The 72,089-nt window shown below is 41.0% G+C and overlaps 1 protein-coding gene across 1 annotated transcript; it reads left to right on the forward strand.

The window, feature by feature from the left end:
- The first annotated feature begins 15,632 nt into the window (after window positions 1-15,632).
- Window positions 15,633-58,748, forward strand: LOC106586053 (SLAIN motif-containing protein 1). Its single transcript, XM_014172872.3, has 9 exons — window positions 15,633-16,406; window positions 31,181-31,317; window positions 43,618-43,758; window positions 48,188-48,274; window positions 48,737-48,886; window positions 53,293-53,640; window positions 53,951-54,133; window positions 54,449-54,764; window positions 55,239-58,748. Exons 1-9 carry the CDS (start codon window positions 15,952-15,954, stop codon window positions 55,312-55,314), a joined length of 1,893 nt encoding a protein of 630 aa, XP_014028347.2. The 5' UTR covers window positions 15,633-15,951; the 3' UTR covers window positions 55,315-58,748.
- The last annotated feature ends 13,341 nt before the right edge of the window (window positions 58,749-72,089 follow it).

Below are 72,089 nucleotides of genomic sequence, written 5' to 3' on the forward strand. Positions count from 1 at the left end.
GTTGTAAAGCCTTTTTTGAAATCGGACAGTGTGGTTAGATTAACCTGTTATGGCTAGGGGGCAGTATTTTCACGGACGGATAAAAAACGTACCCGATTTAATCTGATTAGTACTCCTGCCCAGAAACTAGAATATGCATATAATTATTAGCTTTGGATAGAAAACACTCCAAAGTTTCTAAAACTGTTTGAATGGTGTCTGTGAGTATAACAGAACTCATTTGGCAGGCCAAAACCTGAGAAGATTCTGTACAGGAAGTACCCTGTCTGACCATTTCTTGGCCTTGTTGATTATCTCTATCTATTACAGGGGATCTCTGCTCTTACGTGACACTTTCTACGGCTCACATGGACTCTCAGAAGGCGGCAAAATGCTTATTCGTGGCTTTGCAGGCTCTGGCTGAAACAAAGTACCGCGTTTGGATAGTGGCTGGTTACAGTACTGTGAGACTCAGGCTCGTGCCCGCGTCGACCGAAAGCTTTGTTTTCTTTCCTCTGTTTAGCTAAACGGAGATTCCCGGTCGGAATATTATCGCTTTTTTACAAGAAAAATGGCATAAAAATTGATTTTAAACAGCGGTTGACATGCTTCGAAGTACGGTAATGGAATATTTAGAAATCTTTTGTCACGAATTGCGCCATGCTCGCGACCCTGATTTACCATTTCGGATAGTGTCTTGGAACGCACGAACAAAACGCCGCAATTTGGATATAACGATGGATTATTTTGGACCAAACCAACATTTGTTATTGAAGTAGCAGTCCTGGGAGTGCATTCTGACGAAGACAACAAAGGTAATGAAACTTTTGTAATAGTAAATCGGAGTTTGATCAGGGCTAAACTTGGTCGGTGTCTAAATGGCTAGCCGTGATGGCTGGGCTATCTACTGAGAATATTGCAAAATGTGCTTTCACCGAAAAGCAATTTTTAAAATCAGACATATCGAGTGCATAGAGGAGTTCTGTATCTATAATTCTTAAAATAATTGTTATGTTTTTTGTGAACGTTTATCGTGAGTAATTTAGTAAATTCAACGGATGTTTGCGGGGGGTATGCTAGTTCTGAACGTCACATGCTAATGTAAAAAAGCTGGTTTTTGATATAAATATGAACTTGATTGAACAAAACATGCATGCATTGTATAACATAATGTCCTAGGGTTGTCATCTGATGAAGATCATCAAAGGTTAGTGCTTGAATTAGCTGTAGCTCCTTTTCGGCAAACAGAGGAAAAAATCACAAAGGCGGGGGCGGTCAGGTCACGCGCCTAAGCCCAGAGTCCCTTGATCGGCCACTTGAGAAAGGCGATAATGTGTTTCAGCCTGGGGCTGGGATGACGACATTCAGGTTTTTCCCGGGCTATGAGCGCCTATGGACGACGTAGGAAGTGTCACGTTAGAGCAGAGATCCTTAGTAAAAGATAGAGATGGAAAAGAAGTTCAAGAAATGGTCAGACAGGCCACTTCCTGTAAAGGAATCTCTCAGGTTTTGACCTGCCATTTGAGTTCTGTTATACTCACAGACACCATTCAAACAGTTTTAGAAACTTTAGGGTGTTTTCTATCCATATGTAATAAGTATATGCATATTCTAGTTACTGGGTAGGAGTGGTAACCAGATTAAATCGGGTATGTTTTTTATCCAGCCGTGTCAATACTGCCCCCTAGCCCTAACAGGTTAACCTCTCTGGGCTAGGTGGGACGCTTGCGTCCCACCTACTCAACAGCCAGTGGAATCCCGTGGCGCGATATTGAAATACCTTAGAAATGCTATTACTTCAATTTCTCAAACATATGACTATTTTACACCATTTTAAAGACAAGACTCTCGTTAATCTAACCACACTGTCCGATTTCAAAAAGGCTTTACAACGAAAACAAAACATTAGATTATGTCAGCAGAGTACCCAGCCAGAAATAATCAGACACCCATTTTTCAAGCTAGCATATAATGTCACAAAAACCAAAACCACAGCTAAATGCAGCACTAACCTTTGATGATCTTCATCAGATGACACTCCTAGGACATTATGTTATACAATACATGCATGTTTTGTTCAATCAAGTTCATATTTATATCAAAAACCAGCTTTTTACATTAGCATGTGACTAGCATGTGACTAGCATTCCCACGGAACACTTCCAGGGAATTTACTAAATTACTCACGATAAACGTTCACAAAAAAACGTAACAATTATTTTAAGAATTATAGATACAGAACTCCTTTATGCAATCGCTCTGTCCGATTTTAAAATAGCTTTTCGGTGAAAGCACATTTTACAATATTCTGAGTAGATAGCCCGGCCATCACAGGCTAGCTATTTTAACACCCACCAAGTTTGGTACTCACCAATCTCAGATTTACTATAAGAAAAATTGGATTACCTTTGCTGTTCTTCGTCAGAATGCACTCCCAGGACTTCTACTTCAATATCAAATGTTGGTTTGGTTCCAAATAATCCATAGTTATATCCAAATAGCGGCGTTTTGTTCGTGCGTTCAAGACACTATCCGAAGGGTAAAGAAGGGTGACGCGCCCGGCGCGTTTCGTGACAAAAAATGTCAAAATATTCCATTACCGTACTTCGAAGCATGTCAAACGCTGTTTAAAATCAATGTTTATGCGATTTTTCTCGTAAAAAAGCAATAATATTCCGACCGGGAGTCGTTGTTTTCGTTCAAAGACTGAAAATGTAAACATGGAGTCGTCTCGTGCATGCGCGCCACAGTCTCATTGTTCTCAGATCGACCACTTACCAAATGTGCTACTGTTTTTCAGCCAGAGACAGCAAAGTCATCATTCAACGTTCTGGCGCCTTCTGAGAGCCTATGGGAGCGTTAGAAAATGTCACGTTACAGCAGAGATCCTCAGTTTTGGATAGAGATGGCAAAGAAGGCCAAGAAATGGTCAGACAGGGTACTTCCTGTACAGAATCTTCTTAGGTTTTGGCCTGCCATTTGAGTTCTGTTATACTCACAGACACCATTCAAACAGTTTTAGAAACTTTGGAGTGTTTCCTATCCAAAGCTAATAATTATATGCATATTCTAGTTTCCGGGGAGGAGTAATAACCAGATTAAATCGGGTACGTTTTTTATCCGGCTTTGCAAATACTGCCCCCTATCCATAACAAGTTAATGGTAGGTTTATTTGAACAGTGAGAGACAGAATAACAACAAAACAATCCAGAAAAATGCATGTCAAAAATGTTATATATTTATTTGCATCTTAATGAGAGAATTAAGTATTTGACCCCTCTGCAAAACATGACTTAGTACTTGGTGGCAAAACCCTTGTTGGCAATCACAGAGGTCAAACGTTTCTTGTAGTTGGCCTCCAGGTTTGCACACATCTCAGGAGGGATTTTGTCCCACTCCTCTTTGCAGATCTTCTCCAATTCATTAAGGTTTCAAGGCTGATGTTTGGCAACTCGAACACTCAGCTCCCTCCACAGATTTTCTATGGGATTAAGGTCTGGAGACTGGCTAGGCCACTCCAGGACCTTAATGTGCTTCTTCTTGAGCCACTCCTTTGTTGCCTTGGCCGTGTGTTTTGGGTCATTGTCATCCTGGAATACCCATCCATGACCCATTTTCAATGCCCTGGCTGAGGGAAGGAGGTTCTCACCCAAGATTTGACGGTACTTGGTCCCGTCCATCGTCCCTTTGATGCGGTGAAGTTGTCCTGTCCCCTTAGCAGAAAAACAACCCCAAAGCATAATGTTTCCACCTCCATGTTTGACGGTGGGGATGGTGTTCTTGGGGTCATAGGCAGCATTCCTCCTCCTCCAAACATGGCGAGTTGAGTTGATGCCAAAGAGCTCCATTTTGGTCTCATCTGACCACAGCACTTTCACCCAGTTGTCCTCTGAATCATTCAGATGTTCATTGGCAAACTTCAGACGGGCATGTATATGTGCTTTCTTGAGCAGGGGGACCTTGCGGGCACTGCAGGATTTCAGTCCTTCATGGCATAGTGTGTTACCAATTGTTTTCTTGGTGACTATGGTCCCAGCTGCCTTGAGATCATTGACAAGATCCTCCCGTGTAGTTCTGGGCTGATTCCTCACCGTTCTCATGATCATTGCAACTCCACTAGGTGAGATCTGGCATAGAGCGCCAGGCCAAGGGAGATTGACAGTTCTTTTGTGTTTCTTCCATTTGCGAATAATCGCACCAACTGTTGTCACCTTCTCACCAAGCTGCTTGACGATGGTCTTGTAGCCCATTCCAGCCTTGTGTAGGTCTACAATCTTGTCCCTGACATCCTTGGAGAGCTCTTTGGTCTTGGCCATGGTGGAGAGTTTGGAATCTGATTGATTGATTGCTTCTGTGGACATGTGACTTTTATACAGGTAACAAGCTGAGATTAGGAGCGTTCCCTTTAAGAGTGTGCTCCTAATCTCAGTTCGTTACCTGTGTAAAAGACACCTGGGAGCCAGAAATCTTTCTGATTGAGAGGGGGTCAAATACTTATTTCCCTCATTAAAATGCAAATCAATTTACAACATTTTTGACATGCGTTTTTCTGGATTTTTTTGTTGTTATTCTCTCTCACTGTTCAGATAAACCTACCATTAAAATTATAGACTGATCATTTCTTTGTCAGTGGGCAAACGTACAAAATCAGCAGGGGATCAAATACTTTTTTCCCTCACTGTACAGTAACAATGTAACAGTAATGTACGATCTTTTTACATAGGACGCCGTCTTCAATGCCAAAAGTGAGCGAGACAACAGAAGTCAAAGTGACCAGCCCCAAAGCGTAAGATCAGGCTTGACAAGGCTCATACTGACATAATAACATTGTCACGTCCTGACCATAGATAGATGCTATTTTCTATGGTAGAGTAGGTCAGGGCGTGACAGGTTTTTTTCCTATGTTTTCTATTTCTATGTTGTCAGGTTCTAGTTTTGTATTTCTATGTTGGGGTTTTGTTTGGGATGATCTCCAATTAGAGGCAGATGGTCCTCGTTGTCTCTAATTGGAGATCATACTTCAGTAGGGGTTTTTTCCACCTGGGTTTGTGGGAGATTGTTTTTGAGTAGTGTATGTTTCACCTCTGTCTCACGGTTTGTTGTTTTGTGCTTTAGTTTATGTTTATGTATTGCAGAGTTTCACAATGTAAATAAAATGTGGAACGACACACACGCTGCACTTTGGTCCGCTTCTCTTTACAACAACCGTGACAAACACAAGATGTGAAAAATACTGTAACATACAGTCAGGTCCATGATCATTGGCACCCTTGATAAAGAGTAAGCAAAAAAGACTGTATAAAATAAATCATAAATAATTACTGAGTTATATTGCATGCAAAAATGTTTTTTGAAATTATATTTTATACTAATCCAATTGCTCAGAGAAATATATTTGGTTCAACAAGTAATACAAATAAAATGGCATCACTGTTTTCAATACTCTAGCCTAGTTAAATAAATGTCAAATAAAAATAAATAAATATGCTTCTGTTTTTCAACACGATTGGAGAACACCTTAGGACGGATCTTAGACCATTCCTCACCGTTGCCTAAGAGCTGTATTGCGTTGCCAAAGAGCTCTATTTTCATGGCATTTGAACATAGTTCTGGTTCCAATCCAAGTGCCAATGCCGTTTATCAAACTCCAGGCGGTGCTATGGTCAGATGACATGAAAATAGAGCTCTTTGGCCACGCAATAGAAGCATATTTATTTATTTTAATTTAACCTTTATTTAACTAGGTAAGTCAGTTAAGAACAAACTCTTATTACAATGATGGCCTACCCTGGCCAAGCCCTAACCGGGACGACTTTGGGCCAATTGTGCGCCGCCGTATGGGACTCTCAATCACAGCCGGTTGTGATACAGCCTGGAATCGAACCACGGTCTGTAGTGACTTCTCTAGCACTGAGTGTCTTAGACTGCTGCCCCACTCGGGAGCCCAAAGTACCTAAAAGTACAGAAAAGTACCTAAAACCTACAGTAAAATATTGTGGGGGATCTTTGATGTTATGGGGCTATTTTCAGAGGTTGCACCAGAGGTTCAAAAGTGGTGTGGCAAGATGTGTACGTGTCCTTTCTGTGGCCTGGAGTTTTTCCTGATCTTATGACCTGGTCAAGTAAAACTCTGGGTCCTATTTGTAGACTATGATAATATATTATTATAATTTCCCTTTTCATCTGTGCTATGACTTTAGGGCTGTTTTTTTTTCTTGTCCGGTCATTTGAATTGGAAACCCTCCTGGTCTAAGCTGGATCAAATCCTTGTTATTACTAACAAACTTTGTTATTACTCATTCTGAATCTGATATCCAAAGAGGCAGAGACAACTTCAATGGACAACATACTCTGCAGTTTAGTGAACTACTATAGAAGGGCTGAGTGTTATGCAAAGAACGGTTACAATGTCTTTTAAATATGAATTTCGCTCTATGCACACACAGCAGTGGACTTTGAAAACTGTACGAGACAGTTTTCAATGTAGAAAATGATTTACATTTTACTTCATAAAACCTATTATTTGTTCATCTGATTACAGTGCTCTTCTGCAATTATTCATTCTATAAGCTTTACGTAATGCAGGGTTACATTTCACACTATACACACTAGACTTTGTAACAACATTTTTATGTGTCATAAAACCTATTATTTCATCATCTGATTAGTTCTTCTGTAATAATACATTATTTTAAGTCCTACTCCAGTTTCCCTTTCTCCTCATTTTACTTTAAAAATTCACATCTCCAGGGCTCCAAATTGAAACATTTGACCCACCATCTCTTTTCGGTCAGATGTTACAAAATTTGAAATTGTGTTTTTTACATTGGATAAAAGTGCAGACTCAGACCTTCAAAGTGGCATATTATACACTGTAGTTGGAAGAAACATGGGAAAGTAATGCTATTTTAAAAGTTGATACATTTATAATCCCATTTAGGAGAAAAAGGCATTCAAACATTTTGATGTGATTTTAACACTTGCTCTACGTTAATACTTTGGAAACATATTTATAAAAGGACTACTTTCACCAAATTGCCAAAATGGATTGTCTGAACATTATATCACCAAGTTACCCCATTACGTAAACCATTTACAGTATTAAATTGCCTATTGTTGTATAATAAAGATTGAACAGCTACAGTGCTGCTCTTTGTTTACGCCCATTTAGCATCGTTCACATCCTCTAAAGCTTTAGACACACCCATCTCTTAAAGAATTAACTTTGGAACACATGTGCCTGTGGCCATGTGCTAAAGCAGGGAGGTAGTGCTTAAAAAACAAAGAAAAGATTTTGAGAATAAAATACTTTATTTACTTCAAGTGCTAAAGGTTGTAGCCTAAAATTAGGAAAAAGTTAAAACACACAAACATATAAAGGCTTAGGTAAAAACAGCATCTAGACTTAGGCCTATAGATCATTTGAGTAACTTTGGTTCAGGTCATGCTATGATATGAACAAAGGAATCTAGCCTGAGAGCATATTTCTGTCCTGCCCTTTGGAGCAGGACATGTAATGTCCATGGCCTTTTTATTGCAGAAGTCCTGATTTTCTCAAAAATAAAGTACGAATCAATTGTTTGGACACACCTACTCATTCCAGGGTTTTTCTTTATTTTTACCAATTTCTACATTGGTGATTATGTACTGGAAATCAGTAAGTCTGCTTTCGCAGACTGCAATGCAATCGTCTCAAACATGACCTAAGTTTTTTTCTCAATAGAGAGAGAACCTTTCAGAGACGGGTTACACAGTACATAAATCCTCACATGACTTTGAAAATAACCTATCATCCCATCCTGTTTCCACACACAGTGAGGAGTACACCTCAATCAACACCCGTAGAAGCTACTCCAGCAAGCCAGACAACAGGTATGGCCACACTTTAACAGCAATGCCCTTTGAATTCATCTGATGAAATGTATATATTGGTGGGGAAATTATTAACGACATCATGCCTGGGTTTTTATCTATCTGTAGTATCACTAAACATTCACTGAGTAAAATATAAACGCAACATGCAACAATTTCAATGATTTTAATGAGTTACAGATCATATAAGTAAATCAGTCAATGTAAATAAATTCATTCGGTCCTAATCTATGTATTTAACATGACTGGGAATACAGATATGCATCTGTTGGTCACAGATGCGTTAAAATAAAGGTAGGGGTGTGGATAAGAAAACAAGTCAGTATCTGGTGTGACAATCATTTGCCTCATGCAGTGTGACACATCTTCTTTGCTGATCAGGCTGTTGATTGTGGCCTGTGGAATGTTGTCCCACTCCTCTTCAATGGCTGTGCGAAGTTGTTGGATATTGGTGGGAACTGGAACACACTGTCGTATATGTTGATCCAGAGCATCCCAAACATGCTCAATGGGTGACATTTGTTGTGAGTATGCAGGCCATGAAATAACTGGGATGTTTTCAGCTTACAGGAATTTTGTACAGATCCTTGCGATAAGGGGCCGTGCATAATCATGCTGAAACATGAGGTGATGGCGGCAGATGAAAGGCACGACAATCGGCCTCAGGATCTCGTCAGGTATCTCAGTGCGTTCAAACTGCCATCGATAAAATGCAATTGTGTTCGTTGTCCGTAGCTTATGCCTGCCAATAACATAACCTCACCACCACCATGGGGCACTGTGTTCACAGCATTGACATCAGCAAAGCGCTCGCCAACACGACACCATGCACACTGTCTGTCATCTGCCCGGTACAGTTGAAACCGGGATCCATCTGTGAACAGCACACTTCTCTAGCGTGCCAGTGGCCATCGAAGGTGAGCATTTGCCCACTGAAGTCGGTCACGATGCCGAACTGCAGTCAGGTCAAGACCCTGGTGAGGACTACGAGCACGCAGATGAGTTTCCCTGAGACTGTTTCTGATAGCTTGTGCAGAAATTCTAGCTTGTGCAGAAAACTCAGTTTCACAAGCTCTCCGGGTGGCTGGTCTCAGACAATCCCGCAGGTGAAGAAGCCGGATGTTAAGGTCATGGGCTGGCGTGGTTACACGTGGTCTGAGGTTGTGATGCCGGTTGGACGTACTGCCAAATTAACTAAAACAAAGTTGAGGACGGCTTATGGTAGAGAAAAACATGGTTTTATTCTCTGGCAACAGCTCTACTGGACATTCCTGCAGTCAGCATGCCAATTGTGCACTCCCTCAAAACTTGAGACATCTGTGGCTTTGTGTTGTGTCACAAAACTGCATATTTTAGGATGGCCTTTTTTTGTCCCCAGCACAAGGTGCACCTGTGTAATGATCATGCTGTTTAATCAGCTTCTTGATATGCCACACCTGTCAGGTGGATGGATTATCTTGGCAAAGGAGAAATGCTCACTAACAGGGATGTAATAAATACAAATTTGCACATGGAACATTTCCAATGTCTTTTATTTCAGCTCATGAAACATGGGACCAACACTTTACATGTTGCGTTTATCATTTTTGTTCAGTATATTTTTGAGGCCAAAGCCAGATGGTTGTGATTTTTCTTATGTCCACTTATGACATTATATATTCTGTGATTTTGTGCAGCTATGAGTAGACCAGTGTCACCAGTCCCACTGTCTACTCCACGTCTACTACCTACAAGGACAGCAGGAACAGTAGTATTAATCGTCTCCTACCCGGCAGTAAATTAACTAGACCATCTCTAGGCCACCATCAATATCCATTTTGAAGTATACATGTAACAAACTGTACTTCAATCAATCAATCAAATGTATTTATGAAACCCTTCTTACATCAGCTGATGATACAAAGTGCTGTACAGAAACCCAGCCAAAAACCCCAAACAGCAAGCAATGCAGGTGTAGAAGCACGGTGACTAGGAAAAACTCCCTTGAAAGGCCTGAACCTCGGAAGAAACCTAGAGAGGAACCAGGCTATGAGGGGTGGCCAGTCCTCTTTTGGCTGTGCCGGGTGGAGATTATAACAGAACATGGCCAAGATGTTCAAATGTTCATAGATGACCAGCAGGATCAAATAATAATAATCACAGTGGTTGTCGAGGGTGCTACAGGTCAGCACCTCGGGAGTAAATGGCAGTTGGCTTTTCATAGCCGACCATTCAGAGTATCTCTACCGCTCTTGCTGTCTCTTGAGAGTTGAAAACAGCAGGTCTGGGACAAGTAGCACGTCCGGTGAACAGGTCAGGGTTCCATAGCCGCAGGCAGAACAGTTGAAACTGGAGCAGCAGCACGACCAGGTGGACTGGGGACAGCAAGGAGTCATCAGGCCAGCTAGTCCTGAGGCATGGTCCTAGGGCATGGTCCTTGAACAATTTTATTCTCATCTTTAGCCAGGCTGAGGATGATCTGTTTGATTCTCTCGTGTCAAAACCCACCAAGACTGTGTATTCTACTCCTGAAAGGTGAGATTGCAGGAACGCATACAAGAAAAATTAAAAAGGGTTCCAAAAATGTTCATTGGCTGTCCCCATATGATAACCCTATCTGGTTCCAAGTAGGACCCTTTCGGGTTCCAGGTAGATTCCTTTTTTGTTCCAGGTAGAACCCTCTGTGGAAAGGGTTCTACATGGCACCCAAAAAGGTACTACCTGGAACCAAAAGTGTTCTACCTGGACCCAAAAAGGGTTCTTCAAAGGGTTCCTTTATTGGGACAGCCAAATAACCATTTTAGGTTCTAGATAGACCCTTAGTAAAAAATGGGATTCTTGAAAGACGGGACAAGCTCTTCTTTATTTCACAAATATTTTTCTTAATATTAACAACATTTGAAATATATATTTTGATAGACCAAAGTATCAGCTGTCACACCATGGAAAGGAACAGCCTATTAATTCTTTTAAAAAAAATCATAAAATGCAACTAATTGGATTGATGATAACTCCGTCAGACACCATAAAAGGCATAATTTTTATATTTATTGTCCAACAAATGTTTAAAGACCTTGATTGCTTAATTCTAACATTAGATTTTTCAAATAGTTAATTCAATCTACGAACATCTTTTTTTATAGGGCTAAATAATGCTCCAGTGCTGATTTCGTTTCAGAACATAAAACATTTATAAAGCAAACATTATCGCTTAGTTCTAGCACAGCAAATACTTTAAGCAAAAACAGTGATTAAAATACTTTTTCAGAATATTGACAAAAACATTTCTCTTAAGGGGCGGAGTTGACAAGCCACTGAAAACAGACATATTTTTTATTTAAAAAATGTACATTCATTTGTAAAATATAGAAAATGATTTGAAAATCCCCAGTAAATGATTATTCAGCTCTTTCAGCACTCTGACGGAGTAGATTTTTTAAATGTTCTTCTTCATTCAAGTGGTAATAGCCATTTTAGTTTTTCCTCAGTTGCTTTCACAAATCCCGTCATCATCATTATGCTCTCAAACTGTGCTATTTATATCTATGTTTTCATCTAAGACTGTGCACATGATTAAGATATCACATGTACAAACAAATATATTTATTTGAATGTTATTATTTTTAAATAACATAATTGTAAAAGTCCTATAATGTAGTTAGAACATATAACATAGTTATTTAGCCACAAATAACAAGGCCTCTAATGGTTTTGATAAAATATCTCCCCTAGCAGATTCTGTCTGGCCCTACATGAGGTCCATGCATGCTTTCTCACACAGCCATGTGATGATGATAAGTCCCTCTCAGTCCCTGTTGGATTGTGTTGGAGAGAGACTTGTGCTCCTACTGCTGTAAGCCCATGAGCTACGACCAAAGATGGTGCTGGAGGATATGAAGATCAACTGCCACACTATCTGCTTCAAGGTAAACACTATTTCAATATTGAAATATTAACACCATATGCTAATATTTGAATGTCTGTGTCTGAGTGTGCGTACAGAGGCTTCTTTCTTCTTATCAGATCTACAATATTGTGACATAAATAGGTTACATTTGCACTACTATATACAATAATTGATTGATTGGATTACATCCAACCATCTCCTCATTAAGATTACCAGACTCTGTGTCTGCCTTGAGATGTAACAATCAATACACATGCATCATGATCTTCTTCTTCGCCTAATGAGAGTATCTGACATTGTGTGTCTCTGCGTCCTCAGTGTGAAGTGTGTAGCAGTCCCCTGGGCCATCTCAAGGCAGGGGACAGTATGTGGGTCTACAGACGCACCGTCCACTGTGAGCGCTGCTTCGAAGTCACCAGAGGTAAACACATTTAGAAACACACTCAGAACTAGATCTCATACTAATGTTTTACGGTACACTGTATCAATGTTTTAAAAATGGTGGGTCTGGATTTACTGGGTTTCAATTGGCTTCTTTAAATATGGAGACATAAAAATCTCCAAACCTAATTTGGGTCACTGTGAGGTAACAAATATTCTTCATTTTTTTACAGAAAAATGACATCCAATGTTCCTGCGGATGAAGATGGCGTCTTTATTATGTAGCTGTTTATCAGATTGACAATTATGAATTACGTTTTGGTGACATGGATCCTCCTTATATAGATACGGAAATGTACTGAGGTTGAAAAAGAGTATGTTTCAGAGTTCATACCTTTCTTGTGTTTATTAAATGGGAGTGGATGTTAATCTTCTACATAAAAACTACACTGACAATTCATGTTTTCACACACGAATATACTATATGGGATATGTGAACATTTGTAAGCACTTAAACAGAAAAAACAAATTTGCATTGTTGTTATTTTTTCTGTTATTTTTAATTGAGTAGTCTATAGTACATTGACTCTGAATCACGATATCTCAAACATCCACAGTAAAATGCATATTGGCCAACAAATATTTTTCTAACATGTCTCAGCCAGCAATTTTTTTACATAATTAACATATTTCTCACAGGCATTCAGGCTACCAAAGTAGACCTACTGTAAGATACCCATACGGTGTAAGAATTAGGGCCGGGGGGCTGGTTGTGTGTGCAATACAAAAATATAAATCATTCTTTATTAAAATTTGGACAGAAGTTACACAAAACAGTTTGGTGTTTTCTTTCAAGTATTTGTAGGCTATGCATTGTGTGTGTGACAAATCATTTAAATGTGAATAAAAAGTATTGATATCAAGCACATGGAAACAATGCGTTTGATACCGTTCCATTTATTCCATTCCAGCCATTACTTTGAGCCCGTCCTCCCAAATTAAGATGCCACCAGCCGCCTGTGTCACACACCCATATTGATCAGACCATACCTCGCCACACCCACAAAACGAGATAAAACGTACCTCAAAGCCTGTTGAAGAATGGTGTGCACCGTTTTAGGGAAACTGTAATTCAGTACAAAGTGACACGTAACGTAATTAACTTTGAAGCAAACTAAACGCAGGCCAAAGCATAGGCCAGATACCCCCCCCTTCCGAAAAAATTAGAACACCTGCAAAATCGTGATTCGTCCAAATGATCAGTGCCAAAAACAATCTGCCCACCAGTGTTATGATATGGATGATTTGTCACCACAGATGGTTTGTTTATGTTTCTCCTGTTGTTGTTTACGTTTCTCCTGAAGATGGAGTAGGCCTACAGCTCCATCTAGTGGTCGCGTCGGGGACAAAGTTGTTTGACAACTGTAGCATTGTAGCTAAGCCTAACTCTTTTCCTAACCTTAACCTCATTCTCCCAACCTGATACGTTAATTCACCTAACCTGCTGCGTTAGTTTTCCTAACTTGCCACGTTAATTAATCTAAAATGTGGCAGGTTAATTATCCTAACCTTCCAAGTGAATTATCCTAACCTGCTATGTAAACAAACCATCTGTGCCGACAAATCATCAGTATCACCACACTGGGACAAAATGCCTCATTAGTCGTCGTATCCCATGTCACATTTTTTTTACAATATAAAACCTACACATACAAATGACAACTTCACCCCTGCCCAGACCCACCTGCTCATACCCCCATTTCCAGCGCCCGCCTCACTCTCCGCCAAATGGCCTCAAACGGCACCATTTTGTTTCCATTGTGTTAACGATAGAGGATTGGTTGATTTTAAGCATATGTTTTTTAAAGATGATTGACGAGAAAAGTATCATCCAACCCATTGGGTATCTCACTCCACTCTCATATGCCCTGTCTTGAAATATGAAGACAAATGGATTAAAAGTACATTCACATTGTAATTCTTCTGACAGTCAACTCTGCCCATCACTTTTGGACTTCATAGCATTCCCAGAAGGCATGGATTATTGAGTCATTGTTAATTTAACACTTAAGACATGACTGTCATTGTGCTATACATTTTGTGAATTTTGTCTCTTGTGTAATAAATTGCACACATTCGTTTATATTGGATTAAGAGTACATTTTAATTAACTGTAATTTTGTTAGTTATGTTCCAAAATTCCATCCTTGTGACATTATCAGTTTTTTTAATCTTGCTTCCAATAGTTTATATTTTTTTCTAAGAGATTGTCAATTGGATAGGCTCTCTGCAAGGTTTTGCATATCTTACCCATCCTTTACTGACTCAAATAGGATTCCCTTAAAATTGCTCTGATGTCCAAAATATTTAAAATCAACATTTCTTGATATTAAACTTTTGAGTTGCATGTATTTGAAAATATCTACATTAGTCAGTCCAAAATTGCTTTTGAATTCTGTCATGGAAATAAATGTATTTCCTATTACCAAGTCATTTACGGTTACCATGCCTTTAGTTTTCTGTGTGGACCAATTTACCTTTGAATTCTGAAAAGCTATCCAAGGATTGTTCCATAGGGTTGTCCATAGGGTTGTGTTTTAGGGAGTGATAATGGTTCTGTAGAATATGTTTATTAAAAATTATCCCATATTGTTATAGAGTTCTTAACTATTAAGTTGTTAATGTTCTTAGCTTGACTCTTTTGAAAATAGACAAAGATTCTGGGGATGAGCATGTACATCTTCAGTATGTACCCATTGTTCCTCTATATCAAATCAAAAATCGAATCAAATTTTATTGGTCGCATACACATTTAGCAGATGTTATTGCAGGTGTAACGAAATGCTTTCGTGCATTTAAATAACTATATGTCGCTAGTAAAAGCCCTGGGTGGCGAGTTGATACAATTCCAAGTCTGGAAGATTAGAATCACCCTCAGATTTAGGAAGATATAGAACCTTCCCTTTTATTCTATGAGTTTTATTTGCCCATATAAAGTCTGAGCAAGTATACTTTTTTCAAGAATGTTTTTGGTGGGGTAATTGTTCTAGCGCACGTGCAATGATGTGCAATGATTTCAGAGGGGAAAAAACATTACCATTGTTAGAATTAATTCATTTGATGTTGTAATATCACAAACCTATGTGGCAGTTTCACCATTACTGGTTCCAGCTTTTAAAGTATATATTTTTGAGAGTACTAATGTTACTGTCTGCACTACAACAAAGAAATAGTTAAATAAATTAAATTTTGTCCTTGAAAAATAGTATTAAAATACTATAGAATTACGTTCATTCCTATGGAGAACTGCTTCGTCTGAGGAGTACCAATATGGCGGCCGGTGCTTTCAAATACTCTTATTGTCCCTTTGAAATCAACAATCCAGTGATTCTTGGTGCTTTCAAGACAACTGGGAACTCTGAAAAAACGAGGTCAAATCGTGACGTCAGTGATCTTCAGTTCGGAAAGCTGTGTAGTGCCCTAGCACAGCTGATTCAAATAATGAAAGCTTGATGATGAGTTGGTTATTTGAATCGGCGGAGGGGGGTGATATTGCCCAAGTTCGGATGACCATTCAAAACGATTTTTCCCAATCAGGGCTCGTGTTTTTCCCGAGTTCCTAGTTATATTGAACACACTGAAGTCGGAGGTCAGCGATTTCTGAGTTCCCAGTCATCTTGAACGCGGCATAAATACATCATTGGTCTGGATCTGCACACAGCATCACTACGAGGCACGTCTCAATTGTCTACTACAAAGAACGACTCGACCGATCATTACGGTTACCCACCGTAGTGTGTTTTTTTTGTCTTTCTAAATGCGTATTTTAACCAATGGAAGCGGAAGTGTTGAACCCCCAAATGATGGCGGACGTTAATGGAAACAATTCATTTCAAAACGCGGAGCTCGAAGTGATCAAGCTTCAGGAGCTGGTCCGAAAATTGGAGAAACAAAACGAACAGCTCAGGACAAGAGCTAATTCAGTAAACAATTGCAACAATGGCCCACATATATTTCCAACCTCATCGGCCTGTCTGCACGGGAGTACAGCGAAGTGTTCTGCTTCTAGTCTGATTTTCTCTGAGAATTATTCAAATCCAGCACTATCGCATCCTTGTGCTCTTGGACCATACACTTCGTCCAAGGAACCATTCTCCAATTTTCAACAAAACTCGGTATTTGATGCTGATGTGGAGGATGTCGGTAACGGACCTGCCACTGTTCTGGACGAGGTCGATATTCTAGACCTGGATACCGTACTCCCGGTTGGAGAGTCTGATCATAGCTGGTATTGATGCTGTTCTATTTTATTGACCCGTTCCTACCATGACTGTGCCATTTATATGCTTATTTGATATTTAATTCTGCCCGCAGCACAAATTATGACGTCACATTAGTATGGTAATGAGGAAACCGTTTAAATAAAAGCCTGCATTTCAAAACATTGCAATGTGGATAACTCATTCAGAAGATATATATTTTTAATCAGTGGCCAATTGTATTGTGCCAACAAGTAAAGGCAATCAGTAAATATTGTAGAATATGTATATATTTTTTAAGACCAATAATAATTAACAATACTATGGTAACACTGGTATGTTGAGAATATTGGGCTGTAGAGAGAACTTTTGTACCTGTCTCAGCAAAAGTGGGGTGGAAAATACTCAGTAGGGTCTCTAATAACAAAATATGTGTGTAGTTTTGGAGGGGTACTGTGTCATACATATCCAGCAGCACCCCGTTCTCCACCCCATCCATAGCCCTCAATAAAATACATTGCAATAGAGACAGTACTTGGGATATATATTGGCTTGTAGAGAGAACTTTTCAATCTGTCTCAGCTAAAGTGTGATGTGAAGTACTCAGTAGGGTCTCTACTAACCAAACATGGTTCATTTTTGAGGGGGACTTTGTCACACAGACTGCTGCTGGCTTTTCACTCTGCCCCCTCCATAGCCCCCAATGCAATATACTGTAGTAGATTGTACATGGGATACAAGCATTTCGCTACACCTGCAATAACATCTGCTAAATATGTGCATGTGTCCAATAAGATTTGATTTTGGCTTGTAGAGAACGTTTTGTACCTGTCTTAGCTAAAGTGGGGTGGAAAAAACTCAGTCTATACAAACCAAATAAACTCAGCAAAAAAAGAAACGTCCTCTCATTGTCAACTGCGTTTATTTTCAGCAAACTTAACATGTGTAAATATTTGTATGAACATAACAAGACTCAACAACTGAGACATATACTGAACAAGTTCCACAGACATGTGACTAACAGAAATTGAATAATGTGTCCCTGAACAAAGGGGGGGTCAAAATCAAAAGTAACAGTCAGTATCTGGTGTGGCCACCAGCTGCATTAATTACTGCAGTGCAGCTCCTCCTCATGGACTGCACCAGATTTGCCAGTTCTTGCTGTGAGATGTTACCTCACTCTTCCACCATGGCACCTGTAAGTTCCTGGACATTTCTGGGGGGAATGGCCCTAGCCCTCACCCTCCGATCAAACAGGTCCCAGACGTGCTCAATGGAATTGAGATCCGGGCTCTTCGCTGGCCATGGGCAGAACACTGACATTCCTGTCTTGCAGCAAATCATGCACAGAACGAGCAGTATGGCTGGTGGTATTGTCATGCTGGAGGGTCATGTCAGGATGAGCCTGCAGGAAGGGTACCACATGAGGGAGGAGGATGTCTTTCAAATCAAATCAAAATGTATTGGTCACATACACATGGCAAGCGTCCCACCCTAGTCAACAGCCAGTGGAATCGCGTGTCGCGAAATACAAATACCTCAAAAATGCTATAATTTCAATTTCTCAAACATATGACTATTTTACACCATTTTAAAGACAAGACTCTCGTTAATCTAACCACATTGTCCGATTTCAAAAAGGCTTTACAACGAAAGCAAAACACTAGATTATGTCAGGAGAGTACCCTGCCAAAAATAATCACACAGCCATTTTCAAAGCAAGCATATATGTCACAAAAACCAAAACCACAGCTAAATGCAGCACTAACCTTTGATGATCTTCATCAGATGACACTTCGAGGACATCATGTTATACAATACATGCATGTTTTGTTCAATCAAGTTCATATTTATATCAAAAACCAGCTTTTTACATTAGCATGTGATGTTCAGAACTAGCATACCCACCACAAACTTCCGGTGAATTTACTCACGATAAGCGTTTACAAAATACAGAACAATTATTTTAAGAATTATAGATACAGAACTCCTTTATGCAATCGCGGTGTCAGATTTTAAAATAGCTTTTCGGCGAAAGCACATTTTGCAATATTCTGAGTAGATAGCTCGGCCATCACAGGCTAGCTAATTTGACACCCACCAAGTTTGGTGCTCACTAAACTCAGAATTACTATTAGAAAAATTGGATTACCTTTGCTGTTCTTCGTCAGAATGCACCCGCAGGACTTCTACTTCAACAACAAATGTTGTTTAGGTTCCAAATAATTCATAGTTATATTAAAATAGCTCCGTTTTGTTTGTGCGTTCAGGTCACTATCCGAAGGGTGACGCGCGAGTGCATTTCGTGACAAAAAAATGCAAAATATTCCATTACCGTACTTCGAAGCATGTCAAACGCTGTTTAAAATCAATTTCTATGCTATTTTTCTCGTAAAATAGCGATAATATTCCAACCGGGCAACGTTGTATTCATTCAAAGGCTGAAAGAAAAAAATGGAGAATTCTCATGAACGCGCATCTCCAGTGTCACTGTCCCCAGGCTGACCACTCACAAATTCTCCTGCTGTTCTTCGCCCAGAGACAGCAGACACCCCATTACACTTTCTGGCGCCTTCTGAGAGCCAATGGAAGCCTTAGAAAATGTCACGTTACAGCAGAGATGCTGTATTTTCGATAGAGATGCAACAGAAGGACAAGAAATTGTCAGACAGGGCACTTCCTGTATGGAATCTTCTCAGGTTTTGGCCTGCCATATGAGTTCTGTTATACTCACAGACACCATTCAAACTGTTTTAGAAGCTTTAGAGTGTTTTCTATCCAAATCTACAAATTGTATGCATATTCTCATTTCTGGGCAAGAGTAGTAACCAATTTAAATCGGGTACATTTTTTATCCGGCCGTGCAAATACTGCCCCCTAGCCCCAACAGGTTTTAACAGATGTTAATGCGAGTGTAGCGAAATGCTTGTTCTTCTATTTCCGACCATGCAGTAATATCTAACAAGTAATCTAACAATTTCACAACAACTACCTTCTACACACAAGTGTAAAGGAATGAATGACTATGTATATATAAATATATGGATGAGCGATTGCCGAACGGCATAGGCAAGATGCAGTAGATGGTATAGAGTACAGTATATACATATGAGATGGGTATGTAAGCATTATATAAAGTGGCATTGTTTAAAGTGACTAGCGATACATTTATTACATCCCATTTTTAATTATTAAAGTGGCTAGAGATTTGAGTCAGTATGTTGGCAGCAGCCACTCAATGTTAGTGATGGCTGTTTAACAGTCTGATGGCCTTGAGATAGAAGCTGTTTTTCAGTCTCTCGGTCCCAGCTTTGATGCACCTGTACTGACCTCGCCTTCTGGATGATAGCGGGGTGAACAGGCAGTGGCTCGGGTGGTTGTTGTCCTTGATTATGTTTTTGGCCTTCCTGTGACATCGGGTGGTGTAGGTGTCCTGGAGGGCAGGTAGTTTGCCGTCAGTGATGCGTTGTGCAGACCTCACTACCCTCTGGAGAGCCTTGTGGTTGTGGGCGGAGCAGTTGCCGTACTAGGCGGTGAAAGTTTGTGAATGTTTTTGGTGACAAGCCAAATTTCTTCAGCCTCCTGAGGTTGAAGAGGCGCTGTTGCACCTTCTTCACCATGCTGTCTGTATGGGTGGACCATTTCAGTTTGTCCGTGATGTGTACGCCGAGGAACTTAAAACTTTCCAACTTCCCCACTACTGTCTCGTCGATGTGGATAGGGGGGTGCTCCCTCTGCTGTTTCCTGAAGTCCTTTGTTTTGTTGACGTTGAGTGTGAGGTTATTTTCCTGACACCACACTCCGAGGGCCCTCGCCTCCTCCCTGTAGGCCGTCTCATCGTTGTTGGTAATCAAACCTACCACTGTAGTGTTGTCTGCAAACTGTAACGCAGTTACTGTAACGCACAGCGTTGAGATTGCCTGCAATGACAGCAAGCTCAGTCCGATGTGACACATCGCCCCAGACCATGACGGACCCTCCACCTCCAAATCGTTCCCGCTCCAGAGTACTGGCCTCGGTGAGGCCCCGGTGAGACAAAACCGCGACTCGTCAGTGAAGAGCACTTTTCCCCAGTCCTGTCTGGTCCAGCGACGGTGGGTTTGTGCCCATATGCGACGTTGTTGCCTGTGATGTCTGGTGAGGACCTGCCTTACAATAGGCCAACAAGCCCTCAGTCCAGCCTCTCTCAGCCTATTGTGGACAGTCTGAGCACTGATGGAGGGATTGTGCGTTCCTGGTGTAACTCGTGCAGTTGTTGTTGCCATCCTGTACCTGTCCCGCAGGTGTGATGTTCGGATGTACCGATCCTGTGCAGGTGTTGTTACACATGGTCTGCCACTGCGAGGACGATCAGCTGTCCGTCCTGTCTCCCTGTAGCACTGTCTTAAGTGTCTCACAGTACGGACATTGCAATTTATTGCCCTGGCCACATCTGCAGTCCTCATGCCTCCTTGCAGCATGCCTAAGGTACGTTCACGCAGATGAGCAGGGACACTGGGAATCTTTCTTTTGGTGTTTTTCAGAGTCAGTAGAAAGGCCTCTTTAGTGTCCTAAGTTTTCATAAATGTGACCTTAATTGCCTACCGTCTGTAAGCTGTTAGTGTCTTAACGACCATTCCACAGGCGCATGTTCATTTATTGTTTATGGTTCATTGAACAAGCATGGGAAACAGTGTTTAAACCCTTTACAATGAAGATCTGTGAAGTTATTTGGATTTTTATGAATTATCTTTGAAAGACAGGGTCCTGAAAAAAACATGTTTCTTTTTTTGCTGAGTTTATGTGTAGTTTTGGAGGGGGACTGTGTCCTACATATCCAGCAAGACTTCGTTCACCCCTCCATAACTGAGACCGGTAGAAAACTTTTCTCTCTATGGGCCAATATGTATCCCATGTTAAGTATATTACAGTGTATTACATTGGTGGCTATGGAAGGGGTGGAGAACAAAGTGCTGCTGGATATGTACTGCTGGATACGTGACCAATATACTTTGATTTGATTTGTGTAAACTTTCAAAAGTAATGACGGTATGAATAATACAATATTTAAAATAAAATACGTCAAATTACCCATTTATTTTTTCAAAGGTGGTAGCAATGCTGTGAAAAACAGTTGTACTGCACTAGAGTGCTAAATATTTGATATTCCCATGTCTTTTTTTGGGGGGACTCTTATTTTGAAAAGACAAATCCGCAATCGTGCTGCCAGCATAATCACTTTCTGCTAGGAAAACGATCATTTATATTTATATTCGAATAAAGTGATGCCAATGTCAACACTGTAAATAAGGCAGGCCTATTTACCTCCTAAAGTTGGAAAAGTTGCCATTTTCAAACAATGTTGCAAATTGCCAGCTGACCTCCAATGAAATATTTTTATCCAATTTAAATACATCATTAATTTTCCTTCACTGGCTACAAGTAGGGCTCACCTGTGAAATAGACCATGGTGTCAGCATGATTCCCTGCTAAAATAAAGTTTAAGTAAAGATGTCATGCTACAGATGTAGGATCTTAATTTGAGTGAGTTTGCTACAGCAGCAGGACGTGAATTATTATGTTGATTATAATAAATTGACATTTTTGTATGTGTTGATACATTTTTCATTCAAATTGATAGCTATTTTAAACTCAAATACACTACAAGTTTGCATTTCCTGCCGCGCAGGAAAATCCTCAGCAATTTAGGAGTGATCAAATCAGGGCTCCTGAGTGGCGCAGCGGTCTAAGGCACTGCATCTCAGTGCTAGAGGCATCACTACAGACCCTGGTTTGATTCAAGGATGTATCACAACTGGCCGGGATTGGGAGTCCCATAGGGCGGCTTAGGGTTTGTATTATTTGATTTACACAACATGCCTACCTCTTTGAAGATGCAAAATATGTTTTATTGTGAAACAAACAAGAAATAAGACAAAAAAACAGAAAACTTGATCGTGCATAACTATTCACCCCCTCAAAGTCAATACTTTGTAGAACCACCTTTCTCAGCAATTACAGCTGCAAGTCTCTTGGGGGATGTCTCTATAAACTTGGCACATCTAGCCACTGGGATTTTTGACCATTCTTCAAGGCAAAACTGCTCCAGCTCTTTCAAGTTGGATGGGTTCCGCTGGTGTACAGCAATCTTTAAGTCATATCACAGATTCTCAATTCGATTGAGCTCTGAGCTTTGACTTGGCCATTCCAAGACATTTAAATGTTTCCCCTTAAACCACTCGAGTGTTGCTTTAGTAGTATGCTTAGGGTAATTTTCCTGCTGGAAGGTGAACCTCCATCCCAGTCTCAAATCTCTGGAAGACTGAAGCAGGTTTCCCTCAAGAATTTCCCTGTATTTAGCGCCATCCATCATTCCTTCAATTCGGACCAGTTTCCCAGTCCCTGCCAATGAAAATCATCCCCACAGCATGATGCTGCCACCACCATGCTTCACTGTGGGGATGAGGTTCTCGGGGTGATGAGAGATGTTGGGTTTGCGCCAGACATAGTGTTTTCCTTGATGTCCAAAAAGCTCAATTTTAGTCTCATCTGACCAGAGTACCTCCTTCCATATGTTTGGGGAGTCTCCCACATGCCTTTTGGCCAACACCAAATGTGTTTGATTATTTTTTTCTTTAAGCAATGGCTTTTTTTCTGGCCACTCTTCCGTAAAGCCCAGCTCTGTGGAGTGTACGGCTTAGAGTGGTCCTATGGACAGATACTCCAATCTCCGCTGTGGAGCTTTGCAGCTCCTTCAGGGTTATCTTTGGTCTCTTTGTTGCCTCTCTGATTAATGCCCTCCTTGCCTGGTCTATGAGTTTTGGTGGGCGGCCCTCTCTTGGCAGGTTTGTTGTGTCATATTCTTTCCATTTTTTAATAATGGATTTAGTGGTGCTCTTTGGGATGTTCAAAGTTTCGGATATTTTTTTATAACTCAACCCTGATCTGTACTTCTGCACAACTTTATCCCTGACCTGTTTGGAGAGCTCCTTGGTCTTCATGGTGCCGCGTGCTTGGTGATGCCCCTTGCTTAGTGGTGTTGCGGAATATGGGGCCTTTCAGAACAGGTGTATATATACTGAGATCATGTGACACTTAGATTGCACACAGGTGGCCTTTAACTAATTATGTGATTTCTTAAGGTAATTGGTTGCACCAGATCTTATTTAGTGGCTTCATAGCAAATGGGGTGAATACATATGCACGGACCACTTTTCAGTTTTTAATTTTTCCGAATTGTTTTAAACAAGTCATTTTTTAAATTTCACTTCACCAATTTGGAATATTTTGTGTATGTCCATTTACATGAAATCCAAATAAAAATCAATTTAAATTACAGGTTGTAATGCAAAACATTTGGAAAAACACCAAAGGGGATGAATACTTTTGCAAGGCACTGTAATTATGTGCCACGTGCGTATTTCTTTATGTCTGATTTCGGGATCCCAAATTAAATGTTTAACTGTTACTGAGTTTTATATTTTGTAAAACGACAGTGGGGATTTGTTCATTTTAATTTCATTTTATTATTTAAAAGTAGAACATGAATTGCATCATTCAAGTCACAAGTGTGTCCCGAAGTTGATGGGTTTATGGAACCCCCCCCCCGCCACTGTCTGGAAGTCACCCCCGGAGTTTCGTCAGCAACATGTGACAACGGAGGGGCCTCTGAGCGAGTTGGTAGGGACGAGGGGGTGGTTTGTGATTCACTGCCTGTCTCTGGTTACTCTTAGTGGAGTTAAAAGTACTCCGTTCCAATGAACTCCAGTTATCAACACTAACTCCAGGGAGCATAGCACTCTTTTGAGGGTTAAGATAACTTCTTACATCTAGGTGTTCCGCTAGCGGAACCCCGTTCCGCCAGCGGAACCCCTAGCCAACAGCCAATGGGAACGCATGGCGCAAAATACAAAAAACAACTAAAATACCACAATTCAATTTTCTCAAACATACGACTATTTTACACCATTTGAAAGATAAACCTCTCCTGAATCCAACCACGTTGTCCGATTTCAAAAAGGCTTTACAGCGAAAGCAAAACATTAGATTATGTTAGGATACCACCACAGCAAAAAAACAACAACACAACCATTTTCCTAGCAAGGACAGTCATTTTCCAAGCAAAGGTAGCTGTCCAAAAGCACAAAACCAGTTAAAATTATGCACTAACCTTTGACGATCTTCATCAGATGACACTCCTAGGACATTATGTTAGACAATACATGCATTTTTTGTTCCGTCAAGTTCATATTTATATCCAAAAAACCCATTTTGGATATAAATATGACGCGTGACGTTCAGAAAATATATTCACCCCAAAATTTCCGGTGAATGGGCACCATAATTTACAGAAATACTCATCATAAATGTTGACAAAATATATAACAATTCATTAAAGAAGTATAGATGAACTATTCCTTTATGCAACCGCTTTGTCAGATTTCAAAATAACTTTACGGAGAAAGCACATTGTTCAATATTCTGAGTACTGAGCCCCAAGCTATTCAGCCACGGCATCCACAAAACGCTGAAATATGTTAAAAATATTATCTTACCTTTGCTGATCTCCGGCTGAATGCATTCGGAAGGTCTCCCACTTCCACAAGAAATGTTCATTTGTTCAATAAAGTCGATAATTTATTTCGAAATAAATCCGTTTTGATAGCGCGTCCAGATCACCATTCCAAAATGCATCTATCCACCGTCGACGAAAAGTTAGAAAGTTCACTCAGCGTTTGTAGAAACATGTCAAACCATGTTCACAATCAATCTTTAGGGTGTTTTTAACGTAGAATTTCGATAATATTCCAACCGGACAATAGCAGATTCATTACAGAAGAAAAATAAAAATGGCTAGCCCTACGTGAGTACGCACGAGGTAAGTCAATGACACCAGGTCGACCACTTACTGTTCCAGGTATTATTCAGTCAAATTGCATTGTAGAAGCCTCAAACAAGGTTCTAATGACTGTTGACAAGCCTTAGGAAGTGCAATATGACATCACAGACACTGTAGTTTACATAGAACATCATTTGAAATGACTACAACCATGTGAGGTCAAACTTCCAGGTTGGATTTTTCTCAGGTTTTTGCCTGCCATATGAGTTCTGTTATACTCACAGACATCATTCAAACAGTTTTAGAAACTTCAGAGTGTTTTCTATCCAAATCTACTATTAATATGCATATCCTACCTTCTGAGTCTGAGTAGGAGGCAGTTTAATTTGGGTACGTTTTTCATCCGGCCGTGAAAATACTGCCCCCTATAGTGAAGAGGATAACTCCCATATATTTAATAAACAATAATACATTTTATCAAAAATGTAACACTGTGATTTCAACTATCCTTGATTTACTGTGTAGTTGGCTACCCTGGCTTTGTGTATCCTTTTAGCCTCCCTCGCTATAGTTCAGCGCGGAGCTATCTGCTGACTGAAGCTGCTCATATACGCTGATACACATATACACACATGCTGTGTGCGGTGTCTCTCAAATGGCACCCTATTCCCATTGTATAGAGTGCCATTTGGGACACAGACACTGACATGCTGACTGGTTAACCCATTTCCATCTTCTGAGGTGTAAAATGTAGCACACTTTCACGCAGCTCAATGCAGCGTTTATCGTATCCCACACTCGCATCGGCTGTATTGATATTCTTCAGTCCATTGAACAGATCCCACCAGTTTGAGTCTTTTATAATCATGACCCAGTTCTGTCTAGTTATGTCTAAGAACTTGCAATAACTGTATTTTTCTTCTCTCCCACTCTGCCCTACATTGGAAAAACCAAGATGTATGGTCTTTTACAGAAAGTGTACCACTCATTTTACTTCCTGTGCCAGATTAATGCTGTAGGGCCAACATGAACCATACTGTGCTGTCTTGGATATTTTGATTCTACATTGTCCAATGGTTCCAGCAACTATGGTTCATAACCAGGCCAGCACAGTATAGCTTGGCTCGGCAGTGTGAAATGTGTATGAGTGTGCCACAGTAGCTTATTACACTCTTCGCAGAGTTGGTAGAAAGCGGATGTTTCTGGTTTTCTGGGATACAGTATTGCCCTGAAATGTTTTCCATGAAAAACTTTAGGTTAGCTTACTAAAATAAGCTAAGATGTACTTTATTGTCCATTAACTTACAGAGAATGGAAGAGCTGCTGATCCTTCTTTTCCACTTGGGTGGGAAAAAGAGCATGAGGAAGGGGAGGTTAGATTGAAATACTGACAAATAAGCACACACACACCAGGGTCAGTGCCGTTTCTTAGCAGAAGCAACATATGGGGCCACTAGGGAAGAATTGCAGGAAATTAGCTTTAAAATGGAAACATTTTCTCTTCGTCCCATTGCAAAATGTGTATAAATGCAAGAAATTAGCTTTAAAGCTGCAAATGTTTGTCTTCGCAGTCAAGAGGGGTGCCACTAAAATGTTTTGCTTGCTTGCAACCAAATCTCACTTAGGGTCAGGCACAGCACCCCTGGAGCAGTTGTAGAGGGTTAAGTGCATTGCTCAAAGGCACAACGGCATCTAGTATGATGCCAGCAAACCTCTGTTGCCAGCTCACTACACCAGATTTTCCCATACGAATTAGGATTCAAACTGACATTCCTCTAGTTGCTGGCCCGCCTCTCTAACAGCTAGGCTACCTGCCACCCTCTACTAACCGACTACTACAATTACTTACCATCCCAGTACTTATTTCGTAGCATCCTATAGTAAAGTATGTGTCATCAGCAGAGCTTTTCAGCAATCCAATGATTAGCCTATAAGTTTCACTCAATGGCTACTTCGTGGAGCTGACCGACTGTTGCAGTAACATGCTCGTTCATCTTTCCAGTAGTTTGTGTCTGGCTGCCCAAAGTCAATAAAATATTAGAATATACTACACAGCTCAATATATGATTCACAACTCAAAGTGTAGGTTTTAGTATTGAGGAGCTATTAAGAGCATTTGTATCACACAAATGCCAGGACAAATATATTACTGCATTAAATTGGAAAATGTCCTCTCTCGTTTAACTAAGGTCGTGAGGCATGTAAAAGTGATATTCAATAGCCTATATCAAAGAAACTCAAAAGGGGAGATGATATTAATTAACAATAATTTTGATCCGAATGTTCAAATTGTCCAAACAGGGAGATGGATTATTTTAAATATGTTAATGGACAATAAACAGATTTGGCACATTAATCTATACGGTCCAAATAATGATGATCCATGCTTCTTTCAAAATATATATAATAATTTATCAAACCTACAAGCAATACAAGACTCTATTGTTATGGTGGGAGATTATAATGCGGTTTTAAATACCTCAATGGACTGTAAAGGAAATAGCACTAAAAGCTATAACCCTTATGGAAATCACAAATATCATGGATATATTGGAACTAGTGGATATATGAAGGTTTAAATCAAAGCTTATTGGATGATAACTTGTTTTTAACTAGGACTAAATAATTTATAACATACTTTTTCCGACATAACATAGGTACTGCAGATCCCCTTATTTTTATTTAACCTTTATTTAAATTGGCAAGTCAATTAAGAACAAATTCTTATTTACAATGACGGCCTACCCAGGCCAAACCCTAACCTGGACGACGCTGGGCCAATTGTGTGCCGCCCTATGGGACTCCCAATCACGGCCGGTTGTGATACAGCCTGGAATCGAACCAGGGTCTGTAGTGACACCTCTAGCACTGAATTGCAGTGGCTTAGACTGCTGCACAACTGGGGGACACTTTTAAATGTGCCTTTAGAAGCCATGCAATTCAATACTTATCTCTAAAACAGAAGCAATTTAGGTCAAAAGAGTCCATATTAACAAAGGAAATAGAAGGACTAACAGTACAGATAGATAGTAAAAAAAACAGTACCATAGAGGCACAGAATAAGTTAGAGGAAAAACAAAAAGGAATATCCCATTTGACCTGTTTGCTTATGGCCTTGCCTACACCTAGCGACCTGTTTTTTATTTTATCAGCAAAAAATATGATATTTTATTTGTAACGGCAAGCCAGACAACATTAAACCCTGCCTATTTATATAATGAATATGAATTTGGAGGGCAGAAATGATTAAATATTAAAGCATTAGACTTCAGTCATACAAAAGTTATACTTAAATCCGAACTGGTTCTCAAGTAGATTAGTAAGAATGTCTCACCCCATGTTCAATAATGACCTTTTCCCCTTTATTCAGATTACAGCCTCTCACAGCCTTCGGTTATTTGAAAATGAAGTAATCTCCAAAATATCACTAATTGTAAAACAAGCCATAGCAAGTTGGTTGTAATTTCAGTTTAATCCACCAGAAAATAAATAATACGACAAATATTAAGGTAAACTCATGATATCATATAAAGGACTGGTAGAGTTATGTCACACATGTAGCTAATAAAAATATAGGGAAATGTCTGCTCTACCCAAAATTACAACCAACTAATTGCAGCATTATCGCAAAAATGGAAGAGGCAAGTGGAAGGACGAAAAAGTAAGGAATTATATGGGGGATACAACCATCCCAACTCAAATTTTGCTGCAAAGAGAAAGAATCACTAGATAATTTGTTTTGGTACTGTCCATATGTAGCTTGTTTTTGGTCACAGGTCACTATGAGAATAGAAAGTTTTAGAACTTTTGTGAAACTTCACAGCACAGTTGAAAAATATATGGCAAATAGAAATCAAAACTGGATGGTGTTCAGCGATAGATGGGAAGAGTTGAGTGAAGCTGAAGGGTGGGACTAAAAAAAACAATAATGTAAAATATACTTTGTCCGTAAAATGTATAAAGGTTCCGAACTTTTGTGAAACAGCACAGTTAAAAATAAATGTGTGGAATTTCTTTCTTTCTTAATGCGTTTGAGCCGATCAGTTGTGTTGTGACAAGGTAGGGGTGGTATACAGAAGATAGCCCTATTTGGTAAAAGACCAAGTCCATATTATGGCAAGAACAGCTCAAATAAGCAAAGAGAAACGACAGTCCATCCTTATTTAAAGACACGAAGGTCAGACAATCTGGAAAATTTCAAGAACTTTGAAAGTTTCTTCAAGTGCAGTCGCAAAAACCATCAAGCGCTTTGATGAAACTGTCTCTCATGAGGACCGCCACAGGAAAAGAAGACTCAGAGTTACCTCTCCCGCGAGGATAAGTTCATTAGTGTTACCAGCCTCCAAAATTGCAGACCAGATAAATGCATCACAGAGTTCAAGTAACAGACTCATCTCAACATCAACTGTTCAGAGGAGACTGCGTGAATCAGGCCTTCGTGGTCAAATTGCTGCAAAGAAACCACTACTAAAGGGCACCAATAAGAAGTACACACTTTCTTGGGCCAAGAAACACGAGCAATGGACATTAGACCGGTGGAAATCTGTCCTTTAGTCTGATGAGTCCAAATTTGAGATTTTTGGTTCCAACCGCCGTGTCTTTGTGAGACGCTGTGTAGGTGAACAGATGATCTCCGCATGTGTGGTTCCCACCATAAAGCATGGTGGAGGAGGTGTGGGGGTGCTTTGCTGGTGACACTGTCAGTGATTTATTTAGAATTCAAGGCACACTTAACCAGCATGGCTACCACAGCATTCTGCAGCAATACGCCAAACCATCTGGTTTACGCTTAGTGGGACTATCATTTGTTTTTCAACAGGACAATGACCCAATACACCTCCAGGCTGTGTAAGGGTTTTTTTACTAAGAAGGAGAGTGATGGAGTGCTGCATCAGATGACCTGGCCTCCACAATCACCTGATTTCAACCCAATTTAGATGGTTTGGGTTGGACCGCTGTGTGAAGGAAAAGCAGCCAACAAGTGCTCAGCATATGTGGGAACTCCTTCAAGACTGTTGGAAAAGCATTCCAGGTGAAGCTGGTTGAGAGAATGCCAAGAGTGTGCAAAGCTGTCATCAAGGCAAAGGGTGGACACTTTGAAGAATCTCAAATATAAAATATATTTGATATGTTTAACACTTTTGGTTAGTACATGATTTCTCATGTGTTATTTCATAGTTTTGATGTCTATTCTATCATTCTACAATGTAGAAAATAGTAAAAATAAAGAAAACCCTTGAATGAGTAGGTTTGTCAACTTTTGACTGGTACTGTGTATATATATATATTTACAATATATATATATATATATATATTTACAACATAAACAAAACATCTTTATATATATATTTATTTACAAAAAAAGATATGGGTGATTGGAAATGATGCAGACAATTACATTGATGGATTCCACAATTTATCTGCTATATTAAAGCTGATCTACCCCCCCCCCCCCTCAAGAAATATATCATTAATATCAGTAGTCTGAATTATCAATAAAGGCTGTAAGTATCACAGATTGGACCTTTAATACTTTTAGGTGTGCTCTTTATCCCACTGGTTTTATCGACAACCACAACCTTTTAAGATATTAAAATGCCTATACTTCTATGCAGAAAAGACATCAGAAAATCTCTCTTACCAGGTCGAAGTGGATATGAATACACAAACACTTCCTGCATTGAACGCATTCCCAGTTACAGAACAGTGTTGTGGTTGTTGTATTAATAGCATCGTGCTTTGAGTTGAGTTCTTATGAACAACACATGTCATGCTTTTCCCAATTTCCCTGTCAGCAATGTTTACTGTGATGTAGGCCTATGGCTCAAGCTTGGAGAGAATTAGGACAACACTTATTTACTTCGGCACATCGCTCCTCATGGAGAATAGGCCATCGACATCTCCTCTCACATTATGCCCTGGGCTGTCTTCTCTATTTTGTTCCATTTTGACATCACATGATTCATTCATCGTCCTCTGTTCCAGGCTGTATGTGTGTCCTAAGGCCAGGCTACGGGGCGAGTGTTTCCTTAGTCCCCTCCAGTGGAGCAGGCAGGTGCTGGACCACCCAGGCCCTGAAGTGGAGGTGGCCAAGAGGTCCCTGTGCCACAGACTGGAGCAAGGTAGCATACCTGAGACTGCCTTTTATCTGTCTGACTGCACAATACACTTGTCTCACTCCTCTTTACCTGTCTGCACACATGTACATCTGTCTCACTCATCTTCATGTGCCACATGGCTGTTTGATCTGTGATTACTTCAAGAAAGAGAGGATAGATAGATTTTATTTCCCAGTTATTAAAACACATGTACTTACAGTAGCTACATACATATAAAAAAAATATGACAGGGATATAACAAAAAGTCAGACTTACAGGAAATAATGAATACCCCTTGATTTATTCCACATTTTGTTGTGTTACAGCCTGAATTCAAAATAGATTAAATATATATATTTCTCACCCATCTACACACAATTCCCCATAATGACAATGTGAAAACATGTTTTTAGACATTTCTGCTAATTTATTGAAAATGAAATACCGAAATATCTGATTTAAATATGTTTTTACACCCCTGAGTCAATACTTTGTAGAAGCACCTTTGGCAGCGATTACGGCTGTGAGTCTTTCTGGGTGGGTCTCTAAGAGCTTTCCACATCTGGATTGTGCAACATTTGCCAATAAAACGTTTAAAAATTATTCAAGCTCTGACAAGTTGGTTGTTGATCATTGCTCGACAACCATTTTCAGGACTTGTCATAGATTGTCAAGTAGATTTAAGTCAAAACTGTAACTCGGCAACTCAGGAACATTCACTATCTTCTAGGTTAGCAACTCCAGTGTAGATTTGGCTTTTTAGGTTATTGTCCTGCTGAAAGGTGAATTCATCTTTCAGTGTCCGGTAGAAAGCAGACTGAAGCACGTTTTCCTCTACGATTTTTGCCTGTGCTTAGCTCGGTTCCATTTCTTTTTTTATCCTGAAAAACTCCCCAGTCCTTAACTATTACAAGCATACCCATAACATGATGCAGCCACCACTATGCTTGAAAATATGGAGAGTGGTACTCAGTAATGTAATGTGTTATTGGATTTGCCCCAAACATAACACTTTGTATAAAAATTGCTTTGCTGCATTTTTTTGCAGTATTACTTTGGTGCCTCGTTGCATGTTTTTGAATATTTTTATTCTGTGAAAGCTTCCTTCTTTTCACTCTGTCAGTTAGGTTAGTGTTGTGGAGTTGTTGACCCATCCTCAGTTTTCTCCTATCACCGCCATTAGACTGTAACTGTTTTAAAGTCACCATTGGCCTCATGAGTGGCTTCCTTCCTCTCCGGCAACTGAGTTAGGAAGGACTTCTTTATCTTTGTAGTGACTGGGTTTATTTATTTATTTCACCTTTATTTAAACGGGTAGGCCAGTTGAAAACAAGTTCTAATTTACCTTCTCATTTACCTGGCGACCTGGCCAAGATAAAGCAAAGCAGTGCGACACAAACAAGACAGAGTTACACATGGGACAAACAAACGTACAGTCAATAACACAATAGAAAAATCTATATACAGTGTGTGCAAATGTAGTAAGATTAGGGAGGTAAGGCAATAAATAGGCCATAGTGACGAAATAATTACAATTTAGCAATTAATCACTGGAGTGATAAATGTGTAAAAGATGAATGTGCAAGTAGAGATACTGTGTGCAAAGGAGCAAAAAAACTAAACAATATGGGGATGAGGTAGTTGGGTGGGCTATTTACAGATGGGCTGTGTACAGGTGCAATGATCGGTAAGCTGCTCTGACAGCTGATGCTTCAAGTTAGTGAGGGAGAGAGATATAAGACTCCAGCTTCAGTGATTTTTGCAATTCGTTCCAGTCATTGGCAGCAGAGAACTGGAAGGAAAGGCGGCCAAAGGAGGACTTGGCTTTGGGGATAACCAGTGAAATATACCTGCTGGAGCGCATGCTGCTGTGGTAACCAGTGAGCTGAGATAAGGCGGGGCTTTACCTAGCAAAGTCTTATAGATGACCTGGAGCCAGTGGGTTTGTCGATGAATATGAAGCGAGGGCCAGCCAACGAGAGCATACAGGTCGCTGTGGTGGGTAGTATATGGGGCTTTGGTGACAAAACGGATGGCACTGTGATAGACTTCATCCAATTTGCTGAGTAGAGTGTTGGAGGCTATTTTGTAAATGACATCGCCGAAGTCAAGGATCGGTAGGATAGTCAGTTTTACGAGGGTATGTTTGGCAGCATGAGTGAAGGATGCTTCGTTGCGAAATAGGAAGCCGATTCAAGATTTAATTTTGGATTGGAGATGCTTAATGTGAGTCTGGAAGGAGAGTTTACAGTCTAACCAGACACCTAGGTATTTGTAGTTGTCCACATATTCTAAGTCAGAACAGTCCAAAGTAGTGATGCTAGATGGGCGGGCAGCGATCGGTTGAAGAGCATGCATTTAGTTTTACTTGCATTTAAGAGCAGTTGGAGGCCACGGAAGGAGTGTTGTATGGCATTGAAGCTCGTCTGGAGGTTTGTTAACACAGTGTCCAAAGAAGAGCCAGAAGTATACAGAATGGTGTCGTCTGCGTAGAGGAGGATCAGAGACTCACCAGCAGCAAGAGCGTGTTTGAAATTGACCGCTCGACTGAGGGATCTTACAGATAATTGTATTTGTGGGGTACAGGGATGAGGTAGTCATTCAAAAATAATGTTTGACACTATTACTGCACACAGAGTGAGTCTATGCTTGTGTGAGTGAGTGAGTCCTTGTTTGGCAAATTTTTACTGCTTAACTTATTTATGCTTGCCATAACAAAGGGGTTGATATGTATTGACTCAATACATTTCAGTTTTAAAAGGTTTATATATTTTTTAAACATTTCTAAAAAATATAAATCTACTTTGACATTGTGGGGTATTGTGTGTAGGCCAGTGACCAAAAAAATCACAATTTAATCCATTTTAAATTCAGGCTGTAACACAACAAAATGTAATTCAAAATGATTCGCCTACTGAATGAAGGAAGAAGTGAAAGTTTGTTTTTGTTAGGTTTCTGTTTGTGTGAATTAAGGTCTCCCTCCCTTTTTTTTACCATATGGATTTGACTTTTTTTTAACCCTTCCAGTTGGTGTCAACTGCATCATAAACAATGGATGCCAAAAGCCGTTAAACCCCAATGAATAAGAAGAATATGCAATGTATAGGATCATGCTAGCTAGCTACAGTGAGGGAAAAAAGTATTTGGTCCCCTGCTGATTTTGTACGTTTGCTCACTGACAAAGAAATGAACAGTCTATAATTTTAATGGTAGGTTTATTTGAACAGTGAGAGACAGAATAACAACAAGAAAATAGCCTTCCCTGTAGCTCAGTTGGTAGAGCATGGTGTTTGCAACGCCAGGGGTTGTGGGTTCGATTCCCACGGGGGGCCAGCACAGGAAAATAATTATATGAAATGTATGCATTCACTACTGTAAGTCGCTCTGGATAAGAGCGTCTGCTAAATTGACTAAAATGTAAATGTAAATGTAAATGTAAAATCCTGAAAAACGCATGTCAAAAATGTTTTAAAATGATTAGCATTTTAATGAGGGAAATAAGTATTTGACCCCTCTGCAAAACATGACTTAGTACTTGTTGGCAAAACCCTTGTTGGCAATCACAGAGGTCAGACATTTCTTGTAGTTGACCACCAGGTTTGCACACATCTCAGGAGGGATTTTGTCCCACTCCTCTTTGAGGATCTTCTCCAAGTCATTTAGGTTTCGAGGCTGACGTTTGGCAACTCGAACCTTCACCTCCCTCCACAGATTTTCGATGGGATTAAGGTCTGAATACTGGCTAGGCTGAGGGAAGGAGGTTCTTACTCAAGATTTGATGGTACATGGCCCCGTCCATCGTCCCTTTGATGCGGTGAAGTTGTCCTGTCCCCTTAGCAGAAAAACACCCCCAAAGCATAATGTTTCCACCTCCATGTTTGACGGTGGGGATGGTGTTCTTGGGGTCATAGGCAGCATTCCTCCTCCTCCAAACACGGCGAGTTGAGTTGATGCCAAAGAGCTCCATTTTGGTCTCATCTGACCACAACACTTTCACCCAGTTGTCCTCTGAATCATTCAGATGTTCATTGGCAAACTTCAGACGGGCATGTATATGTGCTTTCTTGAGCAGGGGGACCTTGCGGGTGCTGCAGGATTTCAGTCCTTCACGGCGTAGTGTGTTACCAATTGTTTTCTTGGTGACTATGGTCCCAGCTGCCTTGAGATCATTGACAAGATCCTCCCGTGTAGTTCTGGGCTGATTCCTCACCGTTCTCATGATCATTGCAACTCCACAAGGTGAGATCTTGCATGGAGCCCCAGGCCGAGGGAGATTGACAGTTCTTTTGTGTTTCTTTCATTTGCGAATAATCGCACCAACTGTTGTCACCTTCTCACCAAGCTGCTTGGCGATGGTCTTTTAGCCCATTCCAGCCTTGTGTAGGTCTACAATCTTGACCCTGACATCCTTGGAGAGCTCTTTGGTCTTGGCCATGGTGGAGAGTTTGGAATCTGATTGATTGATTGCTTCTGTGGACAGGTGTCTTTTTATACAGGTAACAAGCTGAGATTAGGAGCACTCCCTTTAAGAGTGTGCTCCTAATCTCAGCTCGTTACCTGTATAAAAGAAAAGATAGCTGGGAGCCAGAAATCTTTCTGATTGAGAGGGGGTCAAATACTTATTTCCCTCATTAAAATGCAAATCAATTTACAACATTTTTGACATGCGTTTTTCTGGATTTTTTTGTTGTTATTCTCTCTCACTGTTCAGATAAACCTACCATTAAAATTATAGACTGATCATTTCTTTGTCAGTGGGCAAACGTACAAAATCAGCAGGGGATCAAATACTTTTTCCCTCACTGTAAGTGCACAGACAATGCACAAAACACTAAATGCTTCCTCAAAGCCTAGCTACCTGGTCACTGTAGCTAGCACTATATAATCAAAAGGTGTAATTGATTTCCAAGAAAATCTCACACACACACACAGCAAGGATGGAGTGACACAGTGTGGGGCTTACAGACACACAGAGCCTGCAATAGTTACCTTCATTCAAACTATCAAAGAACCGTCGGACCTAGAGCTCTGAAACTTTAGAAGCCTGTTCTAGAGCTCAAGTCGATAGTGCACGGTGAGTTATGTGGCTCTAGAAGGTTCTCAGACCGAGAAACAGCCTCGTACATTTGCAATAACTTCAATTAATTTTGACCATCGTGAAAATTATGACATATAGAAAGTCCCAGAGTCGCAAGACTCGGTGCATTGAAACCGCCTCGGCCCATAGAGACGGACCCTAACGTTTCTGTCCGATAGCTCATTCAAGAACCCTGTAACAAAGCCCGGAAAAAGTGGATTTTCACTACCAATTAAGGTTGCTGCTCGGGCTCCGAATGACCTATCGAGCCAAAACTCAGGGTTTCAGGGTCGCCTCAGTCACCATAATGTCAGAACTGGACCCACAGCTAGAACGTAACTATGTGTTTTATGTATTTATTATGGTTTAAACAGAAGGAGCTGTGAATTTTGGGCCTGCCATGAAATATGTGATAGTTGGCTTCTAACCGGGTTGGATAAAGTGGGTTTGGTTTCAGTTTGTATCAGTTTGGTGTCAGAATGATATCTAATTGACTGATGGACGCTGACTTGTTGGCTGACTTTTGTACATTTGCAATAAGATTCAACAGTGAAAAACCATCACCAAATGGACACGATGAAATCAACACAACGAGCGATGGAGAGGAACCACTATCACTGCCCGGCCATCCCAAGTTCATCGAGCCAGTCAATTTTGCATTTCTACAGTTTTTTAGAGCATGTCAAATTCATGATGGTAAATGCCCATCGAAACATATTGCAAATGGACAGCTGTGCAACTGGTGATCGGAACAGTTTACCAGGAGCCCATTTTAAAAATGTATTTTAATGCCTTTAGGTGGGTGCAAGGGGTCCACGGCTGGGTAGGGAGCACCCCCCACCCATGCCCATCCAATAGGGGGTGCCCCTGGTCGTTTTTTAAAAAATCGTTAAAAAAATGACAGAGTCCCACTTCTCTCTCATCATACATGACAAATAGACCTTCTAGGTTGATTCAGGGCTTAACATAGTGATATATATCATTTATATATAATTTGGGCAGTATAAATGCCATTTGGTTATGGTTCACTGACTTTTGGGTTCGGAAGCCGACTTCCTATGATCATATATGGCAAATGGACATAACATCCTAATTTGGCACTTTCAATACTTATATTGCATTTGGGCATTTCTTATTGCATTTGGCAATTGTTCACTGACTTTTGACTTTGACTTTTGACTTCCAATGATAGCATATTGCAAATGGACAAATTATTGTCAACCATGTATAGAGATTGTTGACATTAGTGTTTCATGTAATATTGTTTATTGGATTTACATTGTAGTAATTTTCTATTTCTTTTATCCTGTTTCCCTCTGTACACAGACCTCATGTATACTCTGGATCATCATTAAATTCCTAGATTGGGCTTCTGTGTCTGTCATCACTCTTTGACCAGAGTGCAGTCGGGTATCTGTTTACTCCCAGTGGCCTATCCACACATTAGAGAGCACCAGACTCCGTTTAAATAATATAACTTATTTTGAACGAAGCCCTGGAATGAGTAAGTCACTCAGCCTTATGCTGTTCCTGCTTCTGTTGCCTAGTCTCATTGTCCTGTTGGTTTTGTCAGACAGTAGCCTAATAAACATATACATATTAAAACTATTTTTTTAAATCCAATTCAATAATATATTTGTACCTCTGTAGATGCTGTGTTTTTATTTTTAGAATACAGTTCTCGGTTTACAGTAGTGATGGACAGCTGGAGGAATTTTGAAAACATGTTTTCAAACACTTGTTTTTCACACAAGTGTAGTAGGTTGTGAACTCTGCAAGCAACGTTTCCACTCCAAGAACGAGAATGGTAAATGACTGTAATTAATACATTCATTCAATACATTGGAATACAAAAGAAGCCATGCACTCATGATGGGCTATTAGCAGGACAATAGGAAAGGAGGGTAGGGGGAGCATTGTATTTAAATACATTGCACAGTAGCCTAATAAACATATGCATTTTGAAATAGTACAAATAAAAAATCAAATTCAATAACATATTTCTACCACGGTAGATGCTGTGTTTTTGGTTGATGGCCAATATTAAAAACAGTCAAATACATTCCTGAGTTCAATCGCTTTAGCTGACATGTTGAGGTTTATTCATTGTTTAAATATTCAAGGCTCCCTTTGTTATTTCGTTTTATAACTAAAATGCTTGAATGTATTTAAAGACATGTATGACTTGTATGCTGTGTTAAGACATGCACAAATGAATGATTGATTGATATGCTGTATATTGAAGTAGTCCTTGATGCCAATAAGTATGTTTGTAACGGGCGTCATATAGAGGGGACCAAGGCGCGGCGTGATGAGTGCTCATGATTATTATTTAATGAAAAAATGAAACACTTTACAAAGGAACAAGAACGACAGCAAACAGTTCCGTCAGGCAACAACCACAAAACGGAAAACAACTACCCACAAAAAACCATGAAGAAAAACCCCTACTTAAATATGACCTCCAATCAGAGACAACGAGGACCAGCTGCGTCCAATTGGAGATCAACCCAAAAAAACAACATAGAAATAGACACAATAGAAAACAGAAAACACCCCCTGTCACGCCCTGACCTACTCTACCATAGAAAATAACCTCTTACTATGGTCAGGATGTGACAACGTTAAGCTAAAACAGCTACAGTAAACAGGACTCTTATACCCTGAGTACACCGCTTGCGTCATGTGCGCGAGCGTTGCAAAATAAATATAGGAATCTATGTTATTCAATTATTGCACCCACGCTGCTCGCGCGCGTCAACGAGCGTCTGCGTTGCCAAGGGCTAAAATAGAAGTAATTTCTATTTCTGACGCAGTTCGCGCTGCAAGTCCTGCCTCTAACATCTCCTCAATGGTTTATAGAAGCAGGCACCCACGTGCTATCTCCTCATTGGTTATACCCACGTGGGTGATTGAAAGACAAACTGTTGCCGGTTGTCCTGGTAATACTATGAAAGTTTAGATTCCAATCACCATATAAGTTAAACAAGGAGAGATGACTAGAAATGATTCGGTTGACTGTTTTTATGTGTGGATTAATTGTCAGAGTAGAGGACCTTGTGCATTTCAGGTAAAATAACAACCTAATGTTTATATCCCAGGACAAATTAGCTAGCAAAAGCAAGCTAGCTAAATAGGACAAATTAGCTAGCAAGTGCAAGCTAACTAGCTAAATTTCCATAAATGTTTAATGCTTTTCGACCTGTCCCCAAATTAATGTCATTGGTTCAGAATTTGTTTTGATATTTTAACCTGCATGTCGTGATCGCGTTTGGTGTAGGGGGACAAAATAAATGTATGCACGATGATGCATTATGGCGCACGTGCGCAGCCGGTTTGGGTTCCGTGTTAAGCCTACAGCTCCATGTCATTTCAATAACTTAACTTCTCAAAGATGCCATCTGGTGGTCAAACTAGCATGAACTAGCATTAATGGCAACAATGGCTGACACTTAAATAACGTGCCATAGAATTCTGTGGCACCCCGCAAGCTGTGCTGCAGTATGACGCAACTTTTAAACGAAGAACCACTGTATGTCAGGCTTGGATTCGGCATGCCAAAAGCTTTTTCCCCAGGTGCATGAACAATGAGGACATTTACTATGTTGATGAGAACCTACAGTATGGCCAGATACTCAAGACAAGCTTGATGCCAACTAGTGCCAATTGAACATTGTGTTCCTTTCATATTTTTTTGTTCTTAATTTGATTACAGCACACCTATAATGTAATTATATCTGAAGAATACATTCATATTTTTTATCAATGGTTGTGAAAGATCTCTTCAATGACCACACCTTTGACGTTCAGTCAATTTTGATAGGTAGTGCAAGTGTGTTGCCTGATGTGAAAACAGTGTAATGTACTGTAATTTACAGTACTGTAAGCATTTTGAAAAATGTATCTTTAATTTATTGCTGTTGGTTGTTAAAATAACTCAATTAAGAAGATATTATTATGTTTTCTTTTGGAGATTAAATCAATGTTCGCATGGTATTTCACAGTAAACTTTTATTTTGGATCAATGGTTGTATGGTGAAAGATGTCTCCAAACCAAATGAATGCACAATAAAAGGTTTAGAATATAAGACTTGCTGCATTACAAGTGTTAACAGTTTGGAGTTTATTACTAAGAATTTTGAAAATTCAACACATGAAAATAGCACCAAAGCGATTGAAAAATACTTTAATCTGCCTGCTACTGAAACAGAGTGGTTCACTAATACTGCATCAGACAGCATAACCACATATGGTGCGTGCATGCATGTGTTTTCGTATGCACATGTGTGCATCTTGTGTACAGGTGTGCCCTTGTATATGTGCACGTGTGCTTTGCTACAGTGTGTGTAGTTTAATTTTGTTATTCTGAAGATTGGTTGGGATCAATACATTCTGTATCAGTTAGTTGGTGTGGCTCTGTCCAGTCACCTTTGCAGTTGGATAATGGATGAAGTGTGTCTCCAAAGGGATGTGTATGTATGTTCAAAGTCCTCTCTGCTTTCAAAGGATGGATTCAGGAAAGGTTGGCTCTCTGTCCCTACGTCATGAATACAGCTTTGTTCCTCTGGTCTCAGTTAACTGTTGTTCACTTCAGTTCAGCTTTTGACATTATCGATCATAGTCTGCTGCTGAAAAAAATCTGTTTTGGCTTTATATCCTCTGCTATATCGTGGATTGAGAATTACCTGTCTAACCGAACACAGAGGGTGTTCTTTATTGGAAGCCACTCCAACATAGTCCAGGTAGGGCATACCCCAGAGCAGCTGCTTAGGCCCCTTCTTTTTTTCTATTTTCACTAATGACCTGCCACTGGCACTGAGTAAAGCCATTTTGTCCATCTATGCTGATGACTCAACATTATACACATCAGCTACCACAGCAAGTGTAATCATTGCACCACTTAACAAAGAGCTGCAGTCAGTTTTAGAATGGATGGCAAGCAATAAGCTAAATATTTAAAAAACAAAAACATTGTATGAGCAAGTTGAGGAGACTAAACTGCTTGGTGTAACCCTGGATTGTAAACTGTCATGGTCAGAAACATATTGATGCAACGGTAGTTAAAATGGCAGAGAGGTCTGTCTATAATAAAGCCTTACTCTGCTTAATTGACATCGCTATCAACAAAACAAGTCCTACAGGCCCTAATTTTATCGCACCTGGACAACTGCCCAGTCATATGGTCAAGTGCCACAAAGAGTGACATAGGCAAATTACAGTTTGCCCAGAACAGAGCAGCACGGCTGGGCCTTCAGTGTACATGAAGTAGAGCAGAGATTGATTGCATCACTACTAATGTTGAAAGCAAGTTGAAATCAACTAGCACACAGCTCAGACACCCATGCATACCCCACAATACATTCCACCAGGTGTCTCTTCACAGTCCCCAAGTCCAGAACAGAACTCTGGGAAACACACAGTACTACATAGAGCCATGACTACATGGAACTCTATTCCACATCAAGTAACTCAAGTGAGCAGTAAAATCTGATTTGAAAAATGGATAATGCGGGCTGTGAAAAGACACGCACATGCATACGCAACACACACTCACACTTGCACGCTACACACACGTACATTGTAATTTTGTAACATTGTTGTATTATGGTATTATACATTTTGTATTGTAGATATGTAGTTGTAGAGTAGTGGTGTAATAATGTGTTGTGTGAAAAAAATTGTGATATAATTGCCTTAATCTGGTTTGGACCCCAGGAAGACAAATGCTAATTGCTAATTTTACCCAGTAGTGGTAAGGCTAATTGTGTGTGAAGTACGCTAAATGCTAACACACTGCTCTCTCTCTCTCTTTGTCATGTGCCTTGCTGCCTACCAATAACTGGGGTTGCGTTGGAAATGGCACCCTATTCCCTATACAGTTTACTTCATTATGCTCAAAAACAGTGTACTATATAGGGAAAAGGGTGTCATTTCAAACGCAGCTGGGAATAAACTCAGTTTGCTGTATGTGCACACAGAGCCTCCACACATTTTAATATATTGTAATCACTATGCACTATGTGTTCCAGCCAGTACACTAGGGATGTTGAAGGGAGCACATTTAGTTTTTTGGGTGTGGATTTTACATGGTTCAATCCCTAATTATTCCCCCTAAATATCCATGAACCAACAAGCTGCAGCTGCAAAACTCATCTGGTTGTTAAAGCCCTCCCTGTTCCAAGCAGAGATTTTACACAATTGTTTTTACAATCTGAAATATTACAGTGTTTTTCAATCACTTTAGCACCATTTTCAGATATTTTCAAATGTCTTTGTACAAAACTCAAAACCAATAACACTTGTAATGACCCCTGTCTTGCATGTATGTTCATAATCTTTGATTGAGCTTTCATTGGAGTTGAACAACACTTTATGTGAAATACAGTACCTTGACAACATTTTGTTTAGCCACCAGTACATCAGATAGTGATAGGCTCACTATTTACATAAATAACATTTAATTCAATAGTAAAAAATTAAATATATTATTTTTAAAACTGTCATTTTTTAAGTGAAGAGGAACAGCAGATGGAAAATATCATTTTCCATACAGTATTTGGCTATAACTAGATTATTTTTAAATGTTTTATTAAATATGTCAGTCTTAGAGTTCCATTATCCTTACACAGTACATTCATAGAATAAACAATCATAAATTGTGTATTGTGTGAGTATTGTAAAGCTACAGAAAGCTACAGAAAAAAAACATCTTTTTGAAGCACAGTGGTGCCCTATGCGACATTGTACAAAATCATCTTTTCTATGTGACTTGTCAACTGATACTGTATCACTTCTCTCTACTTGACAAAATGTATCAATTTTACATTTTGATAATGAGTCGAATATTATACAACCCAGGTTTTTCAGCTGTGCATTGTGCAGTACACTGTAATTCCAAATAGTTGCACATAGAGTGACTATATCCACTTTGTCCTATGGAACATAAAGGATGATAATGTAGTATTTACAGCCACATCCATGTATGATTTGACCTTCCAACATAATTGATGTCAATTGATACATTTATGATGTAAAAATATATTATTAAAAAACTAGACACTATAAAGTTAAAACATGTCAAAAGTATTGTGAATATTGCATTTTGCATTTGGTGCAGTGAACAAGTGACTTTGGGAATTGGTTTGTTGTGCTCAGTCAATTGAAAATATGCTCAGAGTGTATGTGTGTGTGTTCTTATTTGTCAGTCTAAGCATTTCAATCTAACCTCCATGTGCTCTTCTCCCCAGGCAAGTGGAGGAGAAGCATCAGCAACTCGTGTCTGGTGTCCTCTGTCCGTCCTTACAGCTCCATCACAGAGTGGATCTCTCCCCTCAACTGCCCCATCCTGCCTTACACTAAACCTGCTGCACTAACCACAGAGTCCACAGGTAACATATCCTGCACTGTGGCCAGCACTATCAAAGCCTACAACATGAACTGACACACTTAATTTTCTCACCACTATCCAACCAGAATAGACAGAGTGGTGAACATTTGATTGATTGTTTGTCCATAAACGTGTATTTTATTTCTCTCATATTATTATTCACACCTTACAGTTAGTCACTCGCTGGTGCATGATTCACTCACCCACTCACTCACTGATTAACTACTCATGGTGGGATTGTGATAACATACAGAAACTCAAGTCCTTTTGTTCACCTGACCTAGAATACCTCACAATCAAATGCCGACCATATTACCTCCCGAGAAAATTCTCTTCGGTTATAGTCACAGCTGTGTATATTCCCCCTCAAGCCAATACCATGGCAGCCCTCAAGGAACTATACTGAGCTTTGTGCAAACTGGAAACCACATACCCTGAGGCCGCATTTATTGTAGCTGGGTTTTTAACAAAGCAAATTTCTATCAACACATTGACTGTAGAACTCACGCTGCTAAAATACTCAACCACTGCTACTCCCCCTTCCAGGATGCCTACAAGGCCCTCCCCCACTCTCCCTTTGGCAAATCAGATCATGACTACATTTTGCTCCTCCCTTCCTATAGGAAGAAACTCAAACAGGGTGTCACGTGTGCTCCCTCTCCGTCCTCTAGGCCACCAGTCTTCTCGTCACGGCGCACACCTGTCACCATCTTAAGCGTAATTGCGCATTATGACACTCACCTGAACTCCATTACCTCCTTGATTACCTGCCCTATATTTGTCACTCCATTTGGTTCCTTCCCCAGTCGTCATTGTATGTGTATCTGTTTCATGTCGGTGCGCTGTTTGTTTAATTTATTAAATGTTTTCACTCCCAGAACTTGCAGTGTACACCATTACACAGGAAGTACCTGTGCTAAGGTCTATTCAACATGTTCTGGGTAGCCTCTGAGAATAACATTGATGTATACACAGACACGGTGACTGAGTTCATCAAGAAGTGTATAAGGGATGTAGTTCCCAATGGGACTGTTAAAACCTACCCAAACCAGAAACCGTGGGTAGATGGCAGCATTTGTGCAAAACTGAAAGCGCGAACCACCGCATTTAACCATGGAAAGGTGACTGGGAATATGGTTGAATACAAACAGTGTAGTTATTCCCTCCGTAAGGCAATCAAACAGGGAAAACGTCAGTACAGAGATAAAATGGAGTCGGAATTCAACAGCACAGACAAAAGACTATGTGGCAGGGTCTACAGACAATCAGGGATTATAAAGGGAGAACCAGCCACGTTGCGGACACCAACGTCTTGCTCCCGGACAAGCTAAACACCTTCACCAGCTTTGAGGATAACACAGTGCCACAGACGTGGATCGCTCCCAAGGACCGTGGGCTCTCGTTCTCCGTAGCCAACGTGAGTAAGACATTTAAGCGTGTTAACCCTAGCAAGGCTGCAGGCCTAGACGGCATCGCTAGCTGCGTACTCAGAGCATGCACAGACCAGCTGGCTGGAGTGTTTATGGACATATTCAATCTCTCGTTATCCCAATCTGCTGTCCCCACTTGCTTCAAGATGTCCACCATTGTTCCTGTTCCCAAGAAAGCAAAGGTAACTGAACTAAATTACTATTGCCCCGTAGCACTCACTTCTGTTATCATGAAGTGCTTTGAGAGGCTAGTTAAGGATCATATCACCTCTACCTTTCCTGACACCCTAGACCCACTTCAATATGCATAACGCCCCAATAGATCCACAGACGATGCAATCGCCATCGCACTGCTCTATCCCATCTGGACAAGAGGAATCCCTATGTAAGAATGCTGTTCATTGACTATAGCTCAGCCTTCAACACCATAGTACCCTCCAAGCTCATCATTAAGCTTGGGACCCTGGGTCTGAACCCCGCCCTGTGCAACTGGGTCCTGGACTTCCTGATGGGCTGCCACCAGGTGGTGAAAGTAGGAAAAAACACCTCCACTTCGCTGATCCTCAACACAGGGGCCCCACAAGGTTGTGTGCTCAGCCCCCTCTTGTACTCCCTGTTCACCCATGACTGCGTTGCCACGCACGCCTCCAACTCAATCATAAAGTTTGCAGATGACACAACAGTAGTAGGCCTAATTACCAACAATGACCAGACAGCCTACAGGGAGGAGGTGAGGGCCCTGGAGGAGTGGTGCCAGGAAAATAACCTCTCCGTCAACAAAATGAAGGAGCTGTTTTGGACTTCAGGAAACAGCAGAGGTAGCATGCCCCAACTCCACAAGTGAAGGGAAAAGGTGAGAGGAGGAGAGTGCATAGATGCAAGAAGGAATACAACGTGGCAGCTATGAAAGTAGGTGCCCTTAGGTGCCCTTTGTGAACCATTGGAAAACCTCCTTGGTCTTTGTGGTTGAATCTGTGTTTGAAATTCACTGCTTGACTGAGGGACCTTACAGATAATTGTATGTGTTGGGTACAGAGATGGGGAAGTCATTTAAAAATCATGTCAAACACTATTATTGCACAGAGTGAGTCCATGTAACTTATGTAAGCTTCCCTGTGGCTCAGTTGGTAGAGCATGGTGTTTGCAACGCCAGCATGGTGTGTGCAACGCCAGGGTTGTGGGTTCGATTCCCACAGGGGGCCAGTACAAAAAAATATATATAAAAATGAGATGAAATGTATGAATTCACTACTGTAAGTCGCTCTGGATAAGAGCGTCTGCTAAATGACTAAAATGTAAAATGAGGTGGCTTGTTAACCTCTCTGGGCTAGGTGGCACCAAATCGTCCCACCTACGTAACAGCCAGTTGAATCCTGTGGTGCGATTTTCAAATACCTTAGAAATGCTATTACTTCAATTTCTCAAACATATGACTATTTTACAGCTATTTAAAGACAAGACTCTCGTTAATCTAACCACACTGTCCGATTTCAAAAAGGCTTTACAACGAAAGCAAAACATTAGATTATGTCAGCAGAGTACCCAGCCAGAAATAATCAGACACCCATTTTTCAAGCTAGCATATAATGTCACATAAACCCAAACCACAGCTAAATGCAGCACTAACCTTTGATGATCTTCATCAGATGACAACCCTAGGACATTGTTATAAAATACATGCATGTTTTGTTCAATCAAGTTCATATTTATATAAAAAAACAGCTTTTTACATTAGCATGTGACGTTCAGAACTAGCATACCCCCCGCAAACTTCCGGGGAATTTACTAACAATTTACTAAATTACTCACGATAAACGTTCACAAAAAGCATAACAATTATTTTAAGAATTATAGATACAGAACTCCTCTATACACTTGATATGTCCGATTTTAAAATAGCTTTTTGGTGAAAGCACATTTTGCAATATTCTAAGTACATAGCCCAGCCATCACGGGCTAGCTATTTAGACACCCAGCAAGTTTAGCCTTCACCAAAATCAGATTTACTATAACAAAAATGTTATTACCTTTGGTGTTCTTCGTCAGAATGCACTCCCAGGACTTCTACTTCAATAACAAATGTTGGTTTGGTCCCAAATAATCCATCGTTATATCCAAACAGCGGCGTTTTGTTCGTGCGTTCTAGACACTATCCGAAATGGTAAATCAGGGTTACGAGCATGGCGCATTTCGTGACAAAAAATGTCTAAATATTCCATTACCGTACTTCGAAGCATGTCAACCGCTGTTTAAAATCCATTTTTATGCAATTTATCTCGTAAAAAAGCGATAATATTCCGACCGGGAATCTGCGTTTCGGTAAATAGAGGAAAAAAAAGAAAGACGGGGGCGACCAGTGCACGCGCCTAAGCCCACTGTCCCCTGATCGGCGACTTGAGAAAGGCGATAATGTGTTTCAGCCTGGGGCTGGAATGACGACATTCAGCTTTTTCCCGGGCTCTGAGAGCCTTTGGGAGCCGTGGGAAGTGTCACGTTACCGCAGAGATCCTTTGTTTTGGAAAGAGATGTCAAAGAAAGCCAATAAATGGTCAGACAGGCCACTTCCTGTAAAGGAATCTCTCAGGTTTTTGCCTGCCATATGAGTTCTGTTATACTCACAGACACCATTCAAACAGTTTTAGGAACTTTAGGGTGTTTTCCATCCATATCTAATAAGTATATGCATATTCTAGTTACTGGGTAGGAGTAGTAACCAGATTAAATCGGGTACATTTTTTATCCGGCGGTGTAAATACTGCCCCCTAGCCCTAAGAGGTTAAGCATATTTTTACTCCTGAACTTATTTAGACTTGCCAAAACAAAGGTGTTGAATACTTATTGACTCAAACCATTTCAGGTTTTCATTTTTTATTAATTTGTAAACACGTTGGCATTATGGGATATTGTGTGTAGGGGCTAGGTGTTGATTTGGGATAGTGTCAAGGCTTTCTATGGCTCTCCCTCTCTATTTTGAACCCATTTCCTCTTTCTTTTTTCCAGCTCCATTCTCTGCATCCTGCCATCCCCTGCTCCAGCAGCAGACTCTCCCAGGGAGGGGCTCCTGCAGCCTTAACTCGGTTTACCACAGTAAGACTCATCACTGTTATGAAGCATGATGTACCATTGCTGAGTTAAAAGAGGTGAAGACCCATAATTCCATGAGTGATCATGTTGTCCTTGAAAGTAATAACTCGCACAGCAATGCCATCAACTGAAATACATCACACAATTCCAAAAATATTTGTATTCACCTCATATTTTTATTCACATCTTCTTGCACTGAACTATTGTGTTCAGTACACTACAGAAACAGGAAAGGAGCTGCAGTGAATTCATATATTAGCTTTAACAACACATTACTTTACCATACATTACCATCTCATTATCATCTGAAGCTGTGGAAGACCATCATCCAGAACCCTATATCTGTTTGTTTCTTTTATAGCATCTTTGAGATTCTCATTTGAATGAAAAGCACTATATAAAATAAATATATTATTATTCATTACCGTACATTAGCATACATTACCATGTCCTCTGTGGTTGCAGGTGTGAGTCGGCAGCATGCTGCGGTCAGCCCCCAGTCTTCCATGGATAGTGAGGTGGGCACCTCAGAGCTGGTGGATGACACTATATCTATGGGCTATAAACTACAGGACATGACAGACGTACAGGTCATGGCTCGACTGCAGGAGGAGAGTGAGTAGAGTACGCTCTCCTGTTTTTGTAATGATAAATATCTTCATCAGTTGGGAATTGTACAAGTAGAAATGAACAATAAACTCAATAACATTTTGTTTTGGATACACCTTATAAACACGCTAGATGATGTGGAAGGAATATATGTAGCTGTATATGCTAACAATATATTTTCTTCATTGTACTACCATGAAGCATAAATGTGACTGTTACGAATCCCTTTGGCCCTGCAGTCTAGGGGGGGATGGCAACGAGACCGTAACATAAATCATGCAAATTATAATAGTGATAAGAAACAGTGAGAACCAATAACCACAGACAACTACAATCTACCGTCAAACTCTAATGGTTTATTTATAAACACACGATAATGGGGTGTGAGAAAAGGGGCTGAGCTGGACCCAAGCAAAGAAACAATAATCCAAAAACACCCCTAAACTAGACTAGCCTACCTCAATAACAGCTAGCTAACTAACCAAAAATACAGTGGGTGTTCCGCCCAGTTCTAACTAGGGTACTTAGACAAAGTATTCCTACGGGTAATGTATGCCCATGGGCGACTTGTCTTGGTACCCCCTTTTCCCACCAAACAAACAGTCAAACAACAAAACTCACAGGATTACCGGACAAATGTGACATGCAGTTGCAAAAACAAAAGAGATCAATACACACACAGAGAGAGAGAGAGAGAGAGAGAGAGAGAGAGAGAGAGAGAGAGAGAGAGAGAGAGAGAGAGAGAGAGAGAGAGAGAGAGAGAGAGAGAGAGAGAGAGAGAGAGAGAGAGAGAGAGAGAGAGAGAGAGAGAGAGAGAGAATGAAAATAAACACAAAGATTGATCTGGGGAGAAAACAACTGACTGGGTTTTTAAACCAAGGGAAAGGGGCTGTGATAGGTTGAGGGAAAAGGAACAGGTGTCTTCTGGTGGGGACTGATTGGGGAGTGATGATTGTCACCTGTGAGGGGAAAAGGAGAGAGAAGAAACACACACCGGATACATACACAGGATACTTGTATCCGTAAAAGTGACCGACCGGCTCGATCTTATGTAGCAAAATTTCAAATTATGTTTTTTACATTGGATAAAAGTAGAAACTCAGAGCTAGAAAGTTGTATATCCTACACTACAGCTGAGGAACAATGGGAAAGTAATTCTGCTTTGAAAGTTGATCAATTTGTAACCCCACTTTTGAAAAAATGGCCCTTGAATGTTTTGGTACACCTACTGGAGAGCTCTTCTTTGGCTACACCCATCCAGCATCGTTCACACCCTCCCCCCATTCAAGCCCCACCCATCTCTTTAAGAATTCACATGTGAGGCCATGTGTTAAACAGAGTGAGTATGGTAGTGTATGTTTGAATACAGTTGTTGCATCATGAGCATTCTACTGTCTTCCGACATCAAACTTGTCGTTGTCATTATGAAAAAGTATAAACACAAAAACGACAGGCTGCATGACATCAGCAGCCTGGTTAAAAATGTATTTAGTGTATGTCAATCTAGCATACCATGCAACTAAAAACAACTTTCTAAACAAAGTTTTGGTTCCTCTCTAGCTTTTTTGCTAGCTAGCTAACGTTAAGTTAGCTGGCTAGCCAGTTCCAATAATGACCATATAATAAATGGTGCATTCACAAAGTATTCAGACCCCTTTATTTTTTTTCTTATCGTCTACACACAATAGCCCATAATGACAAAACAAAAACTGTTTTTTAGAAACTTTTGCAAGTGTATTAAAAATAAAAAACTGATATCATAATTACACAAGTATTCAGACTTTACTCAGTACTTTGTTGAAGCACCTTTGGCAGCGATTACAGCCTTGAGTCTTCTTGGGTATGACGCTACAAGCTTGGCACACCTGTATTTGGGAAGTTTCTTCAATTTTTTTCTGCAGATCCTCTCAAGCTCTGTCAGGTTGGCTGGGGAGCGTCGCGGCACAGCTATTTTCAGGTCTCTCCAGAGATGTTCGATCAGGTTCAAGTCCGGGCTCTGGCTGGGCCACTCAAGGACATTCAGAGACTTGTCCCTAAGCCACTCCTGCGTTGTCTTGGCTGTGTGCTTAAGGTCAATGTCCTGTTTTAAGGTGAACCTTTGCTCCAGTCTGAAGTCCTGAGTGCTCTAGAGCAGGTTTTCTTTAAGGATCTCTCTGTACTTTGCTCTGGTCATCTTTCCCTCGATCCTGACTAGTCTCCCAGTCCCTGCCGCTGAAAAACATCCCCATGGCACGATGCTGCCAACACCATGGTCAGGTTTCCTCCAGACGTGACACTTGGCATTCAGGCAAACAATTCAATCTTGATTTCATCAGACCAGAGAATCTTGTTTCTCATGGTCTGAGAGTCATTTAGGGGCCTTTTGGCAAACTACAAGCGGGCTGTCATGTGCCTTTTACTGAAGAGTGGCTTCCGTCTGGCCACTCTACCATAAAGGCCTGATTGGCGGAGTGCTGCAGAGATGGTTGTCCTTCTGGAAGTTTCTCCCATCTCCACAGAGATGGGAGTGAGCATCGGTTTCTTGGTGACCATCGGTTTCAGAGTGACCATCGGTTTCTTGGTCACCTCCCTGACCGAGGCCCTTCTCCCCCGATTGCTCAGTTTAAGTGGGCGGCCAGCTCTAGGAAGAGTCTTGGTGGTTTCAAACTTCAATTTAAGAATGATGGAGGCCACTGGGTTCTTTGGGACCTTCATTGCTGCAGAATGTTTTTTGTATCCTTCCCCAGATTTTGTACCTCGACACAATCCTGTCTCAGAGCTCTACGGACAATTCCTTCGACCTCATGGCTTGGTTTTTACTCTGACATGCACTGTTGACCGTGGGACCTTATATAGACAGGTGTGTGCCTTTCCAAATCATGTCCAATCAATTGAATTTACCACAGTGTAGACTCCAATCAAGTTGTAGAAACAATCCAAGGATGATCAGTGGAAACAGGATGCACCTGAGCTCAATGTCTAGTCTCAGAGCAAATGGTCTGAATACTTATATAAATAAGGTATTTCTGTTTTTTATTTTGAATAAATGTTCAAAAATTCTGAACCTGTTTTCACTTTGTCATTATGGGATACTGTGTGTAGATTGAGAACATTTTTATAATTTAATACATTTTAGAATAAGGCTGTAACGTAACAAATTGTGGAAAAAGTCAAGCAGTCTGAATACTTTCCGAAATGCACTGTAGCTGACAACGTCTTAACTTTAGCTAATTTGTATTCATTATTAAAGGAAAATAAACTCACAACAAGATCATTGTTTACAAGTTAATGGTGAGCTAATTACAGAAAATAGCTTAAGGTTGTGAGTGTGACGAGATAAAAGCAAGGCATTCTACCAGAGAATTTTAGATCTTGGACACTGTCTCGTTGGCCTAACGCAGGGGTCTCCAACCCTGTTCCTGGAGTGCTACCATCCAGTAGGTTTTCGCTCCAACGCCAGTTGTAACTAACCTGGTTAACCTTATCAACCTGGTAATTATTAGAATCAGGTGTGCTAGGAAAGGGTTGGAGTGAAAACCTACAGGATGGTAGCTCTTCAGGAAGAGGGTTGGAGAGCCCTGGCCTAAAGTTATATCCTAATTTGACTTTGGTGCAGGTGTTCTTCATGTTGTTCTTTACATTACAGTCTATGGTAAACACACAGTATATCAAATAAAATCAATGTTTATTTGTAACATGCACAGGATACAGAATGTGTAAACGGTACAGCGAAATGGTTACTTGCATAGTGAAGTCTTTTGTTTAGAGATGTAGCTAGATAAACAATTAACCATAATCCCAAATCATAAAATTACTACCCTGCATGAATCTATAGGTAGTGAAAGCTAACCAACAAGATTCAATGTAAACTAGCTAGCTAACATTAGGCTATAACTAGCAATGCAAATGGATCGGCGTTGCAAATAATATTACTACACAGAGTAATCTGGAGACAGGTGTTCTCTTTTTGACTCCCTCCGCATATTTGCAATCAAACGTCTTAGCTATCATACACTGCTTCCAACGGGCATTCCACTGATTTCAAAACTCGCTCTGCCAGAAAGTGGAGAGTATTAGCAATACTTTTGCAGTTCTCCTTGATATCTTTCAAAAAAGCAGCGTTAGAAAAGATTACCTACACATACTGACCAGCTCATGTTATAGACAGAAGCGTGCTACATGGCTGACCAATCCGAACTCATCTCTTGGCATGTCTGGCCCATCCATTATCTCAGCGAATCGTGGCTAGAGGGAAGGTTCCTATTGTTTTCCGTGGCTAAATCAACTACGCTCTTCATTTAACAATTATATTCATATTTACAGGTGGCATACATGTTTGTTATCAAGGAACATGAAGGTTACAATAAAGAAAACCCTTGAATGAGTAGGTGTGCCCAAACTTTTGAGTGGTACTGTATGTCTTCCTTCATCAGGCCTGCGTCAGGAGTATGCCACTACCTCTTCTTCGACCACGGCCAGCCATCGCAGCTCCAGCTTCTCACTCCGGTGCAGCGAGATGGACCTGGAAGAGGAAGAGGAGGATGAGGAGGGCTACAACCAGCTCCCTCCGCCCCAGCCTCGGCTGCTACGGACCGGGTCCATGCAGTGGGGCAGCCTGTCTCACTCACACACCTTCTCCAGTATCTCCAGTATCAGGGAGTGCAGCAGACGCAGCACCTCCACCCCTCAGTACTCCCTCAGTGGGCTGTCCCAGTACCAGCAGCAATTCTCCGGACCCTCCAGACTCATCGCGGACACATATGGATACAGGTCCAGCACAGGTCAGTCTAGAGCTGGGGTGTTCCATCCTGGTAGACCCACAGAGTATGCAGGCTTTTGTTCTGGCTCAATGCCAACACATCTGATTCAACTGATCAGCTGATCATCAGGCCTTGAGTAGTTGAATTGTGTTGGTACTGAGCTGGAACAAAAGCCTGCACACCCTGTTGATCTCCAGGACCAGGACTGAAGAACACTGGCCTAAACGAAGAGTAATACATTTCATGCATGTCTTCCAGGTTTGATTGCAATGGATTTTTAACTTCCCTCGTTTGACTGTGGACGTTTGATTGTGTCTCCATGGTTACGTAGACAAGCTGCGGAGAAGCATGCCCAACCTGATCCGAGCTCCCAGCATGCATTGCGATCCCAGTGTTGTTCCAAGCCTGGTGTCTCCTGTCAATCACTCATCTGGCCCCTCCTCCCTGCCAATAACCATGCGGAACAGCCAGAGCTTCGACTCGTCCAATGGGCTTGCACGACTTCAGTCCTCCAGTAAGATCCCTCCCATTTTGGTCTACCATCAGTCGTATCAGTACAGGAATCCTGCACACTGCCTTGCCCTTTATTTTGATTTATTGTTTTCCACCTCCTCTTACAGAGTTAACATTTTTTTGATACCTGTTATGTATAAAATATGTTGATTCTTTACACAATGACTTAACAGAAAAGGAACATTCCGCACACTGTGCTTGCCAGTATCACCTGTTTATTTAAGCCTATTTCATTTAAGCTCATGACACCCCACATTCTTGGGTTAGAATAGTTTGATGACTGACTAACCCTTCTTTCCTTTTCCTCTGCCTTCAGTTCCCTCCACCGGCCAGCTCAGCCAGCGGTTCCAGAGTGTGGGAAACTTCCGCACAACCCCCCGACACCCTGTCAAGGCCACAGCCTATGTCAGCCCCACGGTCCAACAGGGTCCCTTCTCCTCCTCCAAAACCCTCTCTACCTCTGCCATTCTTCACAACATCCCCAGCAGTGCACCCCAGGCCCTCAAAGTCACCATCCCCAGTGGTGTCCCCCAGCCCTCCTCCACCCCCCGTAGTGCTTTACCACGACCCGCCTCCTTCACAGGGACCGGTGGCACCCCTCGCCCCAGCAAGATTGCCCAGCCCACACACAGGTAAATAGGGTCATTCGGACTAAGGGTGAAAAGATGCCTGTCTTTTATACTTTCCAAATTAACATTATCGTGCTATAAAAAATAATATGATTATAGATTACCTACTGTATGTTATCCATGATATTATATAATATTACCTTCAGTTGGTTATTGTAGCCTCAAGAATGTGGGTACTTTATCGAGCGTCATGTTAAATAGAAAAGTATGAGAGGAAGCAGTATTTCTATAATATGTTGTTGTTGTTACAGTTTATATGAAGGGTACCTACATAAGAACTTCATAACCAATACAAAACACGTTCATTAGCAGTGCAAAATAACCTCATACGATTGGGTCTAAATTTATGACTCAACTCTCCCATTTCATCCTGAGTGACTGTATCTTTGAAGCTCTCTCTCTATATAAATATATCTCCCTCCCTCCCTATCTCTCTATCTATTACTCTCTCTCTCGACCCCTCTCACTTTCTTGCAGTCTATTGACCCCACCAAAGAGCCTGGCTGCACTAAGCGCCCTGAGAGACAGCAGCTGGAAGGATGGCTGCTACTGAACCCGTGATGTTGTATAACACCTCATCATTCATTGGGTTACTGTAAAATCTATGTTCTGAAACAAGGCCTGAGGCCATGGATCATTCATATGGGCCATATGAGTCGCAGCTTAAAGGGATACAGTGCACTTACAAAGTATTCACACCCCTTGACTTTCTCCACATTTTGTTGTGTTACAGCCTGAATTTAAAATTGATTAAAATTTGATTTCTTTTGTCACTGGCCCATAATGTCAAAGTGGAATTATGTTTTGACGTTTCTTTTTTTTTTTTTTTACAAATGAATTAAAAATGAAAAGCTGAAATGTCTGGAGCCAATAAGTACTCAACCCTTTGTTATGGCAAGACTAAATAAGTTTGGAAGTAAAATGTGTTTAACAAGTCACATAATAAGTTGCATGGACTCCCTCTGTCTGCAATAATATTGTTTAACATTATTTTTGAATGACTACCTCATCTCTGTACCCCACACATACAATTATCTGTAAGGTCCCTCAGTCGAGCAGTGAATTTCAAACACATATTCATCCACAAAGACCAGGAAGGTGTTACAATGCCTAGCAAAGAAAGGCACCTATGGTAGATGAAAAAATAAAAAGAAGCAATTAAATATCCCTTTAATAACCTGTCTGGGCGAGTCAACAGCCAGCGTGGCGCAAAATACAAATACCAAAAAAATGCTATAACTTAAATTTCTCAAACATATGACTATTTTACACCATTTTAAAGACAAGACTCTCGTTAATCTAACCACATTGTCCGATTTCAAAAAGGCTTTACAGCGAAAGCAAAACATTAGATTATGTCAGGAGAGTACCCTGCCAAAAATAATCACACAGCCATTTTCAAAGCAAGCATATATGTCACAAAAACCAAAACCACAGCTAAATGCAGCACTAACCTTTGATGATCTTCATCAGATGACACTCCTAGGACATCATGTTATACAATACATGCATGTTTTGTTCAATCAAGTTCATATTTATATCAAAAACCAGCTTTTTACATTAGCATGTGATGTTCAGAACTAGCATACCCACCGCAAACTTCCGGTGAATTTACTACATTACTCACGATAAACGTTCACAAAAAACATAACAATTATTTTAAGAATTATAGATACAGAACTCCTTTATGCAATCGCGGTGTCAGATTTTAAAATAGCTTTTCGGCGAAAGCACATTTTGCAATATTCTGAGTAGATAGTTCGGCCATCACAGGCTAGCTAATTTGACACCCACCAAGTTTGGGACAACCTAAACTCAGAATTTATATTAGAAAAATTGGATTACCTTTGCTGTTCTTCGTCAGAATGCACTCCAAGGACTTCAACTTCAACAACAAATGTTGTTTTGGTTCCAAATAATCCATAGTTATATTCAAATAGTTCCGTTTTGTTTGTTCGTGCGTTCAGGTCACTATCCGAAGGGTGACACGCGAGCGCATTTCGTGACAAAAAATGTCCAAATTTTCCATTACCGTACTTCGAAGCATGTCAAACGCCATTTAAAATCAATTTGTATGCTATTTTTCTCGTAAAATAGCGATAATATTCCAATCGGGCGACGTTGTATTCATTCAAAGGCTGAAAGAAAAAAAATTGAGAATTCTCATGAACGCGCATCTCCAGTGTCACTGTCCCCAGCCAGACCACTCACAAAATCTCCTGCTGTTCTTCGCCCAGAGATAGGAGACACGTCATTCCACTTTCTGGCGCCTTCTGAGAGCCAATGGAAGCCGTAGAAAATGTCACGTTACAGCAGAGATGCTGTATTTTCGATAGAGATGCAACAGAAGGACAAGAAATTGTCAGACAGGGCACTTCCTGTATGGAATCTTCTCAGGTTTTGGCCTGCCATATGAGTTCTGTTATACTCACAGACACCATTCAAACAGTTTTAGAAACTTTAGAGTGTTTTCTATCCAGATCTACTAATTATATGCATATTCTCGTTTCTGGGCAAGAGTAGTAACCAGTTTAAATCGGGTACGTTTTTTATCCGGCCGTGCAAATACTGCCCCCTAGCCCCAACAGGTTAAGCATGGTGAAGTTATTCATTAAACTTTGGATGGTTTATCAATACACCCAGTCACGATAAAGATACCAGCGTCCTTTCTAACTCAGTTTCCGGAGAGGAAGGTAACCGCTCAGGGATTTCACCATGAGGTTAATCAATGGTGACTTTAAAAGAGTTACCGAGTTAAATGGCTGTGATAGGAGAAAACTGAGGATGGATCAACAATATTGTAGTTACTCCACAATACTAACCTAATTGACAGAGCAAAAAGAAGGAACCCTGTACAGAATTAAAACAATTCCAAAACATGCATCCTATTTGCAACAAAGCACTAAAGTAATATTGCAAAAAATGTGGCAAAGCAATTCACTTTTTGTCCTGAATACAAAGTGTTATGTTTGGGGCATATCCAATACAACACATTACTGAGTACCACTCTCCATATTTTCAAGCAGAGTGGTGTCTGCATCATGTTATGGGTATGCTTGTAATAGTTAAGGACTGGGGAGTTTTTCTGGATAAAAAAGAAATGGAACCGAGCTAAGCACAGGCAAAATCCTAGAGGAAACCCTGTTTCAGTCTGCTTTCCACCAGACACTGCGAGATGAATTCACCTTTCAGCAGGACAATAACCTGAAACACAAGATCAACTCTACATTGGAGTTGCTTACCAAGAAGACAGTGAATTTCCTGAGTGGCCGAGTTACAGTTTTGACTTAAATCTACCTGAAAATCTATGGCAAATGGTTGTCTAACAATGATCAACAATGATCAACAACCATTTTGACAGATCTTGAAGAATTGAAAATAATAATGGGCAAATGTTGCACAAATGTTGCACAATCCAGGTGTGGAAAGTGCTTAGAGACTTACCCAGAAAGACTCACAGCTGTAATCGCTGCCAAAGGTGCTTCTACAAAGTGTTGACTCAGGGGTGTAAATGAGATATCTGTATTTCATTTTCAATACATTTGAAAAAATGGCTAAAAACATGTTTTCACTTTGTCATTATGGGGTATTGTGTGTAGTTGGGTAAGGATAAAATAGAAAGGGTATGAATACTTTCTGAAGGCACTTTAGTTTTAGGTTTTCCCTGACGTTCGTAGAGATTGCATTCACAGTACACTCAAAAATGTTATCTATAGTAGAACCTGTCCCCATAGAATAACCCTTTGAAGAACACTTTTCTTGTTCCAGGTGGAACCCTCTTGGGTTCCATTTAGAACCCTTTCCACAGAGGGCTCTACATGGAACCCAAATGGGTTCTACCTGGAACCAAAAAGGGTTCTGCTATTGGGACAGCCGAAGAATCCTTTTGGAACTCTTTTTTCTAAGAGTGTACACGTAAATTACCTTTGAAAGTCAAGTCAGTGTGCTTGTCGATAATGCACATTTCATTAAATCCCGGCCTTGGAATCATTGTTCTAGAAAACTGAGACTACTCTTGGGGACTGAGGAGAGATTGAAACAGCAGAATCTAATGTACTTGTTGTGTAGTAGAACGTTCAAGAGGATACAAGTGGAAGACACTATTACAAGAGGGCAATATGGTGATAATCAATGATCTTCATTGACCAATGGTATTTGCTGGTCTGAGTTGGCAGTATAAGTTGCAATAGATAGAGCCACAAAACTCTCATTCATGTGATTGAATCCATCTCCAGCCAAAATGTCAGCAAGGCCAGTATTCTTATATTGGTTTTTAGTCCTGGTTGGATACAAGCAAGAACTTTGGAACAAACATTCCTCAGGTGAAAAAAATGTTAGAAGTGGTGCCAAAAAGTTGTCCTATTATGTGCCATAGGGCGATATTTATGTGCAGTCCACCAAACATTGCTCAAAAAAGGGTTCATCATAGACCATCAAAGGTTTTGGGCCAGAAGTGAGATGTTGTGTGATCTGCTTTTGGATTTCCATGCCATGTTTGACCATGGTGAAACTTGCTGCTTCATAATGGCGGCCATATCATTACAGGAATATTGGTTTTGAGGAAAAATCCTGTGTGGCCTAAAAGCATAATTGCAAAAGTAGGGGCGAGACAAGCATTATCTACTGAGAAACCTTTGATGGGACAAAGTACCATTGTTTCTGTGACTGGGCCCTGTCTACTATGTTAGAGTAGACCAGTTTAAGGTAATACTTAGGGTAAATTACACATGATCTCAATCAATTAGCTACACATTGTATGTTCTCAGTAGATAAGCTACATAATGCATACATAATCTAAGGTGTGTGTGCAATTAAGTTTGATAAAATTGCCCTTTAAAGACATCTCTAAGGTTATTAACCTCTCTTGGGGAGGTGGGACGCTACCCACGGTTCACACTATTCAACAGCCAGTGAAAAATCAGAGCGCCAAATTCAAAACCACAAAATGTCATAATTCAAAGTTCTCAAACATACGACTATTTCACACCATTTTAACTATTTCACACCATTTTAAAGATACACGTCTCCTTAATGTAACCACATTGTCCGATTTCAAAAAGGCTTTATGGCAAAAGCATAAAGTTAGATTATGTTAGGACAGTTCCAACACAAGAAAAACCACACAGCCATTTTCCTAGCAAGGACAGACATCACAAAAAAACAGAAAACCAGCTAAAATTATGCACTAACCTTTGATTATCTTCATCCGATGACACTCCTAGGACATGATGTTACACAATACATGCATTTTTTGTTTGATCAAGTTCATATTTATATCCAAAAACAGCATTTTACATTGCTGCGTGATGTTCAGAAAATATTTTGCCTCCAATACTGCTGGTGAATCAGCACAACAATTTACAATAATACTCATCATAAATGTTGATAAAATATTAAACTGTTATTCAAAGAATTATAGATGAACATCTCCTTTATGCAACCGCTGTGACAGATTTAAAAAAAGCTTCACGGGGAAAGCACACTTTGCAATAATCTGAGTACTGCGCTCAGAAAAAGACATCAAGCAATACAGATAGCTGCCATTTTGGAGTCATCTAAAATCATAAATAGCATTAGAAATATTCACTTACCTTTGATGATCTTCATCAGAAGGCACTTCCAGGAATCCCAGGTCCACAATAAATGTTGTTTTGTTCGATAAAGTCCATAATTTATGTCCAAATATCTCCTTGTTGTTTGCACGTTCAGTAAGCTACTCCAAATGTAGGAAGCGCAGCCAAAATGTCACGACGAAAAGTTAAAAAAAAGTTATATTTACGTTCGTTGAAACATGTCAAACGTTGTATAGCATCAATCTTTAGGGCCTTTTTAACGTAACACTTCAATAATATTCCAACCGGACGATTCCAATGTCTTGAAAAACGTTTTGGAACACAGCTGCCTCCTCATGTGAGTGCACGCCACAAAACTCATGTCACCAACTCCCCGGCCTTCTTGTTCGCTCTCTGTTCACTGCAAAAGCCTGAAACAAGGTTCTAAAGACTGTTGACATCTAGTGGAAGCCTTAGGAAGTGCAAAATGAACCCTAAGTCACTGTGTTAGATAGGCAAAGACTTGAATAGACTACCAGCTTCAGATTTCCCACTTCCTGGTAGGATTTTTCTCAGGTTTTTGCCTGCCATATGAGTTATGTTATACTCACAGACATCATTCAAACAGTTTTAGAAGCTTCAGAGTATTTTCTATGCAAATCTACTAATAATATGCATATTCTATTTCCTGGGCCCGAGTAGTAGGCCGTTTAATTTGGGTACGTTTTTCATCCTGCCGTGAAAATACTGCCCCCTACCCAAGTTAATGTAGTAGTTCACCAAAATCTGAGTGGTTTACAGGTTGATTTCTGGTGTTTCCAGGTCATTTCTGACACTTTAGGCAGGTTACTTATGAAATATAATGGCATATTATTGAAGGTTGGTCCACTAACAAATACATAATATATATGTTTTATATATAGCACTGAAAATCCAAGAGTAATATTACCTTTATAATCTCTGATTCAGTTTTGGCCATATTGGATTATGTAAAAAATAAATTAATAGGAGGTGCCATTCCCACATTTTTGGGCACCCCTTCTAATATAAATGTATACATCCCAAAGAACGTCTACCAAATCTAGACATTTGTATCCAATACATCACAATAAAAAATAAAATAATCTTTGACGCTAAGGCCCATGACTAGTTCTATGAAATCATGGTACTGTATTGAATTAGGCACATTTCGAAGTGTGAGGTGGGGTGGTTGGTCCAAAATAGGTGAGGGTTGTCAAACTTTTTTTTGTTGTTTGGGGAGGCTTGTGGGTTTTTTGTTATTGGGCACAGGGGAGGGTAGTGCATTTGTTCCCTGGTTTACAGTCCCCATTTTGCAGGTTTTACTTGTTCCATATACTGTAGCTACATTTCCTCATCTGCTTGCATGAGCCTCCCCTATCAAGGTGTTTTGGTACTTCCCTTATGCACTACGCTTTCTGGGCGCTTACTATACCACAGGTCAATATAGTCTACCTACCCTCTATCCATAGTGACAATAGTGGCTTGTCCAGATCTGCAATAGGTTAATTAGCAATCATACACACATAAAATCATTTAAATATGCACCAATTTTCAATATAAATCCACAAGAACATAGATAGGCTGTAGAGACGCCTGGTGCGTCATTGCGCATCAGGGCCGTGCAAAGACCTTTCAGGGCAGGTGCTCAAAATGAAGCAAAGAGCTACCTGCCCCAATGCATAGTGACAACTGTAAAGTTTGGTGGAGGAGGAATAATGATCTGGGGCTGTTTTTCATCTTAATGCTCCAGCATACAATGCCATTCTAGACGATTCTGTGCTTCCAACTTTGTGGCAACAGTTTGGGGAAGGCCCTTCCCTGTTCAGCATGACAATGCTCCCGTGCACAAAACGAGGTCCATAAAGCAATGGTTTGTTGAGATCTGTGTGGAAGAACTTGACCTGCACAAAGTCCTGACCTCAACTCCATCGAACACCTTTGGGATGAATTGGAACGCTGACTGTGAGCCAGGCTTAATCGCCCAACATCAATGCCCAACCTCACTAATGCTCTTATGGCTGAATGGAAGCAAGTCTCTGCAGCAATGTTCCAACATCTAGTGGAAGAGCGTAGGCTGCTGTTGCAGAAAAAGGGGGACCAACTCCATATTAATGCCCATGATTTTGAAATGAGATGTTCGACGAGCAGGTCTCCACATACTTTTGGTCATGTAGTGTAGTTACAGTGCCTCCTAAAGACGTGGACATAGGGAAAAGAGTGTGGGCTATGAGCTGATCATTTATGTTTTATTTATTTATTTATTTCACCTTTAATTAGCCAGGTAGGCCAGTTGAGAACAAGTTCTCATTTACAACTGTGACCTGGCCAAGAATAAAGCAAAGCAGTTCGACACATACAACAACACAGAGTTACCCATGGAATAAACAAAACATACAGTCAATAATACAGTTGAAGAAAATATATATACAGTGTGTGCAAATGAGGTAAGAAAAGGGAGGTAAGGCAATAAATAGGCCATGGTGGCAAAGTAATTACAATATACCAATTAGACACTAGAGAGATTGATGTGCAGAAGATGAATGTGCAAGTAGAGATACAGGGGTGCAAAGGAGCAAGATAAATAAATAAATACAGTATGGGGATGAGGTAGTTGGATGGGCTATTTACAGATGGGCTATGTACAGGTGCAGTGGTCTGTGAGCTGCTCAGACAGCTGGTGCTTATAGCTAGTGAGGGAGGTAAGAGTCTCCAGCTTCAGTGAATTTTGCAATTCATTCCAATCATTGGCAGCAGAGAACTGGAAGGAAAGGCGGCCAAAGGAAGAATTGGCTTTGGGGGTGACCAGTGAGATATACCTGCTGGAGCGCGTGCTACGGGTGGGTGCTGCTAGGGTGACCAGTGAGCTGAGATAAGGCGGGGCCTTACCTATCAGAGACTTGTGGATGACCTGAAGTCAGTGGGTTTGGCGATGAGTATGAAGCGAGGGCCAGCCAACAAGAGCGTACAGGTCGCAGTGGTGGGTAGTATATGGGGCTTTGGTGACAAAACAGATGGCACTGTGATAGACTGCATCCAATTTGTTGAGTAGAGTGTTGGCGGCTATTTTGTAAATGACATCGCCAAAGTCGAGGATCAGTAGGATGTTCAGTTTTACATACCCTCATGTTTGGCAGCATGAGTGAAGGATGCTTTGTTGCTAAATAGGAAGCCGATTCTAGATTTAATTTTGGATTGGAGGTGCTTAATGTGAATCTGCAAGGAGAGTTTACAGTCTAACCAGACACCTAGGTATTTGTAGTTGTCCACATATTCTAAGTCAGAACCGTCCAGAGTAGTGATGCTGGACGGGTGGGCAGCGATCGGTTGAATGGCATGCATTTAGTTTTACTAGCGTTTAAGAGCAGTTGGAGGCCACGGAAGGAGAGTTGTATGGCATTGAAGCTCGTCTGGAGGTTAGTTAACACAGTGTTCAAAGAAGGGCCAGAGATATACAGAATGGTGTCGTCCGCGTAGAGGTGGATCAGAGATTCACCAGCAGCAAGAGCGACATCATTGATGTATACAGAGAAGAGAGTCGGCCCGAGAATTGAACCCTGTGGCACCCCCATAGAGCCTGCCAGAGGTCCGGACAATAGGCCCTCCGATTTGACACACTGAACTCTATCAGAAAAGTAGTTGGTGAACCAGGCGAGGCAATCATTTGAGAAACGAAGGCTGTTGAGTCTGCCGATAAGAATGTGGTGATTGACAGAGTCGAAAGCCTTGGCCAGGTCGATGAATACAGCTGCACGGTAATGTCTCTTATCGATGGCGGTTATGATATCGTTTAGGACCTTGAGCGTGGCTGAGGTGCACCCATGACCAGCTCTGAAACCAGATTGCATAGCGGAGAAGGTACGGTGGGATTCGAAATGGTCGGTAATCTGTGAACTTAGCTTTCGAAGACTTTAGAAAGGCAGGGTAGGATAGATATAGGTCTGTTGCAGTTTGGTTCTAGAGTGTCTCCCCCTTTGAAGAGGGGGATGACCGCGGAAGCTTTCCAATCTTTGGGAATCTCAGACGATACGAAAGAGAGGTGGAACAGACTAGGGGTTGCAACAATTTCGGCAGATCATTTTAGAAAGAGAGGGTCCAGATTGTCTAGCCCGGCTGATTTGTAGGGGTCCAGATTTTGCAGCTCTTTCAGAACATCAGCTATGTATATTTGCGTGAAGGAGAAATGGGGGAGGCTTGGGCGAGTTGATGTGGGGGGTGCAGGGCTGTTTATCAGGGTAGGGGTAGCCAGGTGGAAAGCATGGCCAGCCGTAGAAAACTGCTTATTGAAATTCTCAATTATTGTGGATTTATTGGTGGTGACGATGTTTCCTATCCTCAGTGCAGTATGCAGCTGGGAGGAGGTGCTCTTATTCTCCATGGACTTTACAGTGTCCCAGAACTTTTTTGAGTTTGTGCTACAGGATGAAAATTTCTGCTAGGAAAGCTAAGGCTAGCTTTTTCTAACTGCCTGTGTATATTGGTTCCTAACTTCCCTGAAAAGTTGCATATCATGGGGGCTATTCGATGCTAATGCAGAACGCCACAGGATGTTATTGTGCTGGTCAAGGGCAGTCAGGTCTGGAGAGAACCAAGGGCTATATCTGTTCCTGGTTCTACATTTTTTGAACGGGGCATGCTTATTTAAGATGGTGAGGAAGGCACTTTTAACCTCTATGGGCTAGGTGGGACGCTTGCGTCCCACCTACTCAACAGCCAGTGTAATCCCGTGGCGCGTTATTCAAATTCCTCAAAAATGCAAAAACTTCAATTTTTCAAACATATGACTATTTTACACCATTTTAAAGATAAGACTCTCGTTAATCTAACCACACTGTCCGATTTCAAAAAGGCTTTACAACGAAAGCAAAACATTAGATTATGTCAGCAGAGTACCCAACCAGAAATAATCAGACACCCATTTTTCAAGCTAGCATATAATGTCACATAAACCCAAACCACAGCTAAATGTAGCACTAACCTTTGAGGATCTTCATCAGATGACAACCCTAGGACATTATGTTATACAATACATGCATGTTTTGTTCAATCAATTTCATATTTATATCAAAAACCAGCTTTTTACATTAGCATGTGACTAGCATGTGACTAGCATTCCCACCGAACACTGCCGGTGAATTTACTAAATTACTTACGATAAACGTTCACAAAAAGCATAACAATTATTTTAAGAATTATAGATACAGAACTCCTCTATGCACTCGATATGTCCGATTTTAAAATAGCTTTTCGGTGAAAGCACATTTTGCAATATTCTTAGTAGATAGCCTGGCATCACAGGGCTAGCTATTTAGACACCCAGCAAGTTTAGCACTCATCAAAGTCAGATTTACTATAAGAAAAATGTTATTACCTTTGCTGTCTTCGTCAGAATGCACTCCCAGGATTTCTACTTCAATAACAAATGTGGGTTTGTTTCAAAATAATCCATAGTTATATCCAAACAGCGCCGTTTTGTTCGTGCGTTCAAGACACTATCCGAAAGGGTAAATAAGGGTGACGAGCATGGCGCAATTCGTGACAAAAAAATTCGAAATATTCCATTACCGTACTTCGAAGCATGTCAACCGCTGTTTAAAATCAAATTTTATGCCATTTTTTTCATAAAAAAAGCGATAATATTCCGACCGGGAATCTGCGTTTAGGTAAACAGACGAAAGGAAATAAAGCATTCGGTCGACTCGGGCACGCGCCTAAGCCCATAGTACTATTATCGGCCACTTGCCAAAAGCGATAATGTGTTTCAGCCAGAGCCTGCCTCGATATCGTTCAGCTTTTTCCCGGGCTCTCAGAGCCTATGGGAGCCGTAGGAAGTGTCACGTTATTGCAAAGATCCTCAGTCTTCAATAAAAAGAGCCAAGATGAAACACAATTTGTCAGACAGGCCACATCCTGCATGGAATCTTCTCAGGTTTTGGCCTGCCATATGAGTTCTGTTATACTCACAGACACCATTCAAACAGTTTTAGAAACTTTAGGGTCTTTTCTATCCAAAGCCAATAATTATATGCATATTCTAGTTACTGGGCAGGAGTAGTAACCAGATTAACCTCTTGGGGCTAGGTGGGACGCTAGCGTGCCACCCGTGGTGCACTCCATCAACAGCAGGTGCATTTCAAGAGCGGCAAATTTGAATCCAAATAAATGTCAAAATTCAAATTTTTCAAAAATACAACTATGTTACACCATTTGAAAGATAAACATCTCCTTAATCTAACCACGTTTTACGATTTCAAAAAGGTTTTACGGCGAAAGCATAAATTTAGAGTATGTTAGGACAGTACATTTACAAGAGTTGTGTGTAATGTTTTGTCAAGTCAAAGACAGGGTCACCAAAACCATAAAACCAGCTAAAATGATGCACTAACCTTTTACAATCTCCATCAGATGACACTCCTAGGACATTATGTTAGACAATGCATGCATTTTTAGTTCTATCAAGTTCATTTTTATATCCAAAAACAGCGTTTTACTATGGCATTGATGTTGAGGAAATCGTTTCCCTCCAATAACCGGCAGTCAAGTCAGCGTCAGAAATTAAATAATTAAAATTAGAAAACATTGGTAAAATATTATATTGTCATTTAAAGAATTATAGATTTACATCTCTTGAACGCAATCAACTTGCCAGATTTAAAAATAACCTTACTGGGAAATCACACTTTGCAATAATCTGAGCACTGCGCCCAGAAAAATACGCGTTGCGATACAGACTAGACGTCATGTTGGGGAGATCTAAAATCGAAAATACTATGTAAATAATCCATTACCTTTGATTCTCTTCATCAGATGTCACTTCCAGGTATCACAGGTCCATAACGAATGTAGTTTTGTTCAAAAAAGCTCATCATTTATGTCCAAAAATCTCCGTCTCGTTAGCACATGATGTAAGCCAGCAGGACTTCTCGTCATGAACGAGGGGAAAAAATATATTTCCGTTCGTTCAAACATGTCAAACGTTGTATAGCATAAATCATTAGGGCCTTTTTTTACCAGAACATGAATAATATTCAAGGTGGACGAATGCATACTCTTTTATAACGTATTGGAACGAGGGTACCCAACATGAACTAGCGCGCCAGGTGTCTAATGGGACATCACCGTTCCATGGCTCTTGTTCGGTCAGATCTCCCTCCAGAAGACTCAAAACACTTTGTAAAGGCTGGTGACATCTAGTGGAAGCAATAGGAAGTGCCAAAATATTCCTAAACCCCTGTGTTTTTCAATGGGATAGGTTTAAAGTCAATACAACACATCAGGTATCCACTTCCTGTCAGAAAATGTCTCAGGGTTTTGCCTGCCAAATGAGTTCTGTTATACTCACAGACACCATTCAAACAGTTTTGGAAACTTTAGAGTGTTTTCTATCCATATATAATAAGTATATGCATATTCTAGTTACTGGGTAGGATTAGTAACCAGATTAAATCGGGTACATTTTTTTTATCCAGACGTGCAAATGCTGCCCCCTAGACCCAACAGGTTAAATCGGGTACGTTTTTTTAACCAGGCATCCTCTACTGATGGGATGAGGTCAATATCCTTCCAAGATACCCGGGCCAGGTCGTTTTGAAAGGCCTGTTCGCTGAAGTGTTTTAGGGAGCGTTTGACAGTGATGAGGGGTGGTCGTTTGATCGCAGACCCATTACGGATGCAGGCAATTGGAGGGTTAGGATGATATCTATAAGGGTGCCCGTGTTTACGGATTTGGGGTTTTACCTGGTGGGTTCATTGATCATTTGTGTGAGATTGAGGGCATCAAGCTTAGATTGTAGGATGGTCAGGGTGTTAAGCATGCCCCAGTTTAGGTCACCTAGCAGTACGAGCTCTGAAGATAGATGGGGGGCAATCAATTCACATATGGTGTCCAGGGCACAGCTGGGGGCAGAGGGTGGTCTATAGCAAGCGGCAACGGTGAGAGACTTGTTTCTGGAAAGGTGGATTTTTAAAAGTAGAAGCTCGAATTGTTTGGGTACAGACCTGGATAGTAAGACAGAACTCTGCAGGCTATCTCTGCAGTAGATTGCATCACCGCCCCCTTTGGCAGTTCTATCTTGTCGGAAGATGTTATAGTTATGGATGGACATTTCTGGGGTTTTGGTGGTCTTCCTAAGCCAGGATTCAGACACGGCTAGGACATACATCCAGGTTGGCAGAGTATGCTAAAGCAGTGAATAAAACAATCTTAGGGAGGAGGCTTCTAATGTTAACATGCATGCTTGTAATTGTTTAGGACTGGGAGTTTTTCAGGATAAAAAATAAACGGAATGGGTATGTTTGTAATCGTTAAAGACTGGGGAGTTTTTCAGGATAAAAAGAAAGGAATGGACCTTTTGCACAGGCAAAATCCTAGAGAAAAAACTGGTTCAGTCTGCTTTCCACCAGATACTGGGAGATGAATTTACCTTTCAGCAGGACAATAACCTAAAACACAAGGCCAAATCTAAACTGAAGTTGCTTACCAAGAAGTGAATGTTCCTGAGTGGCCGAGTTACAGTTATGACTTAAATCTGCTTGAAAATCTATGGCAAGACTTATAAATGGTTGTCTACAAATGATCAACAAGGAATTTGACGGAGCTTGAAGAATTTTGAAAAGAATAATGGGCAAATATTGTATAATCCAGGTGTGCAAAGTTCTTAAAGACTTACCCAGAAAGACTCACAGCTGTAATTGCTGCCAAATGTGATTCTAACATGTATTGCCTCAGGGTGTGAATGCTTATGTAAATTAGATATTTCTGTATTTCATTTTCACAAAATTTGCCAACATTTCTGAAAACATTTTCTCACTTTGTCATTATTGGGTGTTGTATGTAGATGGGTGAGAAAAACTATATATTTAATCAATTTTGAATTCAGGCTGTAACACTACAAAATGTGGAATAAGTCAAGAAGTGTGAATAGTTTATGAAGGGTCAGTTCAAATGCCACAGTGTGCAGGGATACTGGAGTGATAGAAGTAGGGGTAAGGTGACTAAGCATCAGGATATATGATAAACAGAGTAGCAGCAGGGTATATGATGAGTGAGTGTGAGTGTGTGTGAGTGTTTGGAGTCAGTATGCATGTGTGCGCATGTTATGTGTGTGGGGGCATATATAGTATGTGTGTATGTGTGTACTGGGGTATCAGTGTAAGTATGTGTGAGTGTGTAGGTACAGTCCAGTGTGTGTGCATATAGTCAGTGCAAGAGAGTTATAAAAAAAAGGATCATTGCAGGTAGCTATTTGATTAGCTATTTAGCAGTTTTGTTTTGCAGTCTTATGGCTTGGGGGTAGAAACTGTTCAGGGTCCTGTTGGTTCCAGCCTTGGTGCACTGGTACCGCTTGCCGTGCGGTAGCAGAGAGAACAGGCTATGGCTTGGGTGGCTGGAGTCTTTGACAATTTTTGGGGCCTTCCTCTGACACCGCATGGCTGTTCTCATTATTCTCTGTAGCGTCTTGTGGTCGGATGTCTTGCAGTTGCCGTACCAAGTGGTGATGCAGCCAGTCAAGATGCTCTCAATGGTGCAACTGTAGAACTTTTTACAACCATGCCAAATCTTTTCAGCATCCTGAGGGGGAAGATGCGCTGTCCTCTACACAACTCTGTGGGTGTGTATGAACCATGTTAGTGATCTGGACACAGAGGAACACAGTCGTGGGTGAACAGGGAGTACAGGAGGGGACTAAGCACACCCATTGAGGGGCCCCCGTGTTGATGGTCCAACATGGCGGATGTGTTGTTGTCTCCTTCCTGAGCAGGACCATCTCAGTGTCAGTGCGGGGGTAAGCGGGCAGGTCTGGGGCTATCGCTCCGTGCAGGGAGAGATGGTTCGCCGTTACCAAGTCACACCAGGTCTGGTACTGCAGCAGGTCAAGCAGAGTAGTATCCTTATCCACAATGAAAAGGCCACAGAAGATGCCCTTCTTAAGCTCCTCAAGGTGCACTACCTCAGCGGGAGGCAGCGGCATAACAGGTCAATTGTCTGTGGGCTGAGTAAGGAACATAAGGCCCATACTCCACAGCCCAGGCAGGGATAGCTCTCTCAGAGTTTTACCCCTGGTGATGTCATCGACAGGATTGTCTATGTACCTCCAGGAGCATACAGCTGTGAGTTCCTGAATCTCAGCAACGCGGTTGCCCACAAAGTTATTATACCTGCAGGATGCTGAGCTGAGCCAGGTAAGTACAGTAAATGATTCAGACCATAGTGGTCTGCCCCAGGGGCACAGTCAACTCCTTACACAAAGTGTCAGTGAGCTGTGCTCTAGTGAGACCCGCACTCAGCTTGAGGCGTGGCATGGTGAGCTGCTTCTTTGGCGACACCCTAGATCTCACCTGCAGGAAGGAGACGTGTGTGGCCCTGCTCATCTGTGGCACATATGTAGGCCACAGAGCCGTAGGTCTTCTCGGAGGCATCACAAAAGATGTGAAGATCGGCAGGGGTAATATCCAAGTCGACACCGTTGGGTCCATCAGGTGAGGTATTTCTTGCTCCAAGGACTGCCACACATAGAGCAGCTCGTTGGTGACTGGTTCATCCCAGACTCTCTCCCTTCTCTACAGTGCCTGTACCAGCACCTGGGCCCTGGTGGTGAAGGGGATGATAAAACTCAAAAGGTCATACTGGCTGGCTAACACTCTGTAAACACTCTGCATGGTGGGCTCAGAACAAGTTACAGGACGGTGCTTGTAATCCCAGGGTATTAGATGGGTAGTGCCAACGGAGGCCAAGAGTAGGCTCCTGGAGGTCAGCCTTGTCCATAGTGAACCAGAGCTCGCAGCTCTCTGACCTGGCCTCCGTGGGCAGATGGGCCACCACCTCAGGAACATTCTGGACAGCAGGGATATAATTTTGTCCAGCAGCTCACGTGCCTGCTGTGGAGAGGAGTGAGACTACAGACAGTTTTCCACATAGAACGCCCATTCCACTAAGGACAGCACCTCCTCGTTGCCCTGCTGGTGTTCTGTGACATGCTTCTGCAGGCCAAAGTTTGCACAGCAAGGGCTGCAGGCAGTCCCAAAAGGCAGGACGTGCCACTCATAAACATCAGCTGGGTCTTTTCTCCTCAATGTCCATCCACAGGAAACGCACGAGAGTATGATCCTCAGGGAGGAGGCTTACCTAGTGGAACATCCCCTTAATGTTCCTACAGATAGCTACCCGGTGCTCCCAGAAATGCAGCAGGACCATCAGGAGGGAAGCGCTCAGCATAGGCTCCGGCAGCAGCTGGTTATTCAGGTTATCCCATCTGCTGCCGAAGGAGCAATTGAAAACCATGCGGCTCTTACCGTTATGGTAAACAGCATGGTGGGGGATGTACCAGGTCTCCTTGGCACTTCTCACCACCTCAGGTGACAGCTTCACTACGTAGCCTGCCTGTTTTAGCTATGCACATCGGCTTGTGCCGGGTTCTTTGCCAGGTGGTGCTCTGTACTGCATAGTAGTGGCACCAGAGCCTCAGGGAGGGCCTGAAGGTAAGGACTTTTTTCTCTGACGCTCCACACAACCCACTGGCACATGAACAGCCTTAGTCTCAAGAATGTCCACTGCCATATGGGCTTTTTTTGAGCAGGTCACAAGGCGCTCATTTCTGAAGGGCAGTGTCCATCTGCCACAGTCTCTCCACATGCCTATATTAATCCACTGTGGGAGAGGCAGTGGTAGTTAACAAATGGGTAGTGTTCTAACCACTGGGAGTGAGGAGAGCAGCTGAGCCCTGGACAGCCCAGCCCAGCTTGGTATAGACCCCCACAG

The sequence above is a fragment of the Salmo salar genome, chromosome 25, assembly GCF_965601325.2.
Source record: "Salmo salar chromosome 25, fSalSal1, whole genome shotgun sequence".
NCBI lineage: Eukaryota > Metazoa > Chordata > Actinopteri > Salmoniformes > Salmonidae > Salmo > Salmo salar.

Bases quoted from the DNA above. Each gene is read 5' to 3' on its own strand.
- LOC106586053 (XM_014172872.3), top strand. From the start codon at position 15,952: ATGGAAGCGGAAGTGTTGAACCCCCAAATGATGGCGGACGTTAATGGA. The intron at 43,759-48,187 runs GTAACATATCCT...TCTTTTTTCCAG, and splicing joins ACTAACCACAGAGTCCACAG to CTCCATTCTCTGCATCCTGC. The intron at 54,134-54,448 runs GTAAGATCCCTC...CTCTGCCTTCAG, and splicing joins TGCACGACTTCAGTCCTCCA to TTCCCTCCACCGGCCAGCTC.